At 48.7% G+C, this 71564-nt stretch overlaps 1 protein-coding gene across 1 annotated transcript; it reads right to left on the bottom strand.

The window, feature by feature from the left end:
* Nucleotides 1-36367: 36367 nt before the first annotated feature.
* LHX2 (LIM homeobox 2) lies at nt 36368-55571 on the bottom strand. The gene is made up of 5 exons (XM_031450425.2): nt 55365-55571; nt 53653-53855; nt 52304-52707; nt 46472-46677; nt 36368-37241 (listed from the first exon to the last, which is right to left on the bottom strand). The coding sequence occupies exons 1-5, from the start codon at nt 55482-55484 to the stop codon at nt 36954-36956; spliced, it is 1221 nt and encodes a 406-aa protein (XP_031306285.1). The 5' UTR covers nt 55485-55571; the 3' UTR covers nt 36368-36953.
* Nucleotides 55572-71564: the final 15993 nt, after the last annotated feature.

Genomic DNA, 71564 nt, shown 5'->3' with positions numbered 1-71564 from the left:
CCCCCAGGGAAGTTTCCAGAATTTAGCAAAGCTGAGAGGTGGAATCCGGAAGGGGAGACTCCAACTTAAGACAGAATGAACTCACAAATACTCGCAAATCATATAGCTGATAAAGGATTTGTATTCAGAAGATATAAAGAAGGCTCACAACTCAAAAATAAAAAGACAAATAAAAAAATTACAAATTGGACAAAGGATCTGAATAGACACTCCTGCAAAGAAGATATACAATGGCTGATGTGTGAATTATGTCTCGATAAAGCTGTTTAAAACAAGAAAGAAGAAAAAAAACACAGGTGGGGAAGAGAAGAGGGAATGAAATCAGAATACCGTTGTATCATCTGTGGTACAGTGACTGGTAGCTGAGGTGGGGGGGGACAAGAGGGACCTTATCAGGAATAGGGAGGCGAGTGGCACAAGGAGGAAACTAGACAAAGAGGGCAGGTCAGCGAATGCTCTTAACAGTTACTCCTGACCCTTTGGGTGGCTGCACCTGTTTTAGGGGGACAGTAATCCTGTGCTATGGGGGTAGTCCCCTCCTGGAAAAGCTCCCCCTACCCTCACTCACTCCCACCCCACCCCCACCTTCCAAGAAGAGACTCCACTTATAATAATAGTTAACATTAGTGGCAGGCACTGGGATGAACTCTTTTAGAATCTTTTCATTATAGAAAATTTCAAACATACGCTAAAATAGGATAAACTCCTACGTACTCATGCCCTAGCTTCAACAACTATCGATGTTTTGCTAATCTTGATTCATTTATGCACCCCCCACCAGCATGTGCTAAACTCTGTACTTGTATATATATTATCTTGTCGAATCCTCACAAGACCGTGAGATAGGTAGTCTGATTAGCCTCATTCTTTTAGGTGAGGAAACAGTCTTGGAGAAGTGAAGTCATTTGTCCCAGGAAATGGCAATGTCAGGATTTGAATCCAGGAACGTCTGACTCCAGACCTTGTGTTTTCATATTATCCCCAGCTGTGGGCAAGAAGGAGGAGACAAGGATGTCCCCATCCCCCCACCAGCAACCCCCAATCTCAACACTGCTTCCTGCCATCTTGGACTCATCTTGGAAGGAGTGTTTACCCAAGGAAGCTAAGTGCTGTCAGTGCCTGGGTGGAAAGGGCAGAGTCAGAAGCAGGAGCTCTGCCACAGCTGACCCTATGACCTTGAAGTCACTATCCCTCTCTTAACCTCCAGTTCCTCGTGTGTCAACATGGGAAGAAGACTCCCTACTTCCTAGAATTGTCAGGTCTCACGGACACAAATAATAAAAGTGCCTGGCACTTAGCAGGTCCTCTACAAATGGTAGCAACTTTTTTTTTTTTTTTCAGCAGCAGGAAAGTTGCATGGGAGAGAGGGTGGCCAGCAGAGTTCCTAGGCTAATCTAAACTGATGAGCTGGGGTGGGGAGCAAGCAGAGGAAGGAGAGCCAAACCCATCTGGGAGGATCTCTTTCTGGTTGGGGTGGAGCCTCTGTAGAAGTCAAGGAGCTTTTCCCCTATGTTTTCTTCTAGGGGTTTTATAGTTTCAGGTCTTTAATTCATTTCGAGTTAATTTTGTGACTGGTGTAAGGTAGGGGGTCTAGTTTCATTCTTTTGCATGTGAATATCCAGTTTTTCCAAAACCATTTATTGAAGGAACTATCCTTTCCCCATTGAAAAGTATCATTCTTGGCTCCCTTGTCAAATATTACTATATGTGTGGGTGTATTTCTGGGTTCTTGATTCTGTTATGTTGGCCTAGGTGTCTTTTTTATGCCAGTATGTACCATTCTGCTTTGATTACAGCTTTGTAGTAGTTTGAAATCAGAAGTATGATGCCTCCAGCTTTGTTCTTTCTCAGGATTACTTTTGGCTATTTGGGGTCTTTTGTGATCCCATACAAATTTTAGGATTGTTTTTTCCATTTTGTGTAAAAAAAAAATACCATTGGAATCTTGATAGGGATTGCATTGAGCCTATAGATTGCTTTGGGTAGTATGGCCATGTTAATGATATTAATTCTTCCACTCTATGAACACAGGATATCTTTCCATTTGTGTCTTCTTCAGTTTCTTTCATCAAGGTCTTATTGTTTTCATTGCATAGATCTTTTGCCTTCTTGGTTAAATTTATTCCTAAGTACTTTATTGTTTTTGATGCTATTGTGAATGCAATTATTTTCTTTATTTTTCAGATAGTTAGTTGTTAGTATACAGAAATGCAACTGATATTTGTTTGTTGATTTTGTATCCTGCAACTTTACTAAATTTGTTTATTTGTTCTAACAGTTTTGTTTTTTTTTTTTTGGTGGAGTCTTTAGAACTTTCTACACAACCCAGTTGTTCAAAACATCCCAACTTAATGATGTGGAACCTGAGGCTCAGAGTAGTTAAATAACATGCCCAGGGACCCAGCTAGAACTCACGGCCTTGACTCAATTCAAGGTCTGCATAACTCCAGAGTCTTCCTAGCACAAGACATTGCCTCTGCTGTTGGTCCTTGGAACAATACAAAGAACTAGATGGTACAGCAACCAGTTTTTGAAGAAACAGAAGAAGAAAGTTCAGACTACACACCTCAGTGCCTGTAGCTTCCTCCCTATCCCAGCTGCTCTGCCCCTACCTGAGTGTATATGTGGTAAGTGGCTGTCTAAATAGAGACTGGGCGTGACCATGTGCATCTGTATCTGCCTTTGGGTGTTTGTGTACCTGTGAACGTTTGGTGCAGGTGTGTGCTGCCATTGTGGCCTGTGTTGGTATGTGTGTGATGTGTGTGTGGGGAGTGTGGGTGCTGTGTGTTGGCCTGTGTCTGTGTGATGTGTGTGGTATGTGGCATGTGTTGGTATGCGTTCGTGGGTCTGTGTGTGCATTTGAGGGGGTGTGCTCTGGGTGGAGATCTTTTGTGGCGGGTGGTGTGGGTCTGCAGGCTGTGGTGTGTGCTGTGCATATGTGAGGGGGAGAGGTGGGAGACGTGTGGTGTGTGGCGCAGTCTGTGCTCCAGGAAAGGAGATCCAGCGACTGGTCTCGGGCGTGTTTCCCGTCTTCAAGCATCCCAGCATCTTGCTGACACTGATCTGGGCCTGGGAACATCTTTCCTGAATAAACATGATGTCATTTCCATTCCATTCAGCCTGCGCCGGGACAGCTGCTGTCAGCATCACTGAGGGAAATGCCACCTCGGCCCTGACAGCTGCCACTTGGCACACTTTGTAGAGAGCTTCTCCGGGAAGGAAAAAAACCAGCCAGTCATGCAGATGCTATTTAAAGTATGTTGCATCTTGATGAGAAACGTAGAGGGAGCTACAATGTGCTGGAGGGATGGCTCAGGACCCTGGGAGGGGAGGAGGAAGAGACCTGGGTGTCCATCGCACAGGCTCCGTGCATCTTGAGCTAAGCCTAGCCCTCCTTCCCATTTTACAGATGAGGAAACTGAGGCCAAGAAAGGGGCTAGGTCTTGCCCAAGATCAGAGAGCAAGTTGGGAGTCACAGGACATGACAGCTAGAAGTCATGGTCAAAATTCTCAAATCTGACTCCCACGTTGTACCAATGGGAAAACTTTGGCCCAGAAAGGAGAAGCAGTTTGCCCAAGTTCATACAGCAATCAACAGCAGAGCTGAAGCTACAACCCAGCTCTCGGGCATGGATATCTGACCTTCGACTTGAACACACTGATAAGTCTCTGTCTTGTGTACAGTAGGAGCTGAACAAATATTTATTAAATGAGATTTGCACTGCTTTGGATGGATTAGAAATGTGTGGAATTATTCTTTTCTCATCCCTGCCTTTCACAGCCAGGAGTATCACATGCCTGCCTTGTCCTAGCTGCTCTGGAGCTTCCAACACCCTGGAATTAGTTTCTGCTACAGCAGGAAGATATATGATGCTCCTGGTCAGGGCTGTGGACTTCTCACTCTTTTATGTTGAGTGTTCAGGAAACCCAAGCTTGAATTTGACACCTACTGCCTGGCTGACTTCTCCTCCCTATCCAAACTCTGTACAGTGACATTCAAGGTTTGTCACCATCTGACTTCTTTTTCACCTTTCCACGTCATCCCCATCTCTTCCCATTAACCAGTGATCCTGTAATTTCTCATTCTCCAGGAGGAAGCTATGTTCTTTCACATCTCCATGTGTTTTGACACGTGCTTTTGTCTGAAAGGACCTTTCTCTGCCTGTCAGACTCCTACTCTTACTTCAAGACCAAACTCTATATCATGGAACGGGCAGAGTAGCTGATCTTGGGCTCACAGCCTCTTGCACATCCCTTGGTCATAAATCTTACCACAGTGAGTTGAATTTGATGATCCAACTCCCTATAAAATCAAGAGCTATCAAGGGCAGGAACAGAGACCGAACAATGTCTATATTCCCAAGATCCAATTCAGAGTCTGAAAAAACAAAAGGTTCTGAAGAAATCTTTATTGAATGAATGCCCTGCACAGAAACTTGCTAATGAGCCATCTGCAGAAACCCTTGTCCGGGAGGCCAACCTATCCCTGGAGAAGTGAAGGAAAGAGCGATACCAGCATGGCATTGAATCCCAGGCCAAGTTCAGAAGTCATGCTAGAGCAGTTCATAAAATTCAGGCATATGTGTCTTTAAAATCTTACCTCTACCCTTTCTGGGCCACCCCTCCCACTGTCTGACAGCTCCACTCTCACACCCAATCCTGCTATCTCACTGATACCTAAAGCATCCACCATGCTTGCTCTCTGTTGGTGGCCCAAGGTTTTAAAATAACTTATTTCTCCCTTAACCTCCAAAAAAATTCATTGAAATGGATTGTCTTGGTTGTTGGTAAAGCAATCTGATTCATAATAATGCCCAGCACTGTGCCAGGCACTTAAATACGTGAGCATACTTATTACAATATCTTACTAAATAGGGGCAGCAATTTTCAAGGTGTGATTTGCAGATTCCAGACATCCCCAAGACTCTTTTGCAGGCTTTGCAAGTCAAACATTTTCATAGCAATACCTAGAAATTATTTGCCTTTTTTTCCCCACAGTTCGACATTAACACTGATGGAGAGGAAGCAAAGCTGGTTTGAGTGAATCAAGACAGTGTCACTAAACTGTATTCATGATCATTATATTCTTTACCACCACACACTGCAGCCACAACAGACTGAATGCCAAGGCAAATATATGAATCTAGTTTTCTTCTATTAAGCCAAACACTAAAGATATTTGGAAAATGTAAAAGAATGCCACACTTTCAACAAATTTTTGTTTTGGAAAATATAGTTATCTTTCATAAAAATAAATTATGTTATTTATGTCAATATGTAATGGATTTAGTGTTGTTCTTTTTCTATAAATAAATATTCTTAAATTTTTACTTTTAATGTTAATATAGTAAATAGCAATAAATATAACTAACATAAATTACATTTTTTTGTTTATAAAAACATTAACCTTTAAGAGTGTACAAGAACCCAGAAACCAAAATGTCTGATGTCCACTGCGTAGAATTAGTATCTCTACTTTACAGAAGAGGAAACTGAGGTTCAGGGAGGCATAGGGACTTCTTATCAGTTATCCAACTACTGGGTGATAAACTAAGGTTTGAGCTCATCTGATTCCAAAGTACAAATTCTTCACCATTGTGCTCTACTTTATTGCCTTGACATTAAATATACATCTCAGCAAACATAGGGATCCTGCTTTGCAGATTTCAAAGAGCTTTTATTTTTATTATCTGCTCTGGTTAGTACAACTTCTTGGTGAGACTGGAATTATTTACATGTCTGAACAGACAGGGATACTGAACCTCAGAGAATTGTAACGTCTTAGCTCAAGGTCCCTGCTGGAAGGTGCAGAGTTGGGATCTGAACCAGGATTATCCAAATTGCCTTCTTTTCACTACTCTCAAGTGAGCAGTATATGTGTCCATGCATGCAGGTCCTCATACAATCACTTGTTGGAAACACTGTTTCAAGCCACCCTGTGATTTTTACTTTAAGAGTACATTATAATTTGGAGTCGGGCTGATTCACGTTTCTTATATATCGTAAAGTTCTAGTGCATTTAGAGGGTTGGGGCAGATTATAAACGCCAAGATAAAACACCATAACTATTTTTGTTTCCTTAGAACAAAAATAACTATTCAAATAAATTAGCTTTCCTACACTGAGTGATTCCTGTACTGAAAGACAAAATTTTCGTATTAGTTAGTCTTAGTTTGGATTCCCTGAGACAAAGATTTGGGTACAAATAGTTTATCTGGGACATAATCTTGGGAAACATAGTGAGGGAGTGAGGAAGAGATATAAGAAAAGGACAAAGCTGCCAAATGATCCATTTATGGCAGGGGTGACCACTGTGGGCAACTGGGGTTAATCCAACTGAGGATTCTCAAGAGACTGTAGGGAACATGCTTCAAAAGTGTCTAGCTGTGGATAAAGAAGACGTGATATCTACATACAATGGAATATTACTCATCCATAAAAAAGAATGAAAAAATGCCATTTGCAGCAACATGGATGGACCTAGAGATTATCATACTAAGTGAAGTAAGGCAGATAGAGAAAGACAAATATCATATGGTATCACTTTTATGTGGACTCTAAAAAATACAAATTTTATTTACAAACCAGAAATTGACTCACAGATGTAGAAAACAGACTATGGTTACCAACAGGGAAAGAGGGGAGGGATAAATTAGGAATTTGGGACTAATAGATAACACATTACTATATATAAAATAGATAAACAACAAGGACCTACTGTAAGCACAGAGAACTGTATTCAATTTCTTATATTAACATATAATGGAAAAGAACCTGAAAAGAAAAAAAAAATGTATATATACGTATGTATATAACTGAATCACTGTGCTGTACACCTGAAACTAACATTGTAAATCAACTACACTTCAATGAAAAATAAAATTAAAAAGAAACTTCATCTGAAGGGCAAGGGAGCTGGGGTATTTATCCACCAGTTTCCTTCCCTCCCCACTGAGGATTTCTGCTATGGCAGTAACTCTCCAGCAATTCCGACTGTCCACAGGCGAGCTGAGCATGACCAGGGAACACCCTCAGCTTGTAAGGGAATTGTCTGCACCAAAAACCACACCATTCATTCCTAGTCAACAAATCCTTAGAGGAGCCTCCTCTGTGCCAGGCCCTGTCCTGGGCTCTAGAGCTCCAGAGATGAATAACCAGCTCAAGCCCCACCCACATGGGCGGGCTTTCAGGACTGTATGTCATTGAAACAGAAGAGTAGATCATGGTGCTTTCACAGTAGTGGCAGATATTGGTTGAGGAAATGGATAATAAGCACTTAGAAGCACAAAGATTTTAATTAATTAATTTATTAATTAACTAAGATGATGCTACCATGGGCCTGTGCCTGGGCGTTTTATTTAAAAGACACACTTGTGAAAGATTAAAGGTTCAATCGAAAAAGAAGAAGTGCTCTAGGGAAAGGGTGGAAAGAATGCAGTAGATGCATACTTAGAGCATGTCATAATATAAATGGCAGCTCTTTTTAAATTTCAGTGGTCAGTGCGATAGTTCGATAAATGTGAGACAGGTAGAGGATGACAGTGGTATTGATAAAAGAAATACCATTTTGCTTTCTGTGTTCTGGAACACTTGGTGCACATTATGTCATTTAATTCCCACAACAGCCCTAATGGTTGGGAACTGTTAGCTGCATTTAATAGACAGGGAAACTGAGGCTCAGAGAGGTGCAGTACCTTGATCAAAGACACAGCAGCTTAAAACCAAAGTTGATCTAAATCCAAAGTCCTGGCTCTTTCCCCTAGCCATGTGCTGGAAGGAAAGTGTGAAGAGGAGAGAAGAAATGGGTGGGAGTAGGGGAAGAGGGAGGAGGGGGAAGAGGAAGACGAGAAGGAAAGGAACACAGCAGAGGAGGGAGAACACGTGGGGACAGAACCACCTGTTACCTAACAGTTGTCTTCATCCAAATTAGGAAAAGGCACCCCTCTGTGCTGTCACAGCCCCACAAGCTTGTTTGGGAGGAACACACTGTGTGTAAAGAAAATGATGCTTCTTCCTATTGATGGATGAAGCTCTAACCAGAGCAAGCAGAATGAGGGCTGGATTTCAGACATTCTCTGCTCCTTGCTTGGCGACACTGAGCACGGAGGTGAATCAGAAGAGAAAAGAGTCTGGTGTGAATGAGTTCAAGAGAAGTAGGAGAGCTCCCGAGGGGGCTTGTCTTTGGAGGTCCCTCGAGTAGAATCATGAAGATGCTCAGCGTCTGGAAGTGACAGGAGAGCACTGGCAGAGAGAAAGCCAACACCCTTCTATCACTCACACTTCCATCTCCCGTCCATCTTATTCATCTACCCGACATTCACACACTCCTTTATGCTTTCATCTCCTCCCTCCCATCCGTGCATCCATCCATTTGTTCAGTCACTCCAAAAGCCCTTTGAGCCCCCTCTGTAAAAAAAAGTCTCTATTGGATTCTGGGGACCCAGAGGTGACTTAGTCAAGGTCCCTTCCCACCTTAAAGTCTGGAGTGGGAGACAGAGGCAGTCAAGAATGCAAGTCCTCAGGGCCTTCAAAGAGATGAAAACAATAGAAATTAGGAAACAATGGAGGAAAATCAAGAGGTAGTGGGGAGGGAAGGAGGAAGAGAAAGAGAGAGAGGTCACAGTGTAAGAGGAATTGTGTGGAGACAGGAAGAGATGGGAAACTACATGGAGGAAGTAACATCTGGTCCAGGCTTTGTCGAGTGGGTAGGATTTAGTAGGGAAATGTAAATCAAAACCACAGTGACGATATTGTAAACTGACTATACTTCAGTAAAAAATTAAAACAACTCACAATGAGATACCACCTCACACCCAATATGATAGCTAATATTAAAAAATAACATAAAATAACAATTGTTGGAGATGATGTGGAGAAATTGGAACCCTTGTGCACTGTTTCTGGATGTAAAATGGCACAGTCACTGTGGAAAACAGTATGGAGGTGCCTCAAAAATATTAAAAATAGAATTACCATGTGATCCAGCAATTCCACTTCTGGGTATGTACCCAAAATAATTGAAAGCAGGGTTGTGAAAAGATATTTTTACACTCACATTCATGGCAGGATTATTAACAATAGCCAAAAGGTGGAAGCAACCCAAGTGCCCAATGATAGATGAATAAGTGAAGAAAATATAATATGTACCTTTTTTAGGCTTAGAAAGGAAGGAAATTCTGACACATGCTACGACATGAGTGAATCTTCAGGGCATTATGCTAAGTGACATAAGCCAGCCACAAAAGGACAAATACTGTATGATTCCACTTACATAAGGTACCTAGAGCAGTTGAATTCTTATAGACAGAAAGTAGGATGCAGGTTGCTAGGGGCGGGGAGGGGAGAATGGGGAACGGAGAGTTGTTTAATGGGTGTAGAGTTTCAGATGAAGATGAAGAGTTTGGAGACTGGTTGCACAACAGTGTGAAAGTATGTAACACTACTGGACTGTACACTTAAAAAGATTAAGATCATAAATTTTATGTTACGTATATTTAGCCACAATTTAAAAAAAAAAGAATGGGTAGCATCAGACATATGGAGATGGGGAAGAAGGAAATTCTAGGCAGAGAACACATTGAGAACATCCTGAAGGTGTGAGGTGAAACCTGAAGACAGAGACACTCACTTTGCCTTCAGCACAGACAGGAAGAAAGAGGCATGGCTCAGGCACAGCTTCCTCAAGGATGTGGGTGGGTAACAGAAAGAAGGCTTGGCTGGAACTGGGGAGAATGCATACACAGGACCATGTCTTGATAGAGAGGACACAAGACCCATCACTCCTTAGAGACTTCATGAGGAACCTTGGACCCTTGATCAAGTCATCTCAGTTGTTATCTGCAAATCTGGCGGTTCAATTCAATCTGGGATGTCAGTACCATGGAACACTAAGCAGCAAGTGTGCTGAAATGAGGTCATTCCAGATATGGCACAACGATCATGACATATTGTTATATGAAAACAAGAAAGTTGCAAAGCAGTATGGATGGAATGATAATGCCATTTTTTGGAAAAAGTGGTTACTACTATAGTTCTTCATTGTGCATAGGAAAACAATGTCTGGAGGATTAGATAGCAAGATATTCACAGAGACTCTCTTGTGGGTAGACACTGGGAAACGTTCCCTTACTACCTGAATGTGTGTGTAATCTACGCAGTGGTTAAGAGAGCCAGCACCCTGGTCCTACTGTCTAGGATGGGACAGCACCTGGGTCATCCCATCCAACCAGCAGAATGTCCTCCACACGCTATTTGACAATTGTCCACCTGCCATCTCCTCTTCTGTAAAATGGGAATAATGATACTTAGCGAGGGGTGAGGGATAAATGGGATGATGGAAGAAGAGTCTGCAGTTTGTAGAAGTTCAACATCTAGTGTCTGTGCCCGGCAGACCCAACAGGTGGGTCCCCTGTTCCACCTCTCCGCAGCCTTAAGCAAGTCACTTAACCTCCGTACATCAGTTTCCTCATCCATCAGATAGGAATTAATTTTACTACCTATTAAAACAATCACCTTGTCACTTGTGGCTCCTGACATGTAACAAGCACCCAGCATACATTGGTTGGTATACGGTTGTGTGATGTTTGAATTTTTACCCTGATATTAATATGCATTTTATCTTTTTAAACACCTTTATGGAGATTTATTTTATGTATCATAAAGTTCACACAATTCAATAACTTTTAGTAACTTTGCCGATCGGTGCAACCATCACCATGAATCAGTTTTAGAACATTTTCATTCTTCATAAAACTTCTCCTGCTTATTTACTGCTGAGGCCTATTCACATACTCGCAGCCACAGGCACCCATTCCTCTTTCTGTCTCTATATTTTTGCCTTTTCTGGACATTTCATGTGAAGGGACTCATACAATATGTGGTCTCTTGTATCCAGCACATTTCACTTAGCATAATGTTTTCAAGGTTTGTCTATGATGCAGTGTGTGTCAGCAGTTTATTCACTGTGAGTAATATTTCATTGCAGGGATATATCATATTTTATCCGTCCATTCACTGGCTGATGAACATTTAGGTTGGTTACAGTCATCGACTATTACGAATAATGCTGCTGTGAACATTCACATACAGTTCTTGACGTAGACATCACCTGTTTTAGCGTATCTTGGTGTGGACTAGATACCTAAGGTATGCAGAGGTGGACTTGCTGGGTTGTGTGGTGGTTTTATGTTTAACTTTTTGAGAAACTGCAAACTATTTTCCCAAGTGGTTGCACTCCTTTACCTTCCCACCAGCACTGTTGGACGGTTCCTCATGTTCCTCAGCCTCGCCAACCCTTGTTATCATCTGTCTTACTTATTCTACTTATTGCAGCGGGTGTGAAGTGATATCTTATTGTGGTTTTAATTTGCATTTCCCTGATCACTAATGATATTGAACACCTTTTCCTGTACTTATCAGCTGTGTGTTACTTTTGTAATCAGAATAAAGGATTTAGATGAGGGACCATTCCTCTCTAGTGAGTGAAAGCTCTCCCTGCCCTTTCCCTGCCTCCCCTCTCCCCATCCCACTCTAACATTGACAGACACCCCCACCAGTCTGGAGGAGGAGGAGGCCAAGACAGACCCAATGACCAGCACCTGTTCTCTGACCGAGGGACCCTGGAAGATGGGCTGTTGAATATAATGGGACCCGCTGCCCTGTCCCAGACTGTCTCCTCCCACTGGGTGCCTTCCCCAGGCTCACCTCATGGGTGCCTTGTGCATGCCATCTTGGAAGGTCACGGGAAGGTCAGAAACCCCAGAGGCCACCACAGAGGTACGCGGATGGAGTGTTTGGCCGAACTGCTTCCTTCCTTCCACTCAGGGACAGAGCATAGATGTGAGGTCAGCTCAGCCCACCAGTGCCTGGGCCCATCTTGGGCTGCAGGACCCTCTGTGGGGTGCTCACAAGGGACCTGGAAACTGGGTGTTAAAGGCAGGGTCCTTCTCTGGTTTCTGGAAGGATATCTGGCACTAGGCAGTAGCACTGGGCCCTGGGTACTTGCGTGTGTGTGCAGCATAGGGTTCGGTGCTAAACACTGTGGGCTTTGGAACCAGACACCACATCAAACCCAGGCACCAGGCTCTGAAGAGACAGAGGAGAAGACCATGACTTTGCGAAGGTCCCGCAGTGCAGGGAGTCAGTCACTGACTCTCACAAGTCAGGGTAACAAGATGTGCAAGGCAGCAGCCACAGCCACAGTTCTCTCAGTGCCCTCGTGTGCTGGGCCGGGGACCTCAATTATTTCTGATCCTCCCAACAGCCTAGTGGCACGTGCTCAGTACAAGTTGTCCTGACTGACATGCATGTAACCGATTTCCTTCACTATTGGCTGCCCTCCAGTCACCGGTCAGAAGATACTGATGCTGCCACCAGTGCTGATGCCACCAGTGCTGATGGCTTCTACAGCATTCTTCACCTTGTCCAAACTCTGCTCCCACTGGCTGAGGTGTGAGCTGCCAGAATCAGGAGAGCTTGTTCCCCTAAAAGGTTTGACCAATTTGTATTCATTTTTGTAATCATATAAGTTAGCAAATAAAACAAAAATCATGAACTCTGACTGCAAAAAAAAAAAAAGAGAGAGAGAGAAGGAGAGCGAAAGCAATGTTTTGAGAAAAACTTAAGCTTTGGAAATATGCAGTAAAGATGAATTGCTAAAAATAAATCCGTTGATTTCATTTTGGGAGAGATTTGGGGTGGGAGGGGATAATAATGTGGAATTCCAAATTCAAACTGCTTCTCAAGTATCCTTGCACTCCACTTTAAAAGATTAAAAAAAAAAAAAGAACTGGAAATCTTTAGCAATGCTCTGTGGGTACAGGCAAAACAAACAAAGGGAACAGCAGCCAGAGTACTTGGACTTGAAGCAGCAGCTTTGCTCTGTACTGATTGTTTTATGTTAGAACAAAATGCTTAAGTTATTTATGAACCCACTGTTAATAACTGCCTTTCTCAGCCCACCTTTCCATTACCTAGACAACTACTTGGACCAGTCAGGCTAGCTGAGAGGATTATTATAGCTGGATCATTATGCCCATTTTACATATGAGGAGAGTAAGGCTAGGAGAGACTAAGTGTCTTGTTCAAGGTCACACAGCTGAGAGGTCCTGGTGTTGGAAACCTGGCTGAGTGGCTCCCAAGCCAAGATCCTCCCTCGTCATTCACGGCCTCCTGTGGGTGAGCGGATATACTGAGTGTGGCTGTGAGGGGGTAAGTCCAAGTTATGTGTGTGTGTATGAGTGTGTGTGTGCATATGCACATGCATGTGTTTCTGACAAGGGCTCAGCGCCAGCCTGGCCCACCTCCTGAAGTTTCCGCTAACAATTGCACTCAGATGCCAGTTCTGGTCCCACCAGTGTGGCCTCCATGTAGAGACAGGTCTAGAAAACCCTAGGGAAGAGCCTAGGGCACTTGGGCTCCAGGGAGCAGGCTTGTACATAAACAATCAGGACACAGCCCAGAAAGGACCCCACTGGCCTGTCCTCCTGGCCCAAAGAGGGTGGTCAGCCATGCCGACTCCCACACCCTAAGGAGGGGCCCAGCCACGCTGGTAATCTCAAGCCCTGCCCCCTCATCAGCCCCAATGAGGCTGCCCATGTGGGCTCACCAGGGACCAGCACCCTCCCAGGTGGCAGCTTCACCCTTTCCCAGGGGCAGTGGGCCTGGCTTCTGCCCGGGATACCTGCAGGCTCAAAAGACCCCAATTTGGAGCCCCTATGCTCTGCTATTCTTCCTGAGAGCATGTGGGTCCCAGGGCAAATTGAGATGGTGCAAGAAAAAAGCCATGCAGGCTGGGTTGTACTCACCACTGCCCACTCAGAGAGGCACAGGCAGCTTGATCACTTGTCCTCCCTAAGGCTCAATCTCTTCATCTGTTACATGGGGGTGGCAGCACCCACCTTCCAAAAGGCAGGAAAGGCTCACACTCAGGACTACTAGGCCCAAATTCTTGTTCTGACACCTGCCAGCTATGTGAGCTTGGGCAGGTGACTTAACCACCCTGTGCTTTAGTTTTTTTCATCTGTAAAGTGGGGATGATAACAATATCTCTCTAAGAGGACAGTGATGAGTGTGAAAGGAATGAGTATATGTAAAAACTTAGGGTAAGAATGTAAGACACACAGAGCTATTTCTGTTAGCTATTATCATCATCATTAAAATAATTATTTTTAACCTGGTGGGTGAGTGAAAAATGAAATGGATCCAGCCCACTGCCCATAGGAGCCCAGGACATCCTGGCTGCCCCGCCCCACCTAGGGAGGTTTGGGAAGACACAGTGAGGATAGACCTGGGACCCATCCAGCCCCTGAACCAGCCACTGCTGTACTTTCTAGAGCATACATGTCCTTCCCATGTGCCCCACACTGTCTGCCATGAGCTCGTTTCACGTCTCCTACCTCATTTAGTCTAATAGCAGACCTCAGAGGGATTCTCATCCCCATTTTCCAGACAAGGTAATTGAGAAAGTTTCCAGGGTGTTTTACTGCCACCCAGAGGTTGGGATCCCAGAACATTTGAGTTAGAAGGACCCTGAGGGCTTGTCCACCACACGGGTGGTTTCATCTCCCAAGCAGCTGGGGCTGCCTAGTCCCAGAGGCCTCCTTGAGAAGGATTTGGAGGCTGGATGGGACCTCAGAAAATGTGCTGTGATTCATTAGTGATGTCTCCTGTGGATGCAGGCAGGTGACGTGGAGATGTACACCATTGGTCAACCTGTTCTCATCCATCCCCCTTACTTAGTGTGTGGCTTAGAGAAGGGAGCCATTTGCCCGTGGTCTCAAATAAGACAGTGCACAGTGGAGACAGACCCCGCCCAACCCAGGCTCTGTGCCCCACCTGGCACCGGGTGGTCTCTGCTTTCTTGGGGGGACATTTACTCAGTTCTTCTGTCATCTGTGGTCCCGGCTTCCAAGAATCAAGGCATGAAGAATGGACTGGGGAGCCTGTCCAAGGCAGCCCTGCCCCTGCCCCTGCTCCTGCCAGGTCCACGAACCTCGTGCCTCACTACGGGCTCCCACTCTGGAGGTGTTTGTTATCCAGAAAATTCAGGAGCTGCCCCCAGGGACAGGTATGAAGAAAGCAGGTCTCTGATAAACTATCAAGCTGTACTCATCACCTGGGTTCACTGTGTGACCCAACAGGGCTGCTCCCACCATGCTATGGGCAGGACGTTATCATGTACTGCCAGGCAGCCAGAGCAAACAGGAACATGGGAAATACACATAAATGCACACACCCTTCTGCAAAGATTTGAAATTCATGTAGGTACACAGATACATACATAGTCACAGATGCACACTCAATAACAGAGAATCCAGAGAATACAAAGTAACAAATACCCACACACACACACCACCCCGAGTTAACAAATGTAGATGATGCATCATTTTTGATGGAGAAATTTTTAATAAAAGAACAGGTGTTGAAGATATTTAAATTGAAGTCCTTTTTGATATCCCTTCTCAGTACCATTCCCTTTTTTACGCAGAAGCAACTACCATCAGGAATTTTGTATATACCCTCCCAGTCCGTTGTTTAAATCCACAAATAATAGATGGTATTATTGTGCCTTAAAATTTTACATAAATGATGTCATATGTATTAGTAATTCATTAATTCATCTCCTTAATTTTTGTGTATGGTGTGAGATAGGGACTAATTTTTTTTTCCATTTGGAAAGCTTCTCCAAACTCTAATTTTGAATAGTCCATCATCTTCCCCCACAAATTTGTAATGCCTTTCCATCATAAGCCAAGGTCCATAACTTGGGTTTGTTTCTGGGCTGTTTTTACTGTTCCATTGATTTATTTGTCCACCTCTGTGCTAATAACCAGGATGTGTTCATTATCAAAGCTTTATAATAAATCAAAACTTTTAAGGTGTATTTTTATTGAGATAACATTGGCTTATGATGTTATTGGCATTATATGTTTTATATATACAATATTACATATACTTGTGTATACCCAACAGTGCACTCACCACCAAAAATTTCATTTCCATCATCACAGTAGAGTTGATCCCCTTTACCTATTTCACCCTCCCCAACCCCATCTCTTCCCCTGTAATAATCACTACTCTGTTCTCTGTATCCATGTGTTTGTTTTTGTTTGGGTGGGTTTGTTCATTTATTTTGGTTTTTTTGTTTGGTTGGTTATTTTATTTCCCATATGAGTGAAATCATGTGGTATTTGTCTTTCTCTGTCTGACTTACTTCCTTTAGCATAAGCTCCTAAACATCCATCCATGTTGTCACAAATGGCAAGATTTCATTTTTTTATGATTGAGTAGTATTCTATCGTATAGATATACCACATCTTCTTTATCCATTCATCCTTTTATGGAAAATTAGGTTGCTTTCATATCTTGACTATTGTAAATAATGCCACAATGAAATTAGGGGTGCATATATCTTTTCAAAATAGTGTTTTCCTATTCTTTGGTTAAATACCCAGAAATGGGATGGCTGGGTCATATGGTAGTTCTACTGTTAATTTTTTGAGGAATGCCCATACTGTTTTCCATAGTGGCTGCACCAAATTACATTCCCACCAACAGTGCATGAGAGTTCCCATTTCTCCATATCCTTGCCAACACTCATTATTTCTTGCCTGTTTGATAATAGCCATTCTAACAGTCGTGAGGTGATATCTCACTGTAGTTTTGACTTGCATTTCCCTAATAATTAGTGATGCTGAACATACTTCTCATGTGCCTGTTGGCCATTTGTATGACTTCTTTCTAAAAATGTCTGTCCAGCTCCTCTGCCCATTTTCTAATTGGGTTGTTTGGGTTTTTGTTGTCGTTAATGCTGAGTTGTATAAGCTCTTCATATGTGTTGGATATTTATCCTTTATCAGATGTATCACTTGCAAATATCTTCTCTCATTTGGTAGGTTGTCTTTTCGTTGTGTTGATGTCCCCCTTTACTCTGCAGAAGCTGTTTAGTTTAGTGGAGTCCCATTTGTTTATCTTTGCTTTTGTTTCCCTTGTCTGAGAGGCATTATCTAGAAGGATATTGCTACAACCGATGTCAAAGACTATGTTTTCTTCTAGGCATTTTATGGTTTCAGGTCTTACATTCAAGCCTTTAACCCATTTTGAGTTGATTTTTGTGTATAGCATGAGACAGTGGTCTAGTTTCATTTTTTTTTTTTGCATGTAGCTGACCAGTCTTCCCAACACCATTTATTGAAGAGACTATCCTTTCTTCATTGTATGTTCTTTGCTCCTTTATTGTACATTAATTGGCCATCTATATATGGGTTCATTTCTGGGCTCTGAATTCTGTTCTACTGACCTATGTATCTGTTTTTCTGCCAATACTGTGCTGTTTTGTAAGTCAGGATATTTGTTAGGGTAGGACCTGTGTCTTGTTTTATCTCAGATTTGTCTTAGCTATTTGTGCATTTTTACGTTTCTGTGTGAATTTTAGAATTAGTTTCACAAATTTAATGAGAAATCCTCTTATTAAATTTGGAGGAGCAGATGTGCAATTGGAATTGAAATTTTCCTTGAGATTACATTGATTTTATGAATTAATTTGAAAAACTAAAGTATTGATGATATTGAGTCTTCCTTCCCATAAATGTAACACATATCTTCATTTATTCTTATGTGTATGTGTGTGTTCTTCAATAATACTTTGTATTTTCTCCATTGAGTTATTACACACCTTTTGTTAGTTGATTACTAGTGTTTATAGTTTCAAACCTATCTTTTTTCTGGCACATTTACATTTTCTAATTGGTTATTGCTGGCAGTTAAGCACACTGTGGATTTTCTCTGTTGATCTCCTATCCAGCAACATCAATTCTTTTCCAGTTTCGGCCAGAAAGACAAGGAGCTTTGGACTTGATAAATTGCAGGGCCCAAGGCAGGATGCAGTGCTGGCTAGGTGTTTAGACTATGGACTTAGCCATCTAACAGGTGAATCTGGGTTTGAATCCTAGATCTGCCACTTACTAGCTAGGTAAGTTACCTTACCTTTCTCAACTAATGATGACACCCACCCGCTGGATTATTTCAAGGAATAAGGCAGATAAAATGCATAAAATTGCCTAGCACAGAGAAAGTGTTTAGCTGATGCTGGTTCTTGTCATTATTAGTAACTGGTGCAGGGAGATAGTTGCCCACAGTAAAAGAAATCAGTTCCTGCCTTTATTCGTCATAGAGCAGCTACACAGAGTTGCCAGCGTTTAAAGCAGTTTGATCACAAATTAACCCCCACATTCACTGACTGCCCTGGAGGCTGCGGATTTGGAGCTCATGCTTGAAACCCATTTGTTTTCTCGTTTGTGCCATTTTAATACATGGCTTCCCAATCAGCCAGCAAACGGCCTGGCATTGACCATCCCTTTGAGAGGGCTGGAGGACACCTGCTCGCCTTGCTGGCCCTGCCCCATGCCCCAGCATCATGAACCACTCTGAGTAATGAGGTGAACATCAAGTGCTATGGACTGAAAGTGCACCCCCCAGACTCATATGCTGAAATCCTAACCCAAGGGGATGGCATTAGAAGGTGGGGCCTTTGGGGGTGAGTAGGTCAACAGGGCTAAGTCCTTATGAAGGGGATTAGTGCCCTTATAAAACTGCTTTCTGGCGGGCTCTTTCATCCCACCTGCCATGCCAGGACACAGTGAGAAGGTGACTATCTTTGACTCAGGAAGACATCCTCACCAGCTCCTTGATTCTGGATTTATGGATCTCCAGAACCGTGAGAAATAAATTTCTGTTGTTTATGGCCACCTAGTATATGGTACTTTTGTTACAGCAGCCAAGGAGAACTGACACCAAGTCAGATCATCCCAAACATACCCTCCAAACAATTCACGTGGCTACCTCTTCATAACGTGGAAACAAATGGACAGACGCGCAATAACATCAATTGTGTTGATATCATCAGCAGTATCACTACTAAGCTTCATACACTCTAATCGACTATTTACACAGGACTCAAGTCCAACATCTCTGAAGCCCAGTGGCCAGAAGAGAGCTGGACAGTGGGTGTGGTTGATAAAGGAAGAGAAATGGATCTGGATGTGAGGCAGCGCTTTGTAAACACAGTCAAATGAGAACCAGAACCTCCTGGTTCTGACTCTGATGTCCCGTAATGTTTCAAGCTGTGAGAAACGTTCATGTGCCTTTCTCATAGGCGTCCTCCCTGGCCAGAGCCCCAGCAACCAGGACTGCCCCCTAGGGGCTGTGGGAATTGCAACAATAGATGTGGTGGATCACAGGCCTTCAGTAAACATTGCTGACAGCACACTGTGTGTCTGGCACTAAGAGAGGCACTCGGTAGACATTATCCTATTTAATTCTCCCACCAAACCACATAGGGAGTGAATATCCCTACAGAGAAACCATAGCTCAGTTGGAAGCAGGGCCAGGATGTGAACCCAAAGCCCACTCTGAGGTTTTTAGTTTTTATTTGTTCCCAAACAAGTGAATGCTACTGTGGACTGCTAAGTACTAGTCCAGGTTTAGCGAGCGTCTTCAGCTGGCCCTGGGAGTAGCGCCACTACGCTCTGGAGTCATTTAAATGCACTGCAGATTGTTTCCACCAGACTGAGGAGTATTTGCTTTGGGCTGGTGAGTACTCCCGCTCAGCTGCTGGGCATGGGGGCAAGTCCTGAGCTCATCGGGGGGATCTGATGGCCCAGCCGTGGCCAGGGCCCTGGCTCTAGCATTTCCCTTGGGGTGTCCCCCTGGCAGAACAACAACTTCCCAAACTCTGCACGGCAGCTGCTCTGACTTCATGGAAATAGCTGAGGCTGGCACACCCCACCCCATCTTTCCCTGGGTGTCTGGGGAGCCCAAGGCACAGCTGGAGCCTGGGTTGGGAGTGGGAGGAGGCCTCTGGGGCCCTGATCAGTTTGCCCTGGCAGAAGCTTTGGGGCTCAGGGACCTTCCGCCACCCCTTTAAAACCTGCCAGAGTCAGTATTGCCACAGACAGCAGCCTCAGGGGTCAGGGGGAAGGGCTGAAAGAGAAAGCTGCCAGATAGTTGCTTAAAGCCTCAGAAGCCATTGAGACCACCCCCAAGCCCATTACACAGGTGGGGAGAGTGAGGCCCTAAGTCACACTCTTTACAGGAATGTTTGTGGGATCTGCCCTTGGAGACAGTATATTGGCAGACCTTGTCTTCTCTTCCCTGGGAGGGGGCCCAGACACAGCTCACGCCCCCCCATGCCCTACCCCCAATGCCTGTACTTGACCTTCTCCTCTGGAATCCAAGCCACCCACCCCAGATGCTAGAACTGGGGTCCCAGAGATCTCTGGATTCACTTCCCACACAACACTTTCTATGTATTCCTTTTAAAGCGATGACAAGTCACTTGTCAATCTTTCCAAATTTATTTCATAACAAAGCTTATGCATGTTTTGTTAAGTTTACACCTATCCTATGACCCAGCAATTCCACTCCTGGGTATATGCCCAAGACATGAATGCATACAGCCACCAAAAGCCCTGATACACGCGTTCATAGCAGCCTTGTTCATAATGGACCCAAACTGGAAACAACTAAATGCCATCAACAGGAGACTGGATCAATGAGCTGCAGTGTGTTTTTGAGACGGGGTACTACACAGCAACAAGAAGGGAATGAGCCACCGTTCAATAAGAATGAATCATGTCTTCATCATGTTGTACCAAGGAGGCCAGACACAAAAGAATACTTTCTGTGTTATGCCATGTATATGAAGTTCAAGAGCAGACGGAACTATTCAAGATGACAGAAGACAAGATAGTGTCTTGGGGCACTGGGGGCAGATATATACAGGTCAGGGACAGAAGGGAACTTCCTGGGGTGCTGGAAATGTCTACACCTTGATCTGGGTGTGATTACATGGGTATACATACATGTTAAAAAATTGTCAAACCATATGCTTATATACACACTTTAAGTATGTTATGCCACATTCAAAAATAAAAAATTTTAAATTACAAATAAGTTTTTAAAAACCACAGAAAGTACATCACTGTTAGGAGATGACAAATATACAGGTCTTTAAAGAAGTCCCAGCTACCCTACCCTTGACATCAACCACTTCTCTCCCTTTACCACCTGTCCCTCCCCAGTTGCAACCCGGAGAAACTTTACATCCTCCTGAGAGACACCATCCCCTGTGGGACCTGCCTGTCCACTACTGGAATTCCCACTAAGAGGGAGAGCTGGGGGGCCTGGGAGCTCGGCTGAGTCTTAGAGTCCAAACTGGGTCCTGGCTCTGCCTGGAGGAACAGTCCCGAGACAGGGAGATGAACCAGGCAGACTTCGCTTTCTCTGAGCGGCTTCTGCTCCCAGGTGCCCACCAGCCACTTGGTGGAGGTGGGAGAGGGAAGCTCCAGCTCCCGACCCCCAGCCCACCTCCTCATTCACCCCTCCAAGTCCTGGTTTTCTTACATCGCTGTCTGGCTTCCTGGAGGCCTTTCTCTAGGGGGGAGGGCTGTTAGGAGGAGGATCCACTGGGCTTGGCAGGAGACTCAGCCACATGACACGTGGTCAACTCTGCCCACTCCCGTTCTTCCTAAGCCATCCGGAGGAGCATTCAACCACCAAACAGCTGAGCCTTCAGCCTGTCTGTCTTCTGGGAACAAAACAAGGGGACCCCACCTCCCCCCACCAAATTAAGATCACTCAGAAATCCCAAAGATGTGAGGAGAGAAACAGGAAAGAAAAGGTGTCTCCACTTCCTGTCTTTACATCTCCCATCATGAGAACTCACTGCTTCCCAGGGCTGTCTCTCTCCTCTCTAGCTGGTCCTGACTAGGGTCTTTGCTCACACAGAGAGAAAATTTGTGGTTCATGGCTCCATCACTATGGTGATCAACTCCTCCCACCTTGGCCAGGACTTTCCCTATTTCAGCACTGAAAGTCCAGCATTCTAGAAAATCCCTCAACTGAGAGCAAATCAGGTTAGTCACTCCATCCCACCCTTGGTCCCGGTCCTAGCTCCATCTTCTGGGCCATTTAAGAGACATCGTCTCTGGGCCCCTCTCTGTAGGTACCATATCCACACCCAGTGCCAACCAGGCCTGGTAGTATAGCATGTCTTCATTCATACATTTATTTATAGCTGTTTAGAATGGCCTAGAGACTTAGAGCCTAGGCCTGGAGCCAGACAAAGCTGGATTCACATCCTGGCTGTGTGACTTTACACATGTGACTTAACCTCTCTGAGCTTCTATTTGCTCTTCTCGGAGGGGAGATAATAAGCATCTACCTCACAGGGCTTTTGTATATATTAAATGAAATAATGAATGGAAAAATGCTTTGCACAGGGCCTGACACCTAGTAAGTACTTAGAAATATTAGTTTTTATTCTAGTATTTACCCATCTGAAAAGCATTCATCATGTATTTACTCTGTATGGGCCCTAGTTTAGGCACTGAGGACACACAAATAATCCAGACATGCTACCCCTACACACACACACACACACACACACACACACACACACACACACAAACCAACCAGTGTTCATAAGCTAGTGTGGGGAGCAGGGGACACAGGCAGCTATAGTCCAGCATGAAAAGGGCTGCAAGGAGACCAGATAGAGGGAAGGACTGCCTGGGAAGTTTCCCAGAGGAAATGACATTGTTTTGGGCTTTGTCTGAGAGAAGCTAGGGAGAAGGGCATTCCATGAAGAGTGACTAGCTTGGACTAGGAGGCATGAAAAAACATGACCTTTTCACGGAGTAATGAGTAATTCAGTACTGCCGAGTCTAGGCTAAATGTGGAGGAGGCCAGAGAAGTAAGCAGTTAAGAAAGAAATTTTTTCTTAATAAAATTGGAAAATATTTAAATACAATAGAGTTTATTTATCTTAATGCAAAAGCCAGCATCATGCTTTAAGGGAAAACATTAAAGCCACTCCCATTATAATGAAAAATGTGTGTCTATTTTCAACACTATTATTTAACATAGTTCTGGAGACACCAGCCCACACAATTAGACAAGAAAAAGAAATGAGAAGTATAAAAATCAGAAAAAAAGGAGGAAAATTGATCATTACTTACAGAATCAACTTTAAAAGCACTGTAAATAATAAGAGAATTCAGTAAGGTGGCTGGCTGCAAAATTAATAACCTGAAATTAATAGTCTTCATAAATACAAAACAGCCAGTTAGAAAAGATAATTAAAGAGTAGTCCTTGTTTAGAATAGCAGTAAAAAAGGATAGACTATTTAGAAATAAATTTCACAAAAACAAAATGCACAAGATTTATTAGAAATGTACTTTAACAAATTCCTGAGGGGCACAAAAGAAGATCTGAATAAGATTCTTTCCAAATATATATATATATAAAATACCAATAGGGATTTTATATATATATATAAAATCAAAAACGGCTGATTCCAAAGCCCTTATGGCCATATAAGTAATAAAATTCTGAAAATTCTGAAAAAGAAGAGTAAAAAATGGGGATTAGTCCTGACAGACATTAGAACATAGGATAAACCTACAATACTTAAAACAGTGTGCTATTCATGCATTTGAGACAGATGGATCAAGCTAACAGAACAGGAAATTTGAAAGTATATTTGTAGTGGGTAAAATTATGTCCCTTCAAAAGATAGGTTCAAATCCTAACCTCTAATACTGGGAATGTGATCTTTTTGGAAATAGGGTCTTTGCAGATGTAATCAAATTGAAATGAGGTCAGACTGAATTAAGGCCATATTAGATTAGGCCTTACTCCAATGGTGGCATCCTTATAAGAATAGGGACATTTGGACACAGACATAAACACTGAGAGGAGAGGCCATGTAAAGACCAAGGCAGAGATTGGAGTTATGCTGCCACAACCCTAGGAATGCCAAGAGTTGCTGGCAACCACCACAAGCTAGGACAGACCAATTAGATGGTTTGTTCCGGCAGAGTCACCAGAGGGAGCCTGGCCCTGCTGACATCTTGATGTCAGACTTTTAGCCTCTGAAACTTTGAGAGAAAAAGTTCCTGTTGTTTTCAGTTATCCAGTTTGTGCTACTTTGTTACAGCATCTCTGGGAAACTAATACAGCAGCTAAACGCCTACAGGAATTTAGTACATGACAAGTGTAACATTGCTAATCAATGACAAAAAGATGGATTAGTCAGTAAATAGCACTGGGACAACTAGACTGCCGTCCAGAGAAACAGCTGAACCCCTATCTCACACCATACACCAAAACAAATTCTAGAATGAATAAAACTTGGGAATAATTCCAAAAGTATTCCTAGAGTAAGGAAGGCCTTTAAAAGTAAAACATTTTAAATGAATCCATAAATAAAAAGATTGAAAAATTTGGCTACAAAAATTATTTTTAATCCTTCATGAAAAAGAGTATAAACAAAGTCAAAAGACATATACTAAAGACATATCATATGTTATTGACAAAGGGCTGATATCCTTGCTACTTTAAGAGCTCCTACATATCTGGAAGAAAAAAAAAAAACCAACCTAATTAAAAGATAGGCGGATATAAACAAACAGTTCCCAGGAAAGGAAATGTAAATGATTCTTAGTCATATGAAAACATGGTCAACCTCCCTTGTAGCAGGAGGAATGAAATTACAGCTACGAGATATCATTTTATATCTAACAGATTGACAAAGATCAGAAAGTTTGATAACATGCTGTGTTGGCAAGGGTGTGGGAAACAGGCATTCTCATTCATTGCAAGTGGGAGGGCAAATTGGTACAACCTCCCTGAAGAGTGATTTAGCAATATCTAAGTAAATTAAAAATCTACCTACCCTTTAACCCAGCAATTCTATTTCTAGGAATTTACCATACAAATATACTTGTACATGTATTGACGTGTGAATGTGGTTATTTATTGCAGCTTTGCTTATAATAACGAGAGACTGGAAACAGCCTAATTTCCCGTCAGTAGGGCACTCGAGAAATGAATGATGGAACACCTGTTCGGTGGAATACTATGGACTGTTTTAAAAGAATGGAACAGTTCTATATTTACCACATGGAAATATCTCTGTGATACATAGTTAAGGACAAAGAGGAAGCAAAGTGCAGCACAACATGGACAAAACAATACCATTTGTGGAAAAACTATTTTCTAGACATGTTTCCATAGGCATAGAATATCTCTGAACAGATACACATGAAACCAGTAACAAAGACTATCTTTAAATAAGGAAACAAGATACTGCAGATAGGAAACTGCATACGTAATACCTTCATATACTATGTGCGAGTGTTAATCATTCAAAGAAATCCAAATAATATTAACCAAAAGAAAACCATAAAGAAAGCAAAACAGTGAAAGTTTTCATATGAGATGAGTTTCAGTGTTAGCACTATTTTCTTGGACAAGTTATTTCAGCTCTTAAACCTTCGTTTCCCCCATCTGTAAAGTGGGAATAATACATAGTATTGTCCAAGGATGGGGGGTCAGGGGTGTCGAGAGAGAAAGGAAGAAAGAAAAAGTGGCAAAAGGTTAACTCTAGTGGCAAAAGGTGACTCTAGGAAGGTTATATGGGAGTTCATCGAATTATTGTATTATTATCTCCTCCGTAATTTTGAAATTTTTTCTAAATAAAAAGGTTTGGTTTTTTTTAATTGCTAATACCTGTGTCCCGCCCCAGACTTATTAAATCGGAATATCTGGAGGTGAGAGGCTGGTGAACCAACCTTTTCTCTCAGGCAAGCTGTATTCTGAGCACCACTGGACCAGCACAAACCTGGGGTGACTGGGCTACCCCAGCATCTCACTGCAGGCTCCTTCCCTCTCTCCTGGGGCGCAGGTAAGTTGAGCCCTTTACCTGGCGTACATGTACAGGACCAGGAACTGGGAAATTGGGGTCTGGGAACAAAGATTAGCTCCCCCTGGTCATCTCAGGGGGAAAGGAGCCCTGCATGTTCCGCCCCGGGATTGGCGGAGAGGGGTGGAGCCAGTGCCAAGCCCCGCCCCCCACCCACCGCAGGGGCTCTCTCCGCGGGGCCTGTGCTGGGACACGCAGGGAACCCCGGTCCTGGCCGAGCCCCCATCAGATAAGGCCGCCTCCCCCGCGCTGGCAGCCCTAAGCCGGCGAGGAGTTTACGTAAGTCTGTTGTTGATGGAAAAACAAATGCACCAGCAGGCGTTTCCTGGCCTGCTTGGAGCCTCGGGCCCCAGACGCTGGCTCACCCCAGAGAGGCTCCGTCCTGACAGCTCCCCCGGGGGCTTGGGCGAAACTCTGGGGGTCCCATGTGCTGGAAGCCCAGCTCACAGGAGGCCACCCAGAGCCCCTTCTCTCAAGCACAGGCCACCCTGCATGTGAGCCCAGCATGCAGGAGGCATTTAATTAATGCTTATTCTTTTCTTTTCTTTTTTTTGTATTGAAGTATAGTCAGTTACAATGTGTCAATTTCTAGTGTACAGCATAATGTCCCAGTCATGCATATATATACATATATTCATTTTCATATTCTTTCTCAATTAATGCTTATTCTTAGCCTCTCTCCTCCAGGCCCTAGCATCAACCTGGGCCTCCCAGGGACCCAGCTCTGGCCCTATCCCCACCCCAGCCTGGAGCCCAGGAGGGGCCAATCCAGGCATCCATCAGCACCACTCCATTGAGTGCTTGTTGCATGCCTGGCCCTGCTCTGAGGTAGCGGGGGTGATGGAGGTATGGGAAAAAGGAAAGAACTGAGAATGGGCAGAGCTAGCAGAAAATCAAGGGGAAATCTCATCTCCACGTGGTGCCTCCTTTCTTACTTTTAAAACTGAAGGAGAGCTAAGGCAGACCTTCACGGAGCTGTTGGAAAAAAGCAATCAGACAGCTGAGAGGGTCTCCTACCCACTCTCCACCATATACCCATCTTTGCCTGGAGAGAGGCGGATGCCCAAGGTTCAAATCCCAGCTCTGCCAGCTCCATGATGTCATCACCTTGTGCCCAAGTCTCTGTATCTATAAAACAGGGCTAATTCTTGTACCAACTTCAAGTATTGAGAATTACATGAGGCGTATTGAGAATTACATGAGGCGTTTTGAGAATTAAATGTGATGATGACTATTAAACCCTTAAATCAGCCCTGTCGTCTAAGAAGACCCAGCCTGGAGGCATAGAGGCAGATGTGTACAGAGCAAGGAATCACTGAGAGAATGTTATAAGAATTACAGTCTCATATGGGCATAGTGCTGGCGTGCCACCTGACGCGCAGTGGGAACACCCCGGAACCGTCACTACATAAAATGATGCGACTTAACTGTGGAAAGACCTGGAATCAAATACTGGCTCTGCCACTTACTTGCTGTGTAACCTTGAGCAAGTTACTGTCTTTCTCTGGGCCTCAATTTCTCCATTTATCAGGGGAGATGCTAACATGAAATACCCATCTTAAGGCTCTGGTGAGATTCAAATAAGTTGATGCACCTGGAAGTACTTTCTGGACTATCAGAGGGTTAACCTTAACAGTTACAAACCACCCTCTCGAGGTCAGTGTAGGGAATACAGCCTCGGACAAAGGCTTTGGTATCAGGTCTGGTCCCAGGCCCCAGCCTGGACACCCCCTTGTTTTGTGATCATTATGGCTAATGGCTTAGCCTCCGTTTCCTTATCTGTAAAGTGAGTACTCAACTCCTAGGGCGCCTTGAAGAGCCAAGGAGATGACAATAATGAGTCAATACTTGTTGCTCACTTATTCAATGCCAGACGGGGTTTTTTAAGTGATTTTTGTATGTTAACTCATCTACTGTCATTTTACAGCTGGGAAAATTGAAGCAGAGAGATTTTAAGCAACTTAAAAGGTCACACAGCTAGGAAGCATTGCTAGGGAATAATCCTGGTGGTCTGGCTGACACCAGAGCTTCAAGTCCTAACCACCCGGCATCACTGCCTCCCCAAACCAGTTTAAAGAGCTTAGAAATGGCACATAGTCAGGCCTCAGCAAACAGTAGCTATTATTATGAGTCTATTAATATATGTGTTGATATCATCACAATCTTAATTACTCATTAATCCCTCCTCAGAGCAGGGCAAGCTGAAGCGCTTTGGGCCTGAGTGGGTGCCAGCTGAGAGCTGGTGCCATGAGCCCAAAGTGTGGGCAAAGCTTTATTTCCTTGTCACACCCAACAAGAGTCAGCACATGGGGCAGTGGGGCAGGTGAGGCCAGCACTGGGACTGGTCCCCAGGTAAGCAGGGGTGTCACAGGCAGCTCTCTTTGCCCAGTCTGGCGCTGGACACCCACTGTCTCCCAGAGCAGGGCAGGGCCAGGCCGGTGAGGCCGGGTTGGACACTGGGCCTTTTGTGTCCTACTCCCCACGCGGCCCAGCCCAGAAACCCAGCCCCACCCCTGCCCCAGGGTGCTCAGTGCCCTCCTGGGAGAGGAAAGAATTCAGGCCAGAGATGGGAATCCAGCCAGCACCCCGGCTCCACTGCTTTCTGGCCGAGGGTCCTTGGGCCAGTCCTTCCCTGCTCTAAGCCTGGTTTCCTCATCTCCAAAGTTAGGCAGAGAGAGCTGATCTCAGGGCCAGGTAGGGGTCAGGGAAGGGAGAGGAAAGTAGTGGTCCTGAGGAGCTGCAGTAAGGGGAGGGGACAGGGCAGGGGTCTGGCCGCCCCTCTGTTGGGCAGAAATGTAGTTAGGATTTTCTACCGTCTCCTCAGACAGGCCCAGATCACCTTCAGCCCTAACACACCCCCCAACCTACAGCACACGAGCAAACACCACCTTGAACACCCGTGCACACCTGAACTCTCACCCTTATGTGAACACACAGACTTATGCACACCCCTGGACACACACACACACACACACCCTTGATCACAGACACACAGTCCTAGTCATAGACACACATGGACACACAGCACTGAACACACACAGATACCTGATCACAGACACACACACATCTCTACAAAGATATAGACACCCCAAATTTACATACACACCAACATAACTACAAACACAGATACCCTGACATCAAAGCACACCTCCCCTCAACCTATACACACCACAGTGCACACCCACACCTCACCCACCCATCACATACCACACAGAGGGGCTCCAGTGCTCTTTTGGGGAGGCCACTGAGGGGCAGAGCAAGCCACTCAAGGAGCCCCAGATGGGTGCCTGGAACTGTACGTCTTCATCCCAGCACCTCTGCCCAGAGGCCCGCAGGAATGAGCCTGAAGGAAAGGAGGGCATTTGGGGGGACCTACTGTGTGCCAATCCCTGTGCTGTGTGCTTCCATGCTGCAACAGAAACTCGACTCTGCCTAACGCAGTACCTGGCACACTTTAGGGGCTCCAAATTAGAAGCTGAGGAAAGCGTCCAGAGCCCGGAATAGAATAGATCTCAGGCCTCTGACCTCCCTGCGGGGAATTTCGACAGCGCAGACCCCGCCGGGACAATGCCGCGGTGCACCGCCAGGGGGCGCCCTCCGCCCGGCCCCTGCAGGGGCTCGGTCTCCCCCACACCCGGCGTCCCTCTTCCAGTCCCGCGGTGCCCCGGCCAGCTCCCCTGGGAGCTCCGCTAGGTCCTGGCGGGCGCCCCCGCAGGATGTCGCGGCTCCTCATCCCGCCCGGATCCGACCTCGGCTCCGGCTTCCGCTTTCTACCCAGTCCCCGGAGGCCTCCTCGGATAGCTCCGGGCTCGCAGCCACCCCCTCTGCCCGGAACCGCCCCGAAGCCCACCCCCACCCCAGGCTCGATCTGAGAAATTCTGAGCCCGTCCCACAGTGGAGCCCCCTCGGTCGCCTCTTCTTACGGAGCAAAGACTCAAAGCTGCCTGAAGTGAAAGACTGAATTGAACAAATGGCAGCAGCTCCGGCGAGCAGAGCATCCCACATGCCAGGTGCTCTGAGCTGTATCAAGGGTTCACAAAACTCAGTGAAGTAGGTGTCACCATTACCTCCATTTTACAGATTTAAAATGCTGGAAGCTCAGAGTGGTGTAATTTGCCCAGGATCCCAGGAGCAGTAAGCAGCAGGACAGTCTAGGGCCTACAGCTCTCAGGGCTAGATTCTTGGCCACAGGGAAGGCCCGTGCTGACATCTGTTCTCTCCAGGATTTCGGGAATATTTTTAAGGGCCCACCACCTGCCAGACACTGTGCTGGGTGTAATAGAAAGATAAGGACAGAAACACTAAGTCATAGAACTTACAGTAGCAGGAAAAAGAGTAAAATCGTCCCAAAGCATGCAGCTACAGATTCATCGTTAATTTGCTCACTCACTAAAGAGACGCCACCAGGAAGTCTGTGCCCAGCACGGTGCTGGCAGTGCTGACCTAGGCAGGAAGAGGCCAGCTTCGGGCAGCCCTGCTGCAGGGCGGAGGTGAGAGTGTGTGTGAAAGAAGATGAACAATTACAGCCCTGCGTGGTGAGAGGGGCAGTTACTGCAGGGTCAGAAGGCTAAGCGGGGAAGGCTCCAGAATGAAGGGGGCATTTGAGCAGGAATTTTTGAAGGAAGAAGAGGGTTTGGACCCCCAGACAGAGGGCCCACCCAGCATGTAACACTTGGATGAGTTTGGTGCACTTGGCTGGCATTAAGCCCAGAGATGGGCGGGGCCCAAGTCCTGCACCAGAAAGCTGGACAGGGACCAGCTTGGGTCTGAGTCTCACGCACCAGCTTAAGGACCAACTTGCTTAGGAGTGCTGGGAAACTCAAAGAAGAGAAGCAATGGGTAAATGTCCCAAGTCGCTTTCATGCCTTCTTCATGTGACTCAGAGCCCCATGACAGGCCAGACGGGCCAGCACTTTAATGTCTTAAAGGCATCAACCTCCAACAAGTTCATCAACAAGTCCAAACCCCTGGTCATCTTTCCCCGTTCTCTTCCCGATGACTTTTCCCATTGCAGCCAAGGGCCCCACCATCCACCCAGCTGTGACTCTGCCCCTTCTTTGCTCTCCCTCTCCTATAGCCAGTCCATCTCCTCTGCCTCCATGCAGTTAGGTGCCCCATCATCTGCCTGACTTCAAGAGCCTCCTCACATCCATCTCTGTCCCCAGCTGCCCTGACTCAGCATTCCCAGCTTCCCCATGCTCTTAGAATAAAGACTCAGGCAAGCTTCCTGAGAAAGCCTATGGCCATGTCTCCCACCCCAACTCCCACCATTCTGGCCCTTGCTTTGAGAGCTCCAGTCACACTAGCTACCATTGATTGCTTTGGATCTGCTGGGCTCAGGGCCTTTGCACATGCTGTTATTCCTTTTTCTCCACCTTCCCCTCCCACTCGCTGACTTAATTCCCACTCATTTATCTGATCTCTCAGTGACACTTTCCTCTAGGAAGCTGTCCTTTCCCTCACCTGTACATATGGTCCCACCCATGCCTTATCACAGGTATCATTAGTTATTTCTGAGGCTGTTTGACATTTCTATCCCCCAAAAGACTCTGAGTTCCATAAGGGCAGGAGCCATCTTATTCACTGGTATCTCCAATGACCAGTACAGGATATGGCACTCAGTGAGGGTCCTTTAGCAAGATGAACCCAGTTCTGCTGCTTACTGGCTGGATACCCTAAGTCCCTTCCCTTCTCTGAGCTTACACAGCTCATCCTTAAAATGAAGGGACCAACTGGGTGGTCCCCAACTTACGATGCCTATCCGAATCCCTGAGAGACTTTTAAAAAATGCACAGGTAATCATCATCATCATTATCATCATCATCATCATTATCAGTGACTTGGGAGTGGAGAGTGGGTGAAGGTATAGATGTTACAAGAATGAGTGCATGTTGATAATTATAGAGCCTGGCCAGTGAATACATGGCGGTTCATAATACGCTTCTGTTTACTTCATAGATGTTTGAAATTTTCCATAATGAAAAGCTTTTTATAAGATACACTGACTGGCTCCCCCGCAGTGAGGGTATTTTAGAAAAGATGCTGGTTCTGAGAAAACTAGTTCTGAAGCACAGGCCTGGCTAGAGGCTCTCTGACGCTGCTTCCATCTCCAAAGACTCAGCAGTCATGCTCTCCTGCCCACGTGGGTGCTGTTCACTGGTGGAAAAATCCTGTACCCTGAGCACACGCTTCTGCCCTCTTCCTTGATCCCCCTGTGGCCACGAACACTTCTAGGTCAGAGGCTTGATCTTCCAACTCCACAAGTCTTCCAAAACATCAATCACTGTTAGTAACCTCTCCTGGGCTCCCTCTGCCTCTCGAACCTCCAGTCCCAGCTGCATTCATACCTGGTCTGCTTCCTCAAGACCCCAGGATGGGCTGGAACTGTCTCGGTGCCCCCAGCTACAGTGCCTGGCACAGTGGAGGGAGTGATACATGCTAGCTGAATTTCTTGAATTGCAATGAAAATCTCTTTGTGGCCCATAAGCTGTGTGATTTGGAGCAAATGATTCCTCCTTGGCCTCCTTCTCTGTGAAATAGACTGACACTCCCTACCTCGTGGCAGAAAGGATGGCTAGTTGAGTAGGACTTTTACTCCATGCAGAGCCTGACTCTCCCTCCTTGGGGCTCCCGCAAGCCCTGGGCTTCCCTCATGCCGACAGTGGCCGGCTGTTGACCCATCTGTTTCCCAGAGAGCCCCAGGGTCTGGAGGGAGAGGCTGTGAGCCAAATTATCTCAATATCCCCAGACCCCAATGCCCAGCCCTGGGCCAAGAAGAAAGGGAGGCAAAGAGGAGGGGAAAGGTGTAAAGGAAGGTATGAAGGGCCCCCTGGCCTTCCTAGAGTCCCCAAGAGCCAGAGGGGCCAGAGTGCCCTCCCGGGGGCCCCAGCAGGTAAAGCCTGGAGGTGTCCACTCTTGCCAGCAGGATGCACACTTCCTCTCCAGGAAGCTCGTTCTGTCATGTGGGACCCCAACCTGAGTACAGGGTGGGGAAGGGGGCCTGCTCAGTTATATCCTGGGCCAGGAAAGAACAGAGGGCGTCAGAGGCATCTCTGACCCAGGGCCAAGCTCCAGTCAGTATTCAAGACTGTCCATGAGCTGAACCGCACCACCATCCAGGAACATTAAATCACTCCACACTCCAGATTGAGCTCTGTACCCTTTTGCCTGTGCCCCAGATGTTTCCTCGCCAGGAATGCTCACCTACTCCCTTTCTCTACTCAGTCTCCTTTGGTTCATCCAAGATCCCAACTCAAATATCATCTCCTTGGAGTCTCTCCCAACTTCTCAAGACAACTCCTCACACCTCCCCTGGAGCTCCCCTCCTATTTAGTCAAACCACGAATATTCCAAGTATATATTCTCTCGTGGAATTCTAACAATACCCCTGCAAGGTGGATACCATTGGCCCCATTTTACAGGTTAAGATACTGAGGTTCAGCGTAGCTAATTACCTTGCCAAAATTCTTGTGGAAGGTTTCTTCCATCTGCCCCAGACCTCCCCACTCTGGGGAAAAGGAGACTTTGTAGGATGGGACAGGATAGGGGACAGTAAGAGTCAAGACCCCAGCCCCTGCCGATTGCCTAATGCCAGGTCTGGGTATAGGTCCCAAGAACCAGAAGACCCCTCATATTCACAGCAGGCTGGAGCCCAAAGAGTCTTGGTGATGGTCCCTTGGTCCCCTCTGCAGCCAGCATGCAGGGAGGTGGGGACACTGCCCTAGAGTCTCAAGTGGCAACGGTGACAGCCCCTTCTCCCTCCCTCCCATCGCCAGTGGACAGAGCTGGGCTGGCAGCCTGAGCCCAGCCTCAGTCCCTCCCCCACCGAGTACCTGCCTCCCAGTCTCTGTTTATTTCTGTTGTCCCTTTGGTTCACCTTCTCCCTCCCTGAGTGTTTCTCTTCCCCAGCCTCAAAGCGACCACATCTGTTTCTCTTGCTCGGTCTCTCTGTCTTAGTCTCTCTCCCTCTGAATCTGTCCTAGGGTCTCCCTCTATCTCCGAATCTTCTCAATCTCCATCCACCTTTCTCTCCATCTCATCGTCTCTCCACCTGTGTCTCTGACGCTCCTAACCTGGGTCCCTATCTCTGTCCCTGTCTCCCTGCCTCTTCACTGCTCTGTGGCTGTTCTCTCTCCTTCCATCTCTCCTTCCGTCTACTGTTGATCTGTCTGCCTCTCTGCCCTGTGTCTTTGCCCCTGTTGTCGCCTCTCTCTAGCTCTGCCTCTGTGTGTATCTTTGTCGCTGTCCCTGTCTTTCTCTGTGTCCCACCCTTTCTCTGCCTCTCTTCCCTTCTCTCTGTCTCTCTCTCTTTCAGAATCTCGCTGTGTGTGTATGTTGCTCTCAGTCTCTGACTCTGGGGAGAGCAGTGCCTCCTCCACAGCGCCCCTATCCCTGGCCCAACAGCAGGCCCTGCTTCTGAAGTCGCTCCCTTGTAGGGGGTGGGGGGCCCCCAGGCATCATTCCAGAGCCTGCTCCATCTGGGTGGCAGTGCTGATGGATGAGATAGAGATCGGCCTCAGCTCTGTCCAGGCCTGAGCAAGGGGCACAGCCGGGCTATGCGGGGGCGTCTGGGTGCCTGCAAACGTTTGCATGTGAGCACATCTGGGTTTGTGTGCGGGTCTCCCTGTGTGGGGCGGTCTGGGTATCTAGATGTATTCGTGAGTGCCTGGGCCTGTTTACGTCTGTCTGCAAGATCTGTGTATGTGTGTCTTTGTGTGGGGCTGTCTGGGTGTGAGCACCTTAGCCTGGGGATCTATCCATCCATTAGTGCCTCAAGAGTGTGCCTGTCTGGGGTCCCTGGGAGTCGCTGAGCTGTGGTGTGTCTGTGCAGCTGTCCTTGGGCCAGGCCCCCTATTGCGTTCTCTTACAGTCATTAGTGAGGCACGGATTCTATTACCTATTTGACAGGTAGAAAAGTCGAGGCTTTTAACCCCTCCGGCTTGGATGTGTGACTGTGACCGTATCTGCTTGAGGCTGAGAGCTTGGTGCTGCAGTCAGACCTGGTTCAAATTCTGGCCTCTCCACCACTAGCTGCCTGGCCCCAGGCAATGTGGTTAACTTGGGCAATCCTGAATTCAATCAGCAAAAATGTATTGATCCAAACCAGATAAAACTAACCCACAGTACTAGAAGTCAGAATAGGAGCTACCTTAGGAGGGGTTGACAGGGAGGGCCCAAAGGAGAATTCGGGGTGCTGTAAAGCTCCTATACCTTGATTTGGGTGGTGGTTACGTGGGTGTCCCCATTTGGAAAACAGTAATCAAGCTGTTCATTTCAGATGTGTGCACTTTATGCACATTAGACATCAATATAAAAGTTTACAAAAATTTATTGAGCTCCTACGGTTTGCCAGGCACTGAAGAGCAATACCAACAATAGTGTTTTGTGAGCGTGTATGTTTTTAACACTTCAGAAGGTGAGTCACTTCAGGCTTTGCATACTCTGAACCCGTTCCTGCTCCAGTCCCCTCCCCCTGGTCCCAATCATGACAGCAGAGGAAAGGGAAAGAGACCACAGTCCTGGGCTGTACTGCTCCTCTGCCCAATTCTGCCTGGCTGTTTTCTCCTCAAAGCAGCTATGATTTTCCCTCTGGATTGTCAAATTGATGGGCCACTGTGGGGCACTTTGCTAGACAGCTGCTGGAACAGAGGACCCTACTGCAGGGCTCAGAGCAAGGAATGAGAGAGTGAGATGTTCAGTGACAGACACCACACCTACTTGATGCATCAAGCAATGACAGGCAATGCCTAGATACACACATTCCTGCCCTCCACCTACAGAGTCCTGACTCTGTGTCACTTGTTTACTCCATAAAATATACTGAGCTCCTACTATAGGCCAGGCCCTCTGCTGGGCCCTTCAACACACCTTACTTCACCCTCACTACAGCTGTCATGTAAGGTCACGATCGTCACCCTCCAGCCGAGGAAACTGAAGCCCGGAGAGGTGACATGACTTCCCTCAGCTCACACTGCTCAACAGTAGAGATTCCAATCTCATTCCACCTGGCTCACATTCTCCATTCTCTCTGGATGCATCTTTTCTCTGGGTTTCTGAGGTTACCTTTAGTAAAGGAACAAAATTAGTTTGGTTTCACCTTCTTGGAAGATTTTTAAATTTTGTGTCATTCATTACATTCACTCCTCATGGGGAAAGGCCCCCCTCATTGCCTGACACACCCTTCCAGCCCAGAGAAGAGCAGAAAAGGCAGGTGTAATGACTTCTGACCTTTGTGTCACAAGTATCCAGCAGAGCGTGCTTATTTAATGTTTGAAACAATAAATGAATGAGTGGTATTTACTTACATGCTCTCCATGTAGTACATATCACACGTATTAAGATGATCTCTTGTCCGTCTCTCCTTCCACTCTGAATTCCTCAATGGCAGGGACTGTGTCTCCTTCATCTCTGGATCCCAACCAGCAGCCCAAAGTCTGGCACAAAAGAGGGGCCCCACCAATATTATAAATAAATATTTATAAATTATTATGAGTAAATATTATAGGTAAGCAGGGGGAGACCCTGGAATTTATTTCTGGGCTTCGGTAAGACTCTTACGTCCTGTGAATTTCACACCTAACTAAACAGCAGTAGCACCAACTAGTTTCAATAAGTGGTTTTATTACTGGTTAGATTTTACAAATTCTGGTATTCGAACAGACTTCCACCTTAAAATTCTAAAACAACAAAGCGACCGTTGGAGGGGGTTTGATTTTTTTTCCTTTTTTTTTCTTTTTAGGACTATTCAAAGTAACAAACTTTTTTTTTTTTTTACATTTTTTGCTCTGGTCATAAATATACAGAGAGAAAAAGAGGGAGAGAAAAATGAACAAGTCATCCAAAGTATGGAGATAAAACAGTATTCCTAAGGCACGTGGCAGTCTTTGAAAATACAGAAGCTCTAGCCAACTTAAATTATTTGTTGTTTTTCCTCGCTCAGTCCACAAAACTGTACAGAGACACAAATGTTGTGTTGCAGACAGATCTTCCAAGTAATTCCTCAGTCCACACCACTGCGTCAGCCGGGCGCGCAATTATTTTCTTCCTCAGTTTCCAGGCGAGATCCTAAAATGTGGTTAGTTAGTTGCTCAAAGCCTCTATTTTAAAATACACTTGGAATTCAACTAAAGATAATTTCTTTTTTAAAGAAATTGTGGGGCGGAGGCGGGGGCTGGGGGCCGCGAGTCATTAGAAAAGGTTGGTGAGAGTCGTTTGCGAGGGGCTGTGAGGCTCGTGGCCCTCCAGGTTGCCAGGCACAGAAGTTAAGACGGACGTCACAGTCGGCAGGGTGGGGCTAGTCAAGTCTGTGAGGGTGGTGGGCGTGCTGGAGGGGCTGAGCGAGGCGTTGGACAGCTCCGAGGCCGGCCCCGACGGCGTCCCCGTCTGCAGCGCCGCCTCCGTCGACTTGTCCACGCCTGTGTTTTCCTGCCGTAAGAGGTTGCGCCTGAACTTGGCCCGGGCGTTCTGAAACCAGACCTGCGTGGAGGAGAGGGAAGGGCTGGTCAGAGGAAGCCGGGCAGGACCAGAGAAGAGCTGAGCATCCCCTCCCGCAGCCGACTGTTTAACTCAGAGATGCTAATCCTTGTCTCAACGATGGGGTGGGGGATGGGGATTAAAAAGTCAGGCTGCCAATATTTTGTTCTTAATGCAATAAAAATGTCCTTTCCTCTAATTGGCTGTTACGGGGTTTCCCCTTCTGTAAGATGTTTCCAGAGCTGAGCTGCGCTCTCCAGGATCGTAGCCACACTTGGCTACCCAGCACTTGAAACGTGACTAGCCCCAAAGCGGCTGGTCGGTAGGTGAGATTTGAAACCACAGATTTGAAAACTTGGTATGAAAAAAAATAAGAGGTTGAATATCTCAATAGTAAGTTTTATTTTGATTACATGCTGAAATGATAATATATTGGACAAAGTGGGCCAAAAAGATAAATTCTTAAAATTAATTTTATGGGTTTCCTTTTGATTTTTTAACGTGGCTACTGGAAATTTTTAAACACATGTGGCTCACATTGCATTTTTATTATGTTCTGGAAGATTCACACAAACTAGATCTCGATCATTTTTCACAATGGTTGAGAGATTCGGGTTTCTCGGCAGTCATCTTTTAAGCAGGCAAGAGATCCCACAAATTCTTATGGGTGCGGTTTTTTAAGTTTTTCATGGTAAGTATGGGAAACACTAGAATGGTGAAAAGAACACACAGGACTCAGTCAACAAAGAGTTACTAAGAGGAAGAGAAAGACGGGGATCTTAATCCCCACCACCATCCGTTGGAGAAGCCGCTGGCATCCTGGACCACTGGGTTTCAGGTCTCAGGGCAGAGTGGGCAGAGAGGGAACAGCTGCCCGATTAAAGAAAGGCCCAGGACGTAGTGAGCCGCAGATGCCCTCTCCCAACCTGCCACGTCCCTGTACCATTTATGAGGGAGGTGGGGGGGTGGGCCACGTTACTGAGGTTGGTATGAAAGGAATGCCAAAGGGAGAGAATAAGGGTTTGCTTTCATTTTCCCTTGGGCGCAGACACACACACACACACCCACACCCACAACGCTGCCCACAAGCCTGTACACACACGAAGACAAACATCAAACCTCGCCTACACAGCGCCCCCTCCCAACTAGGATGTCCACCCGTCGAACTGCACAGAGATCCAGTTATACCCTGAGAACCTCAAAGTGCTCCAGGAGAAGCCCAGAGAACCTAGGGGGAGGGGGACAGGGTGGGAAGTTGTGTCTCCCAAAGGGCAGGGCCTTTTCACTTCCCTTTGCGTGAGGAAAACACCCTCCAGAAGGCTCCCTGTAAAACAAAGGGCCTTGGGGAATTTTACAGATTCTGGGGTGTCCAGCTGCATATTTCCAGATGTGCCTGCATCTGCTGTCTTCCCAGAGTCTCAGACAGGGATGGGAAGGGCCGACGCCAGGCCCAACCCTCCCCTAGGGACCACCCCAGCTTCAGAGGCCTGTGGCCTCAAACCCACTTTTTGGTGGCCTGATACAACGTGGGCTCAATTAAGAAGCACAGCCTCAAGAATTCTGTTGTAAAGAAGGAGACACGGACCCTGTCAAGTCAGGAAACAAAGCTTTCTCCCCAGCACGCTGGGTCTTTCCAGAAAGAAAGCACATTTTCCCTGGCCTTCTGCCCAAAGCAAGCCCATCACCTCTTCCAGGAGCTCACAAATAAGTCCAGCGCTCTAAGGCCAGGCTCAACAGGCACTTCTTGGGGGTGGGGGCTCCTTCCCTGCCCCTCCTGCAGAAATCTGCAGGGGTGAGACTCCGTGTCTGTCTGGCCCAGAGAATGACTGATGGAGAAAATGATGGAGGAAGCCCCAAGAGGCCCTCAGAGAAAGGAGGCGACTTCCCCGAAGTGTCTTTGAAGATTGGGGATGAGAAATGCCAGAGTCTTGGTGTCACCTCTTGCCACCGTCCTGTCCTGAGCGTGTGTGGCTCCGTGAGTGCCCTGTGCGTCCGACTCTCTGAGCAGTAGCTGCAACAGGAAGCGCCGGGGGCAGCGCATGGCCCATTGGTCCGGGGCTCCAAGCCCTTGGGAAGGGCTGGAACCAGTTAGTTACTGGCTGTTTGCTATTTCTCCAGCGTTGCCCCTAACAGTGGTTTGTAAACAATGACACCATCTTCCACAAGTGCCTTCTCTGCTTTACTGGATCCGAGGCGCTGGGAATCTGGTGGATGAAAGTCAACAACTCAACTAAAAGCCAGCTGCTGTGGGGGTTTGTGTTGAGTTTGTTTCTCACCTTAAGCCAGGCTTCACCAGAATTCTCCAGGGTATTAAAAAAAAAAAAAATCCCCTCCCAAGAGGTTGGTGGGGCAAGTAACCTGTCTAAGTCATCTTCATGTCCCTGGGGATGTGGTACAGGGACTGGCAAAGATTAAGAATCAGTCATATGCATTGAGTCAATAGTAATAATAACAGACAACTTTTATAGATCTCTACGTGCCTGGCGCCAGGCTACCCTCTGACGTGCACAGTCACAGGTTATCTCCATGATAGGCCAAGGAGGGGGTGATTGCCATTATCCCCATTTCATAGATTTAAAACCAGAGAGGCTGAGAGAGGTGAAGGCACTTGCACAAGGTCACACAGAGGCCAAGCTGAGACTAGAATCTGGGAATCCAGGATTATCTATCACATAAAGTCCATGGTTTCCTTACCACATGATCCTGAGTGAGTGAATCAGTGAATGAATGAATGAATGAATGAGGGAACAAACACAGAAGCAACTGTAGTGCAGTGGAAAGAGCACCAGCTGTAGCTTCCAGTTCTGGTTGTGCCACTGACGAACCAAGTGACCTTGTGCTAGTCTCTTACCTCTGGGTCTGCCTCAGTTTCCCCACCTGTATGACAGGAAGGTTGGACCACACCATGCACTCTCTATGGCCTTCTGGGGCTCTGGCAGGCTGGGATTCTAGGGCAGCTGCAACAAGGAAGGTGATCTGCTCCACCCATCCGTCTTCTAACACCAGCAGCCCTCTCTCTTCATCTGCGGGAAGTGCCTCAGCCTGCTGCCCAAGGGAACCCAGTAAGTCCTGGGTGGATGAGGAAGCCCACATGGCTGAGTGCCACCTCCTCAGACACCTACTGGCCCTGTGGGCTCACAAATCCCCTCCCCGGGGTCCTTTCATCAAGGAGACCAGGAGGGCCTGTGGGAAACCTACTTTGACCTGCAAATCCCCTCCTGCGTTGCTAAGGAAACCAGCCAAAAGATATAAGCTTCATGCCTAAGGATGTCGCTGGCATTTTTTTTAATAACATCAAAACTAATGGCTGTATCCAAAGCATCCGACCAGATGGGACACGCAGAAGTCATGACACAGCCACTCCATGCAGTTGCAGAGGAAATGTCTCATGATGGACATCATGTGAAGGAAAAAAATAACAAAACTACGTCCTCTGGTATTGCAACTTCATAAAGCAAATAATAACAACGAATTATTATTCACTCGCTAAGTGCAAGGCAACATCCAAGCAAAGTTCTAAGCATTTTACATGTATGAACTCCCGTTAATGTCTTACAAAGTCGGTGCTAATACTATGGTCAGGTGAGGAAACTGAGGCCCAGAGCCCAGCCAAAGGGGTGGAGCTGAGATGTGAATCCCAGCAACTGGGTCCTTGTCCTTACCCGCTACTTAACCCGCAAACTACACGCCTGGATTATTGGCTTCCTGTGTCCTCATAGGGTAATTTTCCCCCCTATTTTTCTAACCTGTCTGTATGGTGGTTCTATTGTTTTATAAACTTTAAAAGTTTTCTTTAAAGAACCAAAAATCCTGAGCACTGGACTGGACATCATGACCCCTTGGTTCCAGCTCCAGGGCTACAACTACTTTGCTGTGAGGCCTTAGACGCGTTACTCCACCTCTCTGGGCTTCAGTTTCCTCTCTTCTAAAAAGAGATTTGGGCCAAATCATCTATGAAACTCCATCCAGCTCCAACTGTCCATCACTAGATCAAACACTCCCTACAGCTCTGTGCAAGAGACAAGCAGAATAATGCTCATTCTGCCCATTTTACAGGTGGGGAAGCTGAGGCCCAAGGAACTGAAGTTACTGGCCCTAGTGGAGACCTAACCTCCTCAGGGAAGCCATTCCTGACTACCTCCCTCCCTAGGTCAGGTCCTCATCTTTATGCTCTTGTTGCAACCCTATACTTTTCCATCCTAGCCCTTCTAGTTTATTTTTGTCAAGAGTTAAATAAAGGTTACGTGACCAAATACACTTGGGAAATGTTAGATGAGACAAAATTGAATCTCTTCAAGATTTCTCAATGCCTGTATGATTGCCAACATGCTCTGATCTCCAAGAGAAAGACACAATCTTTAGCATTTCCCAAACTTACTTGGTCCTGGAATCATTTAAAAGATATTTTTATGATGAACTATTTCAAATATATGGAAAAATACAGATTAATCTTATCACCATTTTAATTATTTATACAATATCTTGCTGTACTTCGTCTCCCCTCTGGACTGTCTGTTCCAGCAGGGACTGTTCACTGACAGGGTCACCACTGAATTCTCAGCACCTCAAGTCCTGCACAGAACATGGCAGGTTGGTGCATTTGTTGAAGTGAACAAACAGAGGAAAGCTAGTGTATTCAGTTCCTGAGTTCTCATACAGGTTAATGATGACTAACTAGTCATCTGAAGAATATTTTTAAACTGTTGATTGTTAAAATGTATTTTCTTTGAAAGTCACGCTAGGAACCCCTAAGGAGATCTCCTCTCGTCCCAGTCAGTCAGCTCACTAGCCCCCTCCCCAAGCTGAGGGCATCTTAATATTCTGCCTTCCTGGCTGTTCCCCGGGAAGGAAGAGAGGTGACTCAGAGGTGCATGGAAGTGCTGAGGAATGGTCTCCAAGAACTGGCAAAGCCTGATATCTAAATGGACCTCTGTCCAAGGGCCATTCTGCCTCCTGATCACCTTGCCCACTGATGACAAGTGAGTACGGTGGGCGTCATGCTGCTGCTGATGACAATTTTGAGCATTTTTATGCACTTTACATAGGGCTTCACAACAGAATTCCTGCTTCCTACCAAGACATGGCATCTACAGCCCACTCCTTCCCTTGCTCCCATCTGTACTGCTGCATTCATTCGGCAGCTAGATCCAAGGGCAGGGGGTGCTGGGAATCACAATCCCTACACTGCGCTGTGTTGGAAAGAGCTGTGGAATCAGGCCAATCTGGGCTTGACTCCTCATCACTTGTTAGCTGTGAGATTCAGTGCAAGGGTTTTTGCTTCTCTGAACCTGTCTCCTCATCTGCAAAATGAAGATAATTAAATTTTTTAAATGTGTGCAAAAAGGGGTGGTAGACTGAACCCTACTATGTAAATGTGTGTGAAATTAATATGCAGAGTCCCTGATACATACTTTATAAATTACACTTTATGTCATCTTATTTACTTCTTGCAACTGCCTAGTGAAGCATTACTATTATCCCCATTTTATAGCTGAAGCTACTGAGGCTCAGAAAGGTTAAGCCACTTGCTCATGATCACTCAGAAGTAAGTGGGAGGGCTGAGTCTGGTCCTCATATCAGCTCCAACTTCCAGCAGGGATACTGGGATACTGCATCCCAGGCCTGCCATGTTGGTGGTGCTCATGCATTACAGATTCAATAACAGCCTAGAACCCTAGACAGACAGACACACACACACGCACACACATCCTACGTCATCCACTTCTGGGAACTCAGCCTCAACCCCACCCTGCCCTTGCCATGCAGACAGACACTCTGAAGGGTCAAAGTGGACCACAACCTGCAGGGGGCACCCAAGGCCTAGCACCATGAAGCTGGTGTAGCCAGTGATGAGAAACTATTTCATGGGCACCTACATTGTACCAGCAGGCAGCATGCTGTAGTGCCTCCCATTCATTGTCTCAATCCTTAGGAACCCTCAGGATACAAACTATCATTATCTCCACCTCAAAGACAAGGAATAAGACTCTGAGAGGAGACATTAAGGTGTCCAAATCACACTGCTGGTATGTCAGAAAGCATCTGAATCTGTATGTTACCTTCCACACCACCAGTTACCTTGCTCCAAACTGCCCACATCCCACCTCCCCCAGCCAGCCCATCAGTAGTCAACACCTGGGAGAGAGCCCCACCTTGCCAATGCCTGGCTCCCATATCCTCAAATAAATCACTTCATCTCACTAGTTCTTCAGCTTCTCATCAATAAAATAGGCAGGAACATATTAAGCTAAGGAAGACCAGTGGCTAGAACGATAATGCTTTGCAAACTGCTGCATCATCATGAGGTGTTGTGCTGTTAGGGAATATTAAGGATTTGTGCAGGAGGTCTGGCAGTCTGGGAGGAGGGAAAACAGTGGTCTGATGTGCCCTAGGGTATGGCCACCCTCACGCCAACAATGTACAAGCTCTCACGCTCAGATGCAGTCACGGCTGGGCTGGCTTAGAGGAGAAAGTGCAACGCCCGCTCATCAGACGGGCCTGGGTTTGGATCCAGCTCTGCTACTTACCAGCAAAGTGTGACATGGGGCAAGCGGGGATCATTTGAGCCTCAAAGTTCTTATCCGTATAGTGGAGGAGAAGGGATCACGATGTCTGATAATGAGGACTCAGTGAGCAAATGTGTTTCACTGGCCTTTCAAAGTACCTGACACATAGCAGAGCACTGAAACATTTATGGATTAGTAGACACACCACTATGTCAGTGCTTCTCTCTCTCAACTAGTCCCATGCCCCTGGCTTTTCTGAGTCCCCATGATAGAGGGGACATGCAGATGTGAATAGGATTCTGGGGGGGAGAGGCAAGCCTAGATCCAGGTCATTCAGGTGACTCCTTCTTCACACACAGGGTAGGTAGTTGGTCTCTCCCCTGGTTTCCTGCACAACCCCCTCTCCCAACTGATCACATTATAGGGAAACTGACTGTGGTCTGTCTCAGCACCTAATAGGTAAATTTCTTCAGGGCCAGGACTGTGGTTCATTCATCTTTGTGTCCCCAGGGCCTAGTGCCAATAGGTATTTGGTCAGATAAAAGAATGAGAGATAACTATTCTGGAACTCCAATGGGCTCCTAAATCAAGCCTCCTGCCTTACCAAGGCCAGCAGAGATCAGCTCTTCACTCCAGATTCAGACCCCACCATGGGCACTTACTCTTTATTTTATTTAATCTGGATAACTGGTGAAGTACATGCCCTAATGGTGCCCATTTTACGGATAAGAAAGCTATGGCACAGAGAGGGTAACTAATTTGTCCAACACACACCGCCAGTGAGTACACAGGCAGAACGGAATTCAGCTCTGCCTAACTTCAAGCCCCTGCTCCGGGCGCTTGATTCACGGACTCCTCCCCGTCGCCAGCTCACCATAACGGCATCTAGACAGAGGAGGGGACTACTAACCAGAGAAAACGCGGCAACCGCAGGTCTTCAGTCCAAATTCGCCCAGAGCTGAGGAACAGAGGGGGCGCCATGGAGGGTCCCCTGACCTAAACCCCAAAAGGTAAAGTCCGAGGGAAACGGACCAGCGGGATCCGAGACGCACACAGGCGCAGCAGTATCCCCGTCCCTTCTGGAACCCAAGCTAGAGAGACCTTCGGGCAAAACCGACCCAAACAGGAGCGGCGGGGTCCGCACGGAGCCGCAGGGCGGGGGGCGGGCCCAGAGAGGCGCATCGGCGCCCCATTGGCGGCCCCTCACCTCCCTCTGCTACGTCACCGAAGCCGCGCGAGACCGAGCTGCCCAAAATCCCCCTCGCTGGAAGCCGAGCCAAGGCGGTGTGGGGCCGCCAACTCCCCGGGACCTTGGCCCGCGGTCAGTCCCATCCCTGCCACCACCATCACTCCCAGAATGCTCTTCTGAAAATTCTGACAGACTCGCAGGAAAACTTATGGCAGTTTCACAGCCTTCAGTGCCCATCGTCCTCACCCAGTCGGTGCTGCCGCCCACCTCCCGCCCTTCAATCTCGGAAGACCTGGAGCTGGAGGGCGGGTCAGACTGGCCTGCACTGGAATCCCAGCACCACTCCTCCTGACGCGGGCAGATCCCTTCAACTCTCAATATTCTCACCCCCAACATGTGCGCTGTTAACCCTACAACCACACACTGAGGAATAAATTGGTTAAACTTGATGTAAAAGGGGATATTCTCCCATCTTATTATTGTCCAGCTAGGGAAATTGAAGTCTAGCCCCCATAATAATTGTTTGTATTAGTTAATATCAGTTAGTTAATCTAGTTAATGTCATTCTTAGCTTCCATCCACTGAGCAGCTAAGTGTCAGCTACTGTGAAGGACACTTGCATTATCTCAATGGCTCCTACAATTAAGCGGGCAGTATAATTTCTTGTGAATAAGTTTCTTCTTCCATTTCACATGTAAGGAAACTGAGGCTCAGAGGAGTTAAGTGACTTGCCTCAGACCAGGAAATGAGTTAGCAGAGGAGCTGAAGATTTCAGAAGTAGCCCCAGGCTCTGCCACGAGTTTAAGTCATACAGGCACCTGGGACTCCCCAGACTGGGGTTCTTACATCTTTGGGATGACAGACCATTGGGAAATCTGGTGAAAGCTCTGGATCCTCTCTCTCAAGAAATCGCCCTCACATACAAGTGCAATACTGCTAGGTTTCAGAGGCGCTCATCTACTTCCACCCAGGAGGTCGGCCTAATCACCCTCCCTCACCAAACCCTGCTTCTGGAAGAGTCTGAGAAACAACAAAGAAACAGAAGGAAAATCTAGAGAGAGACAGAAAGAAAGAAACGAGAGAGAGCAAGTAAGGAGCAAGAAGCAGAAGGAGCAAATGGCTAACAGCAGTTCCCTTGGACAGGCATCCTGGGATAAGGGGCCAAGGTGGGGAGGGGAGCTCTGGATTTATCTGAAATGCTTGAACCTTTTACAACATGAACATATTTGAGTGTCATTTGAGTAATAAATAGCAACTAAGAAGTGCTTACAAGAAAGAAAAGAGACTGTGTAGACAAAGAGGCAGAGGGGCACACAGACACAAAACAGAAACACTGAGGGACAAACTTGAAGAAGACAAAGTTAGAAAAAAAAAAGATTGAAATACGGCAAGAGACAGACAGAAGAGATGGAGAAAGAGAACGGAGAAAGATAAACAAAGAGATAGGCAGACAGAGCAGAACGTCCTTCCAAGGCCCATGGCTGCGGTGGGGTTCCACCCCAGGCCCTAGTCCCTACCCCCAGCCCCGGCCGGCTGACCTGGAGGACCCGCTTGGTGAGGCCCGTCTTTTGCGCGAGCTGCTTCAAGTCCTTGGCGTCAGGGTTGTGGTTAATGGCAAAGTAAGACTTCATGGTCCGAAGCTGGTGGTGCTTGAAGGAGGTGCGCATGCGCTTTGTCTTCTGGCTGCTCGGGTAGGGCTGGTCGCGGTCCAGGTGCTCCGCGTCGTTCTCGTTGCAGCTCAGCGCTGGGGAGGGGACGCAGAGGCAGCAGGTGAACCTCCTGGCCCGGCCCCAACTACACTGCCAAGTCCACACCCACCCCACCAGTGCCAAGTGTTTCTAGCCTCTGGACCACACTGCGGGCACTGCACCCTGCTGGGATGGAGATATTATCCCCATTTTATAGATTTACAGGCAAATTTGAGGTTCGGGGAGCCATCTGCCCAGGGTCACTCTGCTAGGAAATGCTGGATTCAAACCCAGCTCTAGGAGAATCCAAAAACCATTCTGAGCCATCATGTTACAATAATAATAATAATTAATAATAATAATAACAGCAGCAGCAGCAGCTACAACTTGTTGATGGCTTATTAAACTCCAGATGATGTGCTAAAGGGCTTCACATGCACATTCTTGTCCTTAAAAACAACCCTCTGAGCCAGGTATTATTTCCCCCTTTTTACAAATGTTGAAACTGAGGCTCAGAAAGGGAAGTCACCTGACTGCGGGCACAGCAGGCCCACCATCTTCCTCTTTCCCCCTGCACTCCCTATGGAGGAATGCAATCTCCAGTCTCCCCCTCCCCTGCACCCCCGCCCAGTATTTGGGGCAGGCACCTGGAAATCACAGACTTCCACTTACTTTCCTTACTCTTCCACTTTCATTCCACCCTCATCAGTTCCCACACCTAGAAGTACTGCACGACCCATAGGCCCTGGGCAACAGGCACTGGGCTGAAGGTTGGAAATTGTACTTTGAACTTTAATCCTCACCACTGCCTTGTAAGGCAGTTGCTTCCCAGTTTTACAAATGAGGTGAATGAGGCGGGGAGGTTAAGTGATCTTTGGAAATCTCATGGAGTAGCAGAGTTCTAACCGGAAAGAGGAGGAAGATGAAGGGAGAAGTCAACATGTATTTGACACCCATGGTATACCTGTGGCTCTCCGTAGATCATGGGGCCTTTACTACTGCTCTAAGAGGTGGTTACTGCTATTCATCCCATTTCAGAGATGAAGAAACTAATGCTAAGGGAAATGAAGCCATCGGCACATGGCCACACCACTGGTAATGGCTGAGCCTAGATTCAACACTGCAACCCTTGCAGTTTCTTTCCACTACATCACAAAGGCAGGCAAAGATGAAGTATGACTCTTTGGGGAGCCCGTCCCCATCCAGAAGGGGCCCAGCTGGGGCCTGGCTGCCAATGCCTGGAAGGCACTGGGGGTGGTGAAGAAGGGTAGAAACCTCAGAAAGTTGCTTGGCAACCTGGCAGCTGATGGGGACATGCAGGACCCTTCTCCAAGATCCTCTCGTCCAATCCTGGGCCATCCCACACATTAGGCCTTACTTTGGGAAACGCCTCACAGGAGATTAATTCAGTCTGCCTAAAGCGGGCAACTGGGGATATAACTCCTGTCTCATCACATGCCCGTGATAGAGCTGCCAGATTTAACAAATAAAAATACAGGTTGCCCAGTTAAATTTGAATTTCAGATAAACAATGAACAGTTTTTTAGTATGATGTCTCCAATATTGTATGGGACATACCTATACTAAAAACTGATTTGCTTTCTGCCTAAAATTCAAATATTGCCTAGTATACACATATACTATAAAATAATTCACTGTTTATTTAAAATTCAAATGTTGCATGGGATACACTTACACTAAAAATTTGTCATTTACCCAAAATTCAAATTTAACTGAGAGTCCTGCATTTTTCCTAACTCAGAAATACTCCTGCTCTTCTGGTGACCTAATCCTCCCCTGCCCAATTGAGAAGGAGTCCTTTGCAGAAAAAATTTGTAAGATGCAGGTCTTGTCCCTAACCTTGGAGCTGTTAGCAAGTGGCTACACTTCCTAAGGTCCCCTTCCCAGATGCACCCACGCACCCAAGTCCTCCACCCGTGCTGTACTCCCACTGACAGTGCCCAGAGTGAAGAATGGGGATCCAGCAATTTAAAGGGGATCAGAGCATGACTCCAAATGGGATCCATGGAAACTGCCCTGTCCCCTGCTGTGGGGAGCAGACCCTTTTCATGCCCCTAAGTCCCCAGCTCCACAGGGGGGTGGGGCAGGGCTCCCCATAGGGGATCTGTGGGCCCATCCCTCTGCCCAGCCCCCGCCTAGGCCTTGCTGCTATTAATGAGCTCCATGGGGACCTCGGCGCCCCACGCACCCAAGGGACGTGCCCTGAGTGTGGCTTAGGTGGGGGGAGGTGTTTCAGGGGAGGAGAAAGAAAGGGCAGAGAAAGGAGAGAAAGAGACAGATGTAGAAAGACAGAATGAAGAGAAAGAAATGGAAGGTTGGTAGGGGGGGAAGATGGACAGAGCCAGGGAAAAGAGAGGAGAGACAGGAAAGAAAGCAGTGGAGATGGGGAGAACCAGAGAGACACTGCTACAAAAACAGTAAGAACTCGGGAGAGACAGAGAGAGAGCCTGAGGGGACAGTGAGGCCCGGGAATAGGGGCGATGTTGTGTGATGCAGGGTCCAGGTTAAGGAACTGAATCCTAGGATCTCAGAGAGACTGGGTCCCTGTGGGGAGGCCTTTCCAAAGCTGTTACAGGCTGGGAAGTGGTGAAAAGGGGAAAGAGGGGAAAGGATGAGAGGGCAGAGAAGGAGCCGGCCCAAGGTAGGGAGGCCTAAGCTGGCCAGTGGCTGAGTCAGGGGGCTGTGCTGGGGGCGGAGGAGCCGCCACTGGGCCCAGATCTGTCCGTGCCCCAGGCCCCCTCACTCCGGCCCCCAGCTCCAGGGCCGGGTGGAGATTCCCCAGGATCGGATCCGGGGAGGAGCAAGGGGACGAAGGGAGGGGAAGGGCTAAGCTTTCTCTCTCTCTCTCTCTCTTTTTTTTTTTTTTCCTCTCAATTAGGCCGATTCAATGGAGCTAAAGAGCTCGTAAAATCATGAATAATTTACTCGTGATCTGTTATTAACCCATCGGGTTTCGAGCTCTTGTCGCTGGGACTGAACCTGTAATCAAATCTGACTTCGCCTCATTTTACTAAAGACGAGATTGTAGGTTCAATTGTCTAAATAATGGATTGGAATCAAATCAGTAATTACGCCGCCAGGCACACACACACAAAAAGCGGGGGCTCGGGAGGCCCGGGCGACCGGCCGGTCCGCGCGGGACTCCCGTGGCCGTGCGGCGCAAACCCCGGTGCACAGCGCTTGGCCCGGGCCCCTCACAGGCTCCGGCTGCCTTGGTGGCGCCCCCAGCCCGCGGGCAGCCACGCTCCGGGCTGGGGTAGGTTTCAGTTCCGCCTCCGAGACCTCGGCTGTGCTCTCAGACCAGAGGGGCAGCCGGAGGAGGGCCACCGCGGCCACCGCCCCGGAAGGACTTTCCGACCCTGCGCCCCGCCACTCGGTTTGTCCTTCCCTAAACCGAGGGCCGGGCGCACCGACGGCGCCCCCTCCCCACTCTGCCGGAGCTCGCCACCGGGTAGTAAGGTGCCGCCGTTCCACCACCCGACTGTCCCCCAGAGCGACAAGCTTTGCAGCTGGTTGGTGTGGCTGGGCCCCTGGGTGTGGGACACGCACACAAACAAGCTCGAGTCCTCACAATCAGAAACACGCACATACACGCCAGCACACACACTTGCGGGGACACACCACAGCAATCACACGCTCCCGTGGCCCTCCTTCCAGTCCCAGCAGCCCAGAGGCCCACACTGCGGCCATTTCTCTCCTGTGGGCGCCGGTAATGGAGGGAGGGGGATAGTGGCCAGACCTGGGGAGGCCTGGCGGGGCGGGTGCGGCCAGGGAGGCTCCCCCTTTTCCCAACCTAGTCCCAGGAGCCCCGAGTAAGCGAGTCGCACAGTCACCAGTAACGCGCCGTGCGCGGTTTCTACCAGCATAGGAAGCGCGGACCAAGGCCAGAGATACGAGATCCGGGAGAGAAAAGAAGGCAGTAACAGAGAAACCGGGAGACCCACGCAGAAAGAGAAAGGGGGTGGGGGCCTAGAGAACCGAATGGGGCGGGGGAGAAGAGAAGGGCCAAATTAAAAACTAGGAGATGGCATGCGTGGGGAAGTCTTGTAGAGGTGCCAGCTCCTCTGAAACTCAGCCTCCAGCCACATCTTGTTTGGTGTAGCACAGCCTTGCCAGGGAAGGTGACAGAGCAGCAAAAAGCACAAATAAATCTCTGTATCTTCTACCTTTCCATTGTAAATCAGGTTGTGAACCTGCGTGCCCTGGAAAACATAATCCTGCTCCTCACTCACTATGCACTGTGGCCCAGCCTGCATGCTGCTTCCTACTGGAGGCCAACCCCATTTGATAAATAGACACGGCTTTGTTTTGGGGGACCTATTCTGGACTTGGTTAATCTATTCAGGGTGGTGGGGGATGAGGAATGGAAGTTTTGGAGATTGGCACCTCTGACAGAGCCTTCAACAAATCTCAGGCAGACCTGGCTGTAGCCACCTCACCATTTACCAGAATGGGCGGCAATTTCCTCCCAGCTGCGCACACAGAGAACATACATGCCCCATGATCACCCAACAAGCAACTTCGTTGGAGCAAACCAGGAACCCCCATCCATCCCCATTTACCTCCCCAGGCAGCTCAGATTCCTAAAGGTCAAAATAATCCTGACTTAAAAATAATCCCCACCACAGCCCTCTTTGCACAGTCCTGGCTTTTTGTTTTTTGTTGTTTCCACTTGTGCTTTAGACTAAGGGGAAAAGGAGAAAGAAAACAAATTCTTCCAATCCGACTCTATCGCAAACGAAAGAAAAGTAACTGCAAATAAACTCTATCAAGTTCAGAAGCCCGGGTAGTCATAAACCTTTCCTGGCTCTGCAGACTTCGGGCAGATGTTGATGGTTCAATTTACCGGGCCTCAGAACCTCCGCAGCTGTCCTGAGCAGGGAGGGGCGCAAGAGGGGTCAGAGCTCTCCCCAAGCGGCCCGGGGTCCAAAGACGCCGGAAATGCGAAATCCACTCTAACCCTGCGCAAGGCCAGGCGTATTCCCTTCTCACCCCGGGCGCCGGCTTCCGAGGGCGCTGTCGTCCCAGCGCCCCGCTGTCGCCCGAAACTCCAAGGAAGAACCCCGGGGAAAACTGAGACCTGGCAGAGCAGGAGGATCAAATGGTCACTACGACCCGCCTTTGCACAAAAGGTTCCTGGGCTGGTTTCCCAAGCCTGCCGCCTCAGGACACTTCGCATGACCCGCCGCAGGCCAGGCGGAGCTTGGTGGCCCTGGCCACTGCCAGCCCTTTCTCTTGGGACCCCCACCGCCCTGCCTCGCTCATCCATCGCCCCAGATCCTCTTCCTCAGCCGCGCCAACCAAGAGCCTGTTTGGTGTCGGCTCTGCCTTGCTTTATTTTTCCTTGCACTTTCTGCCCAGCAAAGTGGGTAAAAGGCCCAAACCAAAAGGCTGCCTCTCAAAAATTTCTCAGCGACGAGGTTCTGCACTCGGCACATCAAGACCACTAACACACCCTCTCCTCCCGCCCCAGCCGCAGGCGCACGAGCTGGAGCCCTAGGAGTTAATGTCCCTGCTGCCAGGTCGTCCGGCGATTAGAGCCTGGGGAAGCTGAAGGCTGGAGTACCCAGAGTGCTCTGTATAGCACACTGAGATTCACTCCGCTCTCGGCCACTGACACCAGGAACTTTCCCTCAACCCATCGGGGCGCCTCGCACTCACCAGCGTTGTAGGCCGCCAGATCCGCCCCGGGGCCGGGGCTCTTGCGCTTCCTCGGCCGCCCCTTCTGCACTGTGCCCACACCATTGTAGTAGGGAAGACCCAGAGGGTTGGCCCCGGCTGCGCCCAGCCCCGCGCTCTTGGCAGCGGCAGCTGCCGCCGCCGCGGCCGCCACGTCCGCGTGGTTGAAGTGCGCGGGGTACTCGCCCTGCAGCAGCGCCTCGAAGTGCAAGCGGCAGTAGACCAGGCTGTCCTTCATGCCGAAGTGGTCACCTGTGGTCAGCATCTTGTTACACGTGGTGCACGTGAAGCAGTTGAGGTGATAAACCAAGTCCCGAGCTCGCATCACCATCTCCGAGGCCGAGATGCCCAGGTGGCAGCGGGCGCAGCGCTGCACAGAGAACCTCCTGTAGGGACCATCGAGGGAGGGACTGTGGGGACACACGGTTGGGTACCCCCCATATCCCTCCTCCAATGACACTGCTGCTACTGGAGGAAATCCACTCCTCAAGATGGACAACCAGGTCTTAACTTGGAGGATGGGAGGAGAGGGAACTAGACTTTGGCCCAGGTCTGGCCCTACCCTGAAATATAGTTCCCCTTAACCATTTTCATGCCTACCAAGGCTTTACTTTACCCAGAGTCTGAGCAAGCTTTAGGAAAGCCTCTGCTTGGGAAGGAGGGGGAAGCTTCCTACTTATCCCTTCCTTGCCCTCCACACTAGTGCCTGGAAATCCTGCAGACCTTTGTAATTTGCTAGAAACAGAGACAGGGAGAGAGAGGCAGAGAGAGAGAGAGAGAGAGAGAGAGAGAGAGAGAGAGAGAGAGAGAGAGAGAGAGAGGGAGAGAGAGAGAATAAGCAGACCTAACCCTAAACCCAGAGAGGAGAAACAAGGAACCTGGAGCCTGTTAGTGATTCCGGTTCTTTAATCCTGGCCAGCTTTCACTCCCATCTCCAGGAAAGACCCGGAAATACACCCAATCTGATCCCCCAGCTCTCCCTCCAACTTTGTTCCACCAACCCAGGCAGTTTGGGGTGCCTGTTTCTTTTCCCTCTAATTGACCCAAGAAACTTCAAAGGGAGAAAGGGGCAAGGACCACCCCCCCAACCCAAGCTTAGTTTTGGTCCAAGCTCAGAAGAGGGCTGTTTTTTTCTGGGTCCCTACACTTCCAAGAGTTCCCTCAAAGTGCTGTTTTAAAAGGTTATCATCTAATTTGTACTGGCTTGGAGAAGGGGAGACCTAGGTAGGGAACCCTCCATTGGGATTGGAGGGAAAGGCAACCGGATATTATGGCGTCTGAGATGAGGGGTCCTGGATGCCCAGGGCAGTGGGTCCCGAAATGGGGGCTACCTGTAGTAGTCTTCTTTGCAGTAGATGCTTCCATCTTTGCTGAAACAGGTGAGCTCCGACTCCAGGTTGAGCTTGCACTCGCAGCACTTGAGGCAGCGCATGTGCCACTGCTTGTCCACCGCCAGCAGGTAGTAGCGGTCCGAGATCTTGCCCCCGCAGCCGGCGCACAGCGCAGCGCGATCACTGCTGATGGACGGCATGGTCTGCGGAGGGAGGGAGGCGCGAGACCGCAGCGCCTGCGTCAGCCTGCGACCCCGCCGCCGCCGCCGCGGGGGAATGGGCACCCGGAGCTCCCTCCGTGGCTCCGGCTTGCCCTAAACGCGGAGGGCGCCGCCAGGGTGTGCGGTGCGCTTCTTCCACCCCAAAAGGCCCATATCCAGGGTGCCCAGAACCCAGGCCCGCCCACGCAGCCCAAGCCAGCCACAGGCCCAGGACCGGCTGCTGGCCTGGATAGATCTTCCTCTTTACGTCTCCCGCTTCCTGTCCCCTCTGCTCTTTTTCCAGAAAGGCTCATACTGTGTTTGAAGACTGAGGCCGTGGTGGCTACTTCAGCCAAGCCCTCCAAAAGCTCCCCCCAAACTGTTTCTTAAAAGGAGCCACTCCGCTAGGCCCCAGGAAAAGGGGTAAGATGACCATTAAAAGTCACCCTCCACACAGACTCCTCTCCAGAGATACCATGAAGTTCCTGGCCTCTAATCCTGGCGATCTCTCGATCCTTAAGCCGAAGGTTTAGGCCAGGGCAAATCGCACAGCAACCTCTGCCCCTCCACCACCTCTTCCACATTGGCTGGGGCCCTCTTGGGTCCTGGGAGATGGTGAGTGGGGTTCATGGGCACCCTCAAAGTCTCTGAGTGCAGGACAGGCCCAATTCAAACCCTCCCCTGTCCAAACTGACAGGCTGAGAGGGTTTAACCTGGGAAGAAGAGTTCGAAGCAGAGACACTGGGCAGCTTCTCTTGCTTTCCAAGCAGAGAAGCTTTATTCATGCTCCCCACCTCCTCGGCTTCTAAAGGTCACTTCTGGGTCCAGCTTGCATAGTGTCTACTCTTCTGGCCCCTAGGGAAGTCTGAGGCAAGGAACTGGGGCTATTTGGGGCTGGGCCGGTGGAGCCAGGTGTGGAGGTCTGAATGGACTCTCCTTCCGCAAGAGCCAGGCCAGAGCCTGAACTCCCAGCCCTAACCCGGCGAAGTAGGGAGGCCCAAGATGCGATCAACGAAAAGCGCTGGCCCAGACGACATCGACCCCTGAAATTGCGCTGGGGAGGGAACCCCGATTGCCAGGAGGCGGGGAAAGGCCCAAGTCTGCTGGAGCTGCCGGTTGGTTTGTCCTTCCCCGCGCCGCAGGCGGCGCCGCCAGCAGCTAGAGCCGAGTGGTGGAGAGCCCGGGGCTGGCGACCAAAAAGCTGGAGAAGTGAAAAGAGAGCGATCCGGGCCGCGGGTAGGACTTTGCTCCCACTTCGGGAGAAATGTTCTCTTCCACCCTCCGGGTCTAAAATTTCGGTTTTAACCTTGTTTCCCTCCTCCTCCCCAGCAGCCGGGTTTCCCCCGAGCGGGGAGCTACGGGCCTTGCATCCTGTCTACGGATACCCAGCGTCCAGTCCCGTACGGCACGAAGGACGCTCCTCAAAGTGCCCCCAAACTCGGGAGAGCAGAGGCGCAGACCGAGCCGGCCCCGTCCCAGCTTTTGGCCCCAACCCCACAGCCGTGCGCCTACCGTCTCCGTGTCGCCGCGGTCGATGGCGGAGCTGATAGCGGGAGCCTCGCTCTTGGCCCTGCGGTCCATCTCGTCGATGACCCCGTGCACCTCGGGGCCCGACAGACTGTGGAACAGCATCGCGGCGGACCGGCGGGGCCGGGGGCGCGGCTCCTCTGCGGGAGGGCTTGCCCCCCGCCTCAGCTGCCTGGCGCTCCCCGGGCTAACGGGCCCGGTGCATCGCCACCGCGGCCCCGGCCCCGCCCGAGCTCGGCTGCGCCCCCAGGCCGGGCTCCGGGCCCCGGGCGCCCGCGGGCCAGGACGCCTCCCGCCGAGGCGCGGGGGCAGCTACATCGCGGGGCGCCTGGGCGGCGGCGCCAAAGCCAGGGTCACAAGGGCACGGGGCGGGGGGGGGGGGCGTTGGTGCGGGAGGGGGCGGGAGACCAGGGCAGAGGTCGGCGCCCGCCGCGGGCGCTTTCACGCCGGGGGCATCGCCCGCCCGGCTTCGGCGCCCCGGGCGCAAAGCAGGAGCGCAAACTCTGCCCGAGGCGGCGACGGCTGTGGTCAGGGCTCACGGGGGAGAGACTAGGTGCCCGCGGCGGCCCAGCTGCCTGGACCTCTCCCCTCCCCGGGGTGTGCCCCCAGCTCAAGGCGACCCGCCTAGACGCTGGGTCGGCTACTGGAGTAGGGGTTTCTCCGAAGCCAGTGAGCCGAGCCGAGACACCGGGAGAATTGAAGAGGAGGAGGAGGAAGAGGAGGAGGAGGAGGAGGAGGAGGTGGAGGAGGAGGAGGAGAAAAAGGAGGAGGAGCAGAGTGGGAGGAGGAGCCGCGGGCCGCGGGCCCAGCCGCGCGCAATGCTCTCCAAGAGCGCGCCGAGCCCAGCCCCGGCTCTGCAGTCCGCGCCAGCCAAGCGTCCGCGCCTTTTCTACAGCCGCGCCTGACATCACGTCCTGCCGCCGCGCCATTGGCCGCCCGGCACCCCGGCCCTGGCAGCGCGTGCTCCGGGAAGGCGGGAGACCCGAGAGGGAGGGGAGCAGCAAGAGGAGGAGAGGAGCGACGAGATGGTGGGAGCTGGTGGGCGAGGCTGGAGGGCGGGGGCGGGTGGAAGGGAGGGAGGAGGGAGAGCGCGGGGTTTGGAGTTTTAAGCTACTAACAGTTTCCTGTGATTTTTTTCGGGAAGGAAAATTAGACCTTTTCTCCCCGTCGTCTCCACCCTAAGAAGGCGCAGCCGCCAGAGGATGCTTGAGAAGGTCTCACTCCGGTCTCCTCTTGGCCCAGAGCCGCCCTTCGGGCACCGGTTGGGAAGGCCTGGGAAGGCAGGCCCGGGGCAGAGCTGTGGGAGCCTTCGGCCGCTTCCTGCCGAGTTCTGCCTTCGGCCTAGGCTCCGCGCCGCGGGCTGCGGACTGCCGCGCAGGCCTCCCGCGGACCCGGCTGAACCAGAGAAGCTAGAACCGGCGGGAGCTGTGGCTCCCGGAGAGTGGGGCCAGTTGGCTTATCCTCACTTCAAGTGAGCTAGGGCCCAATTAATGACCCAATGCGTAGCTCCTTCTCGCTGTTCCTGGCTTTAGGAACTAGGAAAGGCATGGGTACAGATCCTAATTCTGCCTTTACTTGCAATGTAACCTTAGGCAAGTGACAACTTCCCTAAGCCTGTTTCTGATCTTTTAAATGTGGCACAAGAAAGCCCTCTCCACATGGATGTGATGAGCGAAAATAGATCACGGATGTAAAATGCCTGGAACATAGTAGGCACTACACAAATTCTTTCATCACTCCCTTTTCCCTCTCCATCTCCTCCCTTTTAAAACTTTCCCACTATGAGATATATTAGGCATCAGTGAAGTTCTTAAAGACCACAGTCCCATTCTCTGTCCACTGGGTGCATCCCACCACAGACCGTTACTGAAGGGCAAACATCCTGCCGCCACTTCTCCGAGGACCAACAACCTGGCCTGCTCCTTAAATCCCAACTGCCGTCCCAGTCCCCAGACTTCAGGCTCAACCAACACTCTCTTGAGGGTGATACCCAAGTGTGTAGTGAAGCTGGATTTAGGAAATAAAAAGTGATTGTAGACAAAAACTGAATCAGCTAGTCAGTTACAGAACCCCATCCCCTGGCTCTGCTTTGGAAGTGGGTCAGTGTGAAGTGACACCCTTGCCAACAAGAGGTAAGAGGTTAGCCAGGATCTGTGCAGTTTATCTTACAGGGCACAGGATTGGGGCAGCATAAACTCATACTTTCCACATAATGTAAATTTCAGACATAAATATATGTGTGCTTGTAATGCCCAAGTACATGCATGTTCATGTGTGCAAATGCACACGTTTGTTTCTGTTGGCAAAAACAGAACCAGCAGAAATGTAGAGCTAGCACGTGCACCTCAAGTATAAGTGTACAACGCCAGGCAGGAGGATGGGTCTATAAATTGGAAAATTGCACAGTTATATGTACAACTGCATGCTCAGGCAATTCTCCTTAAATCTCTGCGTGTGATTCGACCAGGCCATGTGTTGCGTATTTTCAAAAACTCTTTAAGTTACAAGTATGTGTGTACACGCGGCACATGCACAGATGCTCCAAAGCGAGGGAAGGACCAGAAACCCAAAGACGCGCGTGCGCGCGTGTTCACACAGACGTGTGCTCTGGCGCCTGTACACGGGCCGGCGCCCAGGCACGCGGACGCCTACACAAGTATGTTTCACTGACGCATCTGGGGCACTTTCAAAGAAAGTAGGGAATGAAAATCTAATCTGAGAGTCACCGGGGTTCATCTGGAGGTCGCCCAACGGGTAGGAAAAAATTGTAACAACCTGGAGTTGTCCTTGGTGCAGCTCTGCGCCCAGGCTGGATGGACGCAATACGTTTTCGAGAACTCGAGGGACTGCCTTAGGAGCTGCCGGGCGGGGGGAGGAGCACCCGGTAACTCTTGCCGCGGGCTTCCCAAGAAACGTGGAAACACGCCCTGCGGCTCCTCACTTCCCCCATATCTGTAAGCACAAGCTTTCTTCACCACCTTTCTGACCGGTAGCCGACACCCATCCCTGACCGACCCCAAATTCCCTGGCAGTCAGGATTCCCGCCGAGTGCGCCCGCCTATTTATTCCTCTGTGTCAGACTGGGACTCGCTCGAGTCTGCAAGACTCCAACCCATTTGCCGCCGCGGGGCGGGATCTGGGGGCTCCCGCCCAGGGTTCAGAGGCCCGTAACTTTGCTACTCTCCCCCAGCGTCAGGGGCACCTCGCATAACCGCTGAGCTCTGTCCGCGGAGACTAAACAAGGAGAGGAACAGGCTGTAAACACACATCCTGACACGTGAGTGACATTTACACGGTGCGAGAAGCCTCAGCCGAGGGGATGGCAGGGGGTGGGGGGAGCAGGCATCTGCAGGTAAATGGAACCTTCGGCGGCGCTGAAAACGGCGGCCCTTCGACTCCCCTCCCCCCAGATAGGGGAAGAGACTCCCTAAGTCCCCTGAACCTGCCTTTTGTGGGAGGTGACAGGTGAACGGAATTCAGGTCTGGCTACTCTCGCCGCTGCCTACCTCCCCACCATCTGCTTCCTCGCAGACAGGCAGACCCGGCGCATAATGAGGTAGCAGCCTCCAGCCGGCCACCGTGACGAACTCAGAACAAAAGCGCTCCCTCCACGCCTCTTCCAACAAAGGGGCCACCAGCCCCAGCGCTCCCCGAAGGCTGCGGGACTCCCGGCTGCCGGCTGCGGAGCTGCGGCGCGCAAACTTCCCGGGGCTCCCAGGGCTGCCGGCGCCACGGAGCCGGGGCCGCGGAGGGAGGAAGCACATGCCGCCCAGAGAAAGTGAGGCCGGGCCTGGCGGGGGGAAGAGGGGGCGGGAGCCGGGCAGCAGCGGAAGGAGGGTGATTGATCAGCGCGCTGTTCCCGGCGCTCTGTCCTGTTATTAGAGGCGGCCAAAGCAGGGCCACGCAATAACCTCCGAATCGCCAACTAATTGACGCTGCAGGCAACTACTTCATTGTGCGCGCTGGTTTTATGTCTTCATAGCCGGTGATTGACAAGGTGTAATTAGTCATCTCACTCGGTGATAAACATGGGCACCCTCCTCCCGCGGCATCAGGCCGTGTGTACCAGCAGAGGAAGCGATAGTTGACGCTGATATACCATTAAATCAAAATGAAGACGTTCAGAAGTGTGTGTTTGCTGTGACGCTCTGATGGTTTATTTCTCAAATACGGCACCAACAGATTTACTTGATTTGCAAGTTAACTACAACATTAACTGGTTTTATTTATTTTGCCTCTTCTTTCCTTTTCCTAGGCAGGGATGTTGCTCTTGGAGAATGTGAAGACAGTTTGCTTCTTGACAAGCGAGCGAACGGGCGCCCAGATTTTTGCAGCCTCTCGAGTCTCCCCCGAGGGAAAGGCAGGCAGAAAAACGCCTGATTTGGGAGCCACCAGGGAAGGATTCCGCGCAGGGGGAGCCACTTTCTTTGGCCCCAGACCGGCCTGTCTGGGGCCCCCCTTTGAGCACCGCCAGTGGATGATCTGAAACACTGAGGATGGTGCTGGGGATTGGGGTCGGGGAAAGCCTCTTGGATAATAATCGCAAAGAAGAAAGAGGCAAAAACAACTGTTTCTTCTCTGCCTTGAAGCAGGAAGAACTGTGTTCTTAAAGCTGTTGGCTGCAGTCACAGGGCCAGTTGCCTGCCTTCGTTCCCTGAGTAAAGTATAATGTCTCCTGTTCACCATGTTGCACCATTCAGCAAATTAGATTCCTTCCTCATCGAAGTGGGTCTTCTTAGGGAAGTGTGTGTTGTGTGTGTCCATGGGGGTGTGTCCCTCTACAGTGAGGCTCCTACTGGAAGTGCTGGTTATTTATTTCAGAAACCTGGTGGTTTACACTTTAAAAAGTCAAAGAGCCCCCCTCAAAAAAATTGGGCTCCCTTGGATTGTTGTGGTCTGTCTTGACCTGAATTCTGGTTAGAGAATGTCAGAAACTGAACAAAGCCACCAACATCTCAAAGTCCACTTCCAGCGTATCACACACACGCCCCCAGGAACTCTCCAGTAGGGTAAGCTCCCGGCACTTTCTGCTCCTCTCTAACCTCTGTCTCTTGTTCCTATAGCAGAGGAACGGTGATTCCTTACCACTGCACAGGAACGCGGGGTTGTGGACATCTCCAAGAAAAGATAGGGTGAAGCTGAGTCCGAGGGATGGCAGAAAAGCCCCATATCCTCAATAATGACCACCTTTCTAGGCTTGGGAGCCTTGTTCAGCAAAGGGGGGAGTGTTTTATACTGATGTGAGAGGCTGTCAGTCAGCAGCAAATCAGCTCAGGCATGGCTACCTCTCTATGAGATCAACTCATTGCCTTGGTCACACCTTACAGAGAAGCTGCTGGTTACCACTATTGACAATAAAAATTAGTGGGGCCTTAGTTGTTTTGAAGAAGAACCCCATGTCTGTGGATAGATAAATGGGTTGACCCAGCGCAGGCAGAGGGGAGCCCAGTTCCTCCTCCTCTTCTCCCTGCAGCGATCTGAACAGTTCCGAAACTGCCTCCCTGAGCGTCAGCTGAGCAGGTTGGGGAACTAACCAGGGCCCTCTCTCTAGGGCCCTGTTAAATGCACTGAACTTAAAATGAAACACGAAGTGCGAATTTCAGGTTTGAACATGATGCATCAGGAAACGTGGAGGTTGGCAGCCCTTTCCTCCCTCCTGCCTTTCGGTAGCAGGTATTAATATTGTATTAAATGTTATGAGAAAGTAAGGGCTGCAGAGAGGAATGTGCTCAGATGCAATTTTGTCAAGGTTTTTATCTGTGATTATGATTCCAGATGTAGAAACTCCCGGAGGAGGGAAATGAGGGGCTGCTGGCGTGTGACATGTGTTTTAAGGTGTTTGGCAGTGTTTCTCAAAGTGGTGACAAAATGTTCAATTTTATTACAGGGAATTGGTAAAAGAAATACGAATATACTAGGTCGAAGATTGTTCATCTCAGCAAAAGGATTTACCATTATTGATTAGGGTGGGGAAAGTTTGTATCTGGAGCCTGCTTAAATCATATTGTCAACAGTGTAAATCTGTCAGATCAGATTATTCTAAAGAACGATTGTAACAAAATACACAATAGCTAATTGCATCTCCCCACCTAATAATCTCCATGCAAAGATGTAAATTGCCCTGGAAGTAAAAAAAAAAAAAAAAAGAGTAAATATTGCAACAAGATGTTAATTTTTTTTCAATTGGTATAACTATCACCGTTCCTTGAGAGTAATTTCTTTTTAACCTAACCCAGAGTATTACCCAGTCCTAGAAAGGTCATTTTGCTTGTTTTGTTAATCTGGCTGCTTTTTAGATAGAAGCACAAATAAATTTCCTCAACACAGAGAACCATATTTTGCTAAGAGAAGAATCAGGAAGGTTGTGCGGGCATGAGGGAGGAAGCACCTGAACTCTTGGCTGACAAGAGTTGTATCTTGTATCTCCAGGCACTTGGGACTAGAAAAATTCCTACCTCAGTCTTTCTTCATTCAAAGGCATCTCTGCCACCCCTCTCTGACAGCAGGACACCCCTAAACTCTATTTCCAAGCAAAGGTTTCCTCATAAACATTTTATGAGCTTCACATACACTAATCGACGCGGGTACCCAGCCAGCGCTGACTAAACTGGACGTGGATTTGGTAAATGTTTCCTCAGAACAAAAAGAGGAGTTTTTGGCTTTTAGAGGCTGGACTTGGCTCTCCCCTGAGGCCCCAATCAGGGGCTCTCAGCACACTCACTGGAGACATTACTGGATGTGGATCGCCCCATTTCTAGGACACCTCGTACGTCTCTCATCCCATTTCACGAAGAGCACAAGTATTCAGCCCTAGCCTTTCCTTAACCCAGGCTAAAGAATGTTGATTTTGGCTACCCAGCCGCTGGCACTATTTTACCATCACAAAACGTACTAGACTCCTAGCACAAATCGCACCTTCTTTGAAAGTAAGAAGATTCCTCTCCTCTGAGGTCCTGTAGGATGTGGTACATTTCCGAGGGGAACAGTGAGGTTTCAGGGGAGGGGAAATGCTTGGCGTGGTCACCACCTCTCACCCTGTGCTTTCAGCAGAGCCCTTTCTCTACCCCAACCCAACTTTTCACTGGCTTGATTAGCAAGTCTCTGCTGCTGTTTGGAAGCTGGCATTGTCTCCTTAGGTGAGGAACGAGTCATTTCCCACAAATGCTTCAGCTGAAGCCCAGCCCCTTGCTCCCTCCCCCACTTTTATTCTTCCATTAATTAAAACAACTAATGTTCCATCGATTATCTTTGCATGAATGAAAATCATTATGGGCCTTTGCAGGTATATGGGAAATTCTGTTTGCTTAAGTATTCACACTTTGATTTCCAATAGACTCATTTTCTCAGGCATAAAGAAATTCAAACAAAACAAAACAAAAACAAAAACAAAATCTCCTGACACTTTGCAGTAAAGCATGAAGACCAATAGTAACGAGCTTGTGCCGATCTCCTGCAGGAAGAAATGTTCAGATGGCCCCATTTTAGAGCTGAATTGTACTAACTGGTAAAGACTTCTAGACAGTGAAGGCAAACATTGATAGGTCATCAGACCTAGGTTTTGAATTTGTGCTTGTGTTGAGTCAGATGAGCTCATCCAAATTTACTGTGAAGCTACCGTCAGTCCTCAAAAGTAAAAAGGCAGGGGACAATCAGCTCTATTTGGAATTTCCTGGCTAGTTGGCCATTTCAGCTTGCATCTCCATTTCTGGGGGCTGCCATAATTAGAGCGATCTATTTTGCATTTACTTCTCTTTGCAAGCACTACATTATTCACTCTTTCCTGTGCTTATTAAACAGTGCCACCTGCACCAAATTCAACAAAGCTCTTCCATCAGTCAGCCCAGTAAGGATCCCGGACCATATATTATCATTAATTGAAGCTCAATTGAATAGTTGACGATAGAGGCATGAGTAAAAGCAACACATTTTCTAGGACCTGCTTATAAAAATGTTTTAAGCAAGAATAAAAATTATTCCTCAAATTGTCATTTTTTTACAAACTCATTTCATTCTCTCTGTACAGTAATTCAAGCAGCAGTGAGCAAGCCTTTTAATTAATGAACTATTCCCTGTATGTCACCAAGGTGCCTCCAGCACAAATATCCTCCTTCATAAGATACTAGCAAATGCAGTCAATATTTTGTCACCCAAAGCCTTCGAAGCTGACCACCTCGATAGCCCTAATACTATCAAAAGGACCTGAAGAACCAAGGACAAGGCTGGGAAGCAGAGGACAATTTTCAGGAAACTAGCCATGGATAGTCTGAATCCAGAGAGAGGGAGTGGCAGAAGGAAGATAACCAGAGACAGAGGAGAGGCAGAGAACGAATGTGGATAGATATCTCTGTTTAAAGACAAGCACTGAAAGTTTCTGGCAAAGATGGAACCATCTCTGAGCTCCAGCTCTGTTATAATAAACTCCATTTAAATGCTGATGATTTACACATTTTAAAGAGCGTCGAAACTCACTGTGCCTTGTTCTTTTAAGAGCTTTCTGCTTTGTTCAAACTACTGCTTATCTTTGGCATTGTCAACAGCTCTGCATCTGGGAGAGATTAATTAAGTGATAGGTCAGACACAATGAGGTGAAAGGGCATGTCCACCCAATCAGGACTGATTCATCCATTTCTAGGTGGATCAACTTTTTTGAGGGATGCCAATTTCAGTTCCATTTCCAGGGAGGATTTATCAATAGGAATGCCTGAACTCCCTCAGGAAGGAACTCTTAGCTGGGAAAAGGTTTTTCTGCACACATAAAAATCTAAAAATCTATACTCTGTCTTTTTCAGATGTGAAAACAAAATATAACTATAAATTGTATGCTTAAGTTTCACTGATCTGGGTGAAGGCTGATTTTCTTGAACATGATCCTACAAAATAGCTAATTGGGTGATTACAAATAAGATTGCCATGCAACACAATAAAAAAATTTTGAAAGTTTGCTTTCTCTCCTCCCTTTTCCCAACTGTTTCTCATTGCCCCTTCCTTTCAGAATCCACTTTTAATTTCTAGAAGGCAAAAATGAAAGAAAGAGATAGGAAAAAGAGGAGGAGAGGAGGAAAGAGAGAGAGAGAATGAAAGAGAAATAGAGAGGTTTTCTAAGTGTCGGCTGAATTTTTCCAGACCAGTCAGAGGTTATGTTTAAATCTTCACCCCTACAGGCCCCCCACACCTTCCTAAAAAAATCTTTAGATTAGTGAGAAATTAGTTACTCAGGAAAGGCTATGTGGCCAGTTCACCCTGTTCCTAACCAGAGGGTTTTAAGGACCTTGGACCCCACTCCTAGAAATGACACTGTCCCCATCTTTTCAGCAGCATGTCAGTCTGGGTCAAAATTGCAGTTGCGTGTGTGTGTGTGTGTGTGTGTGTGCGTGTGCATGTGTATGAGAGAGACAGACAGACAGGTAGACAGGCAGGCAGGCAGGCAGGCAGGCAGAAACAGAGACAGATAGGGAAGTAAACTCCTTGCCTGTGAATAATGCTCAAGTAAAGTGACTGTTTTTGGCAAATCCCAAACAAAACACTTGGAATATTTTTATTCTATTTGGGAACACCCCTACAAAGGAAGTTCACCTTTTCCAAGATATGTGTGGGAGGTGGAGAGTAGGGAGGAAACAAAGGTTTGTGGTTTTTGTAACTGACCAGCCATTTCCCCTTCTCCAAAGAAATGTAGAATGCCAGTTTCTTAACTATCCAATTCTTTAAATCATCTGGGATCTATCTATATTTATAAAACTGAGCAGAAACACTTAACAGACTGATCAATAGCCATTGACCATCAGTGCACCTCACACCCTAACATGCACAGCTTGATCATGTATATTTGATCATCGAAAAATTCAAAGCATCTTGCAGCAGTGTATCAAGCTTCCTATAAAATAGTCGGTCTTTTTCTGTGGTCTTAAAAAGAGTATGGGTTTCTCTCTCCCTTGCATTCATCTATCTATCTATCCATCTATTTACACAAACACACAGCTCCCTTCCTGGAGAATTTATTGCTCATATACTTGATGAAGAACAAGGTAATTAACTGAGAGGTTGTACATCTGGGTGGCACTTCATATCCATTGTAATAATATAACATTTTTTTTCATTTTAGCAGAAGAAAGGCTAGTCCTGCCTACAGATTCAGAGGACCCTAGAGTCTCTGTTTGCAAAGCCTCCTTGTTATAAATCCTGTCTCCCTCTTAAGTGATGGCACGCACAATTGCACCAAAGGGCACAAAGTTTATCTATGCAAAAGCATCATTGGAATAGCTTATCCATTCTCAGAGTTTCAGCATCAGCTAGTGGGAGGTTGCAGTAGACACAGCTGTTTCCTCTGTCCCTAGTCTCCTTGGCAGCAAACGGGGACAAGAGTCCAAAGGGCTTGTCCTGTGAAGGGCCACAAGTAGAAGAAACATATTTGGGGATCTCAAAGGCTGCTGTCCTGAGCACATGCCACTAAGCTCCAGTATCCTGAAAAGGACCCAGCCCTGCAGACTTTCCTGATATTCTGAGGTCAAAAGGCTGGTTCTAAGTTTCTCCATAAAGTATGCCGCTGTATCTGTCCAAACCGTTTCAAGCATCCGGCCAGAGGAATACCAGCTGGCAAGCCTGTTCCAAGCCTGCCACACAGTTTTTCTAACCCCCTACCCCAGAGACCACCCCCACCTACCCACCCCCAGCCAGCAAAATAAATTACCTGCAGAACCTCCCATTTCGGGAGTCCTCTGCTCTGTATTCCAAATTGTGCCCAGGATAAATTTCTCGGGGCCCTTCTTTCTACAAGCAGCAGCATCTGGGCTGAGGCTCCCTCCTTTATATGGGGGGGTGGTGTGGGAGACTTCATATGATAATACATGTAATATGATATGGAATGACAGAATGCATGACAGTTGCCCATAACACGGAGAAGTCAGTCAAAGGACAGAGGGGACATTTGGATAATTACCATCCATTGGCTAGTCAATCACGGGAACAGAGAGAAACTGCACAAAACCCACAATGGAGTTGGGAAACAAAAGAGACCCGAGCCAGACTCAGGATTAACCGGTCTAAAGCGATCTAAATGCTTTTGTATCTGAAGAACTGAGGCTGCCGGGTTGCCCCCCCTTTCCAATCCCAGGGAACTAATTGCGGGGATCAGAGTTAAAGCTCTCTCCCTCCTTTCCCCTTTCTCTTTGTAGACTGCTCACCACGCAGAAAAAAAAAATGATTTCTCTCTGTGTTCATTAAACTATTTTAAAGTTAAAGGGGTGGGGGAGGGAGGCTCCATGTGGGCCCTCAGCCCAGAAGCTGGGGTTCTTCAGCCTTCGAAGAATCTGGGGCAGTCTCAATCGGTCTCAATTCTTTGTTTCTGGGCGAAATCTTCCCTTCTTGCCCCTGGACCCAAATGCCCCATTCACCTGGGCAGCTGCCCTCTGCCTGGAGGCCAGCAGGGATGGCTGGTACCCTGCTTTGGGCCAGGAGTCCCCATAACTGGCCCCTGCACCAGAAAAACAGAAGGTCCACCCTCTAGTTGAAAACTCAATTTGAGTCAGCACCCTCAGAATGAAGTGGAGTAATAGGATGACACAAAAGGAGTTCTAGCCTTCAAAATGGGAGAGTAAGAGAAGACGGTGGTAAATTGTGAGGAGAGAGAATTTCCTCTTCAACTAGGGAGTGCAAAAGAGGAAGAAAAACCTTCTAAATGGAGCAAGAAGAGATTATGATTAATTAGGGAAAAGGATGAGAAGAGACCCCTTCTGCCTGAGAAAGAGAGCGGCAAAGAGGTGATTCCTCAAAAAAAGACATAAGAAAATGGTCCCATAAATTTTTAGAGTCTGGGATGAAGGCGAGAGAGGAAGAGAATTCCTTAAAAGATAAAAGAAACGGACAGAGATGTCTGTAGCTGAGAGCGAGACCCCCGAGTCCCAGGACAGAAACACGAGCCGCAGTCTCACCCAATTCCCACCGGGTCCTCCCGATGCAATTCTAACTCGCCCAGCGCTCTCCCGGCCCGGCGGGGCTCGCGTGTCCCCGCTCGGTAGCGGCGGCCGCTCCCGCTCCCGCTCCCACTCCCGGCCCGCGGGTGCCCGCCATGCCCCGGTCCGCACGCGCCCCGGTCCGCGCCCCCCGCACAACCAGCGCCTCGGGGGTGGCCTGGGCGCCTTCTTACCTTTCCGAGTCCTCCGCCGCGGGTGTGGCCGGCTCGGCGGGCGGCCCTGGGCCAGGGCCTGGGGGCGGGAGGCGGGGGCGCCGGGCTGGGGGGGAGCGGCAGGGTGAGGGCTGGGGGCGCTGGCACGGTGCCCAGGGGGGGTGAGGGGGCAGTGGGCAGCCCCAGGGCCCGCGGGCGAGCCCGGCCGACTCGGAGCAGGGGCAGGGGGCGGAGGGCCAAGAAGGGGCGTCGGGGCCCGGGCCGGGAGGCGGGGAGCTCCAGCCTGCGGGACCGGCCCGGGAGCCGGGCGAGGCGCGGGAGGGAGGCCCTGCGCCCGGGAAGCCGAAGACGGGGCGCGCGGATCCGAGGGGCGGTTTCGTCTCCTTGGCTGACAAATCAATCAGTGCTCCCCGAGCCGGGGCACTGACACGGTCGCTGCCGCGCTAGCGGCTCCCCGGCCGGCCCGGCGCAGCCAGCTGCGGGGCGCCTCGGGTCCGCGCGGGCCGGCGTCGCGGGCGGGGAGGCGGTCATTAGGCTGCGGGCCCGTGCGGCCGGGGCGGGGGCGGGGGCGGGGGCGGCGCGGCGCCGCATCCCGGCCTCCTCCCCCGCCCGCCGAAGCCGGCCCGCGCCCGCTCCGCGCTCCCCTCGCTCCCGCGTCACTGTCACTAGCTCTGGCCCGTCCGTCTGTCCGTCTCTGCCTGCCTCCCTCTGTCTCCCTCCATCTCCCGGTCTCTGTCGCGTTTCTCACTCCCCTCCTCTCTCGGTCCCTCCTGATGTCTCTCTCGGTCCCTCCTGATGTCCCCAGCTCCCTTGCTCACTGCGCCTCTCTTTGCATCCGTGGTGCTGACTTTCTTACCCTCTCTCGGTCGCTCTCACCATTTTCTCCGACTCTCTCCTTTCTTTCTTTCTTCCTTTCTTTCTTCCTTTCTTTCTTCCTTCCTTCCTTCCTTCCTTCCTTCCTTTCTTTCTTTCTTTCTTTCTTTCTTTCTTTCTTTCTTTCTTTCTTTCTTTTTCTTTCTTTCTTTTTCTTTTTCTTTCTTTCTTTCTTTCTTTCTTTCTTTCTTTCTTTCTTTCTCTTCCTTTCTTCCTTTCTTCCTTCCTTCCTTTCTTTCTTTCTTTCTTTCTCTCTTTCTCTCTTTCTCTCTTTCTCTCTTTCTCTCTCTCTTTCTCTCTCTTTCTTTCTTTCTTTCTTTCTTTCTTTCTTTCTTTCTTTCTTTCTTTCTTTCTTTCTTTCTTTCTTTCTTTCTTTCCTTCCTTCTTTCTTCCTCCCCTCACTCTCCACCCCTTGCTCCCTTTGCTAGGGAGGACAATTTATCCCTCCCTTAATCCCTCCTGGAACAGCAGCCCCAGCCCCGGAATCCAACTTAATCCATTTCTCTGCTCTGAGACCTCGGACAAGTCACTTCCTCCCTCCTAGCTACAGTTTCCATGTGTGAAAGGAGTTAATAAGCCGCTCTTGGGGATGTGGTTGGGAGGGGCAAGGGGGTTCTCATGGACTTTGGTTCCCCCTCTTGGAGTTCATACTTACTCAAGTGCAGCAGTCACTGGGGCAGCTGTCTGGCCATAAGGGCTCACCAGGTGCCAAGTGTTCCCCTACAAAACCTATGTTGCCAGCCTCTGGGGCCAGGAGAGGTAATAAAAGGCCAGTTCAGCAGGGAAAGTCAAGGGTGTTTCTTCTAGGATCTCCAAAGCTTCTACTGAGAAGTATCTGTGGTCCCTTGCAGTATCCCCAGGGCAGATCCCAGAACTGGATCCAATATCTCAGGCTCTGTCACCTGCTGGTTCCTCCTTCACTGACACCAAGCAAAGGGACAATACTCTCTCCTGTCCTCAAACCCGAGCAGGAGAAAGCCTATTCCTCCCTGCCTTCACTCACACACACACACACACACAGAGAGAGAGAGAGAGAGAGAGAGAGAGAGAGAGAGATGAATAGCTTTTAAGCTTCAAAGATGTTTCCTGGATGAAGTGTGACTTCAGAGTCAGACAGATGTGGGTTCAAGGCCGCTTAGTGTGTGGTCTTGGGCAAGTCATATCACTCTAAGTTTCAGTTTCCTCATCTGTAAAATGGGAACAATAGCCACCTCCGTTTTAGGACTGTAGTTGAGATCATCCATAGTATGCATAATGTGCGGATAAAAGCTTATTCATTCTGGCTAGCTTTTATTCAACAAATATGCAATAAGGATTACACTGAGAGTAGAACAGTTCGCAAGGCAGAAGTGATTTCTGCCTTCATGCAATTTGCAGTCTAGCTGGGGAGACAGACTGTGAATAGCAATTCCGTAATTATTTCATGACAGTTGTACAGGTGCCCTGGAGGAGTAGAGAATGCAGTGGAGACCAAACATCTAGGGAAACTGACCTGGGCTGGGTGCTCAGGAAAGGCTTTCTCAAGGTGAGACTTGAAGTCAGGTGTGGGGCCAGCCTTGCAGTTTACAGGAAGTGGGAAGGACCTGTTAAAGGGAGAGTGTTCCTGGAAGAGTGACCAGCATGCTCTGGGGCTGAGTGGCAGGAGGGAGCATAGTCAGTAAAAGGCCAGTGTGGCTGGAGCAGAAGGAATGAGAGGGATGAGGCTGGAGAGGTTGTGGGGCCAGGCACAGAAGGGGAGGGGCTTGTAGACTGAGGAGGAGTCTGGGCCTGGTAACAGGAACACAGGAGTCCCGATTTCCCCTTTTCTTGACTGGAAGGAGAAAACCAGTTTCGGTTCCCGTCCTGTCCTCTGCCTGTGATCCGTCTTGGGAATTGTCCTCTCCTCTGCTCTGTCCTAGCACTGTCCACCTTGCAGGGACACTGCTTGCCTTGGCATCTGTGCCACCACATGAGTGCAGCCTCCCCCAGACCATACACCGAGGCGTGGTACCTCTCTGTGCCCTCACAGTCAGTCCCACAGGAGTGTCCTCAGCTGGCTTTTGTTGTTTCATTGACCAGTCAGTAGCCACTGAGTGCCTGCTATGTGCCAGGCTCTGTGCTGGGCATTGCCCTGCCTTCCAAAAGTGCTTGTTTTGCAGGGAAGACACTTTTGAATGCACAGGACCATAATGACCATTCTGAAGGAGTCTCACTGGGGACTTGGGGCATGGGACTGGAAGCTCTTTGTGAGCAGGCCCATTCCAGGGCTGCTCACCTTGTATGGTCTTCCAGGTTTGGCACAGTGCTTGGCACAAGCTGGGCACTCAGTAACATGTGATGGGAGGGTGAAAAAGGAAAGTAAAGTTTAAATACAGAAGGATTAAGAATAAATAGGAGTTAAGTGAGCCAGGAGAAGGGACAAAGAGATGTCTATGAAGATCTAGCTAAGAGCAATACACAGAGACAGGAGGAGACAGGAGGGTCTGGAGGGAGGGAGCTAATGCTTATTGAGCTTCTCCTCTGGGCCAGGCAGATGCGGGATGCTTTTGTGCAGTTATCTTGACTAACCTTCACAGCACCCCTACCTTGGAGGCACCATTGCTCTCCATTTGCTGAATAAGCACTGGGGTCCACAGAGGTTAAGTCACTGGCCTGAGGTCACACAGCTAGTAAGAGCTGGCCTTGGGATTTGAACCCAGTTCTGCCTGCTCCTCTTCACTAAAAGGAGGAAGCAAAAGAGGAGGAAAAGGCAGAGGAAGATGGCTGAGAAAAAAAGAAGAGCAATGGCAAAGGAGTGAGCTCTACGACTAATTTTTCAGCTTAAAAACAATCCCCATTTCCCAGCCCTGTAAAGGCTGATGCGGTGGATCTGAGGCGAGCTGGCCCTCTGACTCGCAGGAGCCTGCTGAGGGGCCCCAGCGAGCTGCTTCAAAGCCAGCCTCTTCAACACAGGAGCTTTTAAACTTCACACGGGAAACTTTCCAGGGCTGACTTTTTGCACTTTGTTTCCAAATCAAGAGGTGGGGAAGTCCCCGTCAGCCCAGAGGGGAGGAGATCTCACTGGGAGACTTGCTCAGGGTTTCCGGGCTTGGCACCGGGGTCCCCCACCTCCCAAGGGAACCTGGGTGGGGCGGGAGAAGGAGGGACCTGTCCCCTGTCCTCAGTGGGTTCCCGGAGAGAATTCAGGTTGTGGGCTTGGCTGCTAATCCCTCCTG

Source organism: Camelus dromedarius, chromosome 10 (assembly GCF_036321535.1).
Source record: "Camelus dromedarius isolate mCamDro1 chromosome 10, mCamDro1.pat, whole genome shotgun sequence".
Lineage (NCBI taxonomy): Eukaryota > Metazoa > Chordata > Mammalia > Artiodactyla > Camelidae > Camelus > Camelus dromedarius.
The sequence above is the reverse complement of the archived record's forward strand: the minus strand, read 5'-3'. Positions and strand labels throughout refer to the sequence as shown.

Bases quoted from the DNA above. Each gene is read 5' to 3' on its own strand.
- LHX2 (XM_031450425.2), bottom strand. From the start codon at position 55,484: ATGCTGTTCCACAGTCTGTCGGGCCCCGAGGTGCACGGGGTCATCGAC. The intron at 53,856-55,364 runs GTAGGCGCACGG...CTCCCTCCGCAG, and splicing joins ACCGCGGCGACACGGAGACG to ACCATGCCGTCCATCAGCAG. The intron at 52,708-53,652 runs GTAGCCCCCATT...TGGTCCCTACAG, and splicing joins TGCAAAGAAGACTACTACAG to GAGGTTCTCTGTGCAGCGCT.